This window comes from Amblyomma americanum, chromosome 2 (assembly GCF_052857255.1).
Source record: "Amblyomma americanum isolate KBUSLIRL-KWMA chromosome 2, ASM5285725v1, whole genome shotgun sequence".
Lineage (NCBI taxonomy): Eukaryota > Metazoa > Arthropoda > Arachnida > Ixodida > Ixodidae > Amblyomma > Amblyomma americanum.
Window position 1 is genome coordinate 21,560,448 of NC_135498.1, and position 72,089 is coordinate 21,632,536.

The 72,089-nt window shown below is 46.1% G+C and overlaps 2 protein-coding genes across 3 annotated transcripts; both read right to left on the minus strand.

Annotated features, from left to right (window-relative positions):
- Positions 1 to 38,584: 38,584 nt before the first annotated feature.
- Positions 38,585 to 47,592, minus strand: LOC144120752 (Parkinson disease protein 7 homolog). The gene is made up of 5 exons (XM_077653417.1): positions 47,402 to 47,592; positions 47,141 to 47,302; positions 39,685 to 39,754; positions 38,965 to 39,048; positions 38,585 to 38,878 (listed from the first exon to the last, which is right to left on the minus strand). Exons 1-5 carry the CDS (start codon positions 47,546 to 47,548, stop codon positions 38,718 to 38,720), a joined length of 624 nt encoding a protein of 207 aa, XP_077509543.1. The 5' UTR covers positions 47,549 to 47,592; the 3' UTR covers positions 38,585 to 38,717.
- Positions 47,593 to 61,808: 14,216 nt separating this feature from the next.
- On the minus strand, positions 61,809 to 65,827 carry LOC144120753 (uncharacterized). Of its 2 annotated transcripts, XM_077653418.1 has the most exons (5): positions 65,736 to 65,827; positions 65,176 to 65,252; positions 63,730 to 64,560; positions 63,484 to 63,628; positions 61,809 to 63,416 (listed from the first exon to the last, which is right to left on the minus strand). In XM_077653418.1, exons 3-5 carry the CDS (start codon positions 64,534 to 64,536, stop codon positions 62,953 to 62,955), a joined length of 1,416 nt encoding a protein of 471 aa, XP_077509544.1. In that variant the 5' UTR covers positions 64,537 to 64,560; positions 65,176 to 65,252; positions 65,736 to 65,827; the 3' UTR covers positions 61,809 to 62,952. The 2 variants fall into 2 exon arrangements, with proteins under 2 accessions (XP_077509544.1, XP_077509545.1); XM_077653419.1 differs by lacking the exon at positions 65,176 to 65,252 and having other exon boundaries at positions 65,736 to 65,817.
- Between the last annotated feature and the right edge of the window lie 6,262 nt (positions 65,828 to 72,089).

A 72,089-nucleotide genomic window follows, 5' to 3' on the forward strand; every position in this document is an offset into this window, starting at 1 on the left:
GTGTAAATATTTGTTGCAATAAATAGTACATGAATGGGTATAATAGATGTTTATATAGAGTGTAAGGATGTCAATCAAGAGTGGCATATATCCAAGACTGGATAAATAAGACACCGTACTCACGCTCAGTTTTGTTGACACTTCTGAATGCTGCGCGAATTTAGGTTGTATACTTCGCTGACGTCTTTGCTGCCACGGTCAGCCTGTTGCAACCATAATTTTGCAGGAACAGATCGGGGATATGTACAGCTGTAGTAAAGTGGGAACTGCTGCAAGATTGGCATGCTTACAAGTGCAGTAACTTAAAAAAAAAAACAACTGCACTGCGGCCACTATCGCATGTGCAGTAGCTTTCGATTTTTTTGCCCAACTTTTGATCGCACGATTTAAAGAAGAGTTTTGAAGGCGATTAAAGCCAGTTAAGGATCTTACTGGTGTTTACGGAGCTGGGCTGTAAGAAAAATCATTGGTAAGATGGCATTTCGCAGTCCCGGTCGTTGTTACGTGCAAGCTGTTTAACTAAGAGGATTTTCAGTATCTTTACATATTGAGGTATTTGCAGATGAGTTCTAATAATGTTGGCCGATATTATTGAGAAAACGTTTTGCATAAACTGCCGCAGCGAGCAACCATGGTTTCCGACATGAAACATATATCAGGTGCCAACGAGCTGTTTAGTTTCGGTATCGAGAAAGAAGAGATACGTGACAGTTTTTTTTTTCAGCTCTTTGTAAGAAACTGGTGAGACGTTTGCGGCGTTAGGCTCGAAATTACTCTACAATCACTCATAGCGGTGGCATTGGGACACCTGGCCAAACAGTTTTCCTCCATCTTAGACCTCGATGGAGTGCCATTTTACGCACTTCGCTCAAGTACGTCAGCAGCCATCAAATTACTTCAAGTTCACACCTATTAATTTCAACGATGTCTTCACACGAAAGATGCACGCTTGCGATGTAATCGGCTCCCAGGATGTCTGATCAAACTTAGTTCCGCGTAACGGAGTGAGTGAAGACAAAAAAGAGCGCATATATAAGCGGAGTCGTGCTCGTTTCCTTAGTGAAAAAGTTAGGAAAGACGATTTTGCTTCGTTCCCGAACTAATCAGGTTTCGGCCATCGTAGAAAAAAACAGCAAAATTCGGAACGCGCACACCAAAATTTGATAAGTTGAGTCGGCTGCCACAGTTCGTAAACCGCATCGACACATATCACTTCATGAGATGTGCAAGTTGCTTTCATACTAGCTGCGTCAGGAATTTGCTTTTTCTATGATGGCGTTGTGCTGTGTTTTTCTTCTGGCATACCAGTCGCGAAACGTTGCGGCATGCAGCTGGGCTGACTGAAGGAAGCTTTCGTTCTTTCGCCAACACTAGCATGTGGTGGTAGCGCTGTGTGCTGTGCTCCAGTGGAATACTTTTCAGCTCTATGCTGTTCACAGCACAGAAAAAGGCGGCGTGAAAATAAGAAAAGAGGCAGATATTAGATGCTACGTCATTATTTTGTCGCACAGCTATGCAGGAAATCACGCTTAACTGTCTGTAAATTGTTAGTAAAAATTGTGGAGTGTGACGCGTGTGGCGTGACGCGTCATGACATGTGGCGTGACGTGCGTGGTGTTGTCAACTTCAAGACGTTTTGTCCGGCTAGTTGGTTCGGAAGCATCATGAAGCGTACAGCGCGGCACGACACACACACTGAAGGATGAAGAATATGTGACGACACAGCGTTGTGTATGCTATCATGTTTTTTTTTTTTTTGTTAAATCAGGAAAACTTCGTCATTGTGGCAGGAGTGATACCAAGACCGTGTGTTCGTAATGGCGTGTAAGCGTAGCGACCATGCTGCAAATGAAGACAGCTGTATGCATCGCAGCAGCAAGGATACTACCACGGAACTCCACAATGCACCGCCACCGCTGCCCGCATCCACGAACAAGCTTGCGCCCGTCGCGTGTTCTTTTCAGGGGCGCTCTTCCGGCGAGCAGGGGGTTCATCGCACGGCAGAGAGCCGTGAAATATGGCGGCGCGCGCGCCAGAGGTGGCAGCCCAAACCGCGTGCACCGCAGCTGCTGCAAGACCGCGTGCGCTCGCCAGGAGCTCCTCGCGGCTGAAGGGGTCAACCGGGCTTCGTCGATTCTCGCGGCAGCCAGACCCTGTCGGCGGGCTGCTCTCTCCCTCCGCCTCACACACACACAGGCAGCTCTCGAGATCGCGCACAATGAACCTCCCGCGCACTCGCGTCGCAGCCTGCTTCTTCGAGACAGGACTCGGCAGCAGCGCCATACCGCGGCATCCATTCTTTTCTCCGGGACCCCCTGAGGTGGCGATGCGGAGGCGATGGCTGTTTCTCTTTTCGCTGGGACTACGCCGGTGGCTCTCTGCATCCTCCTTCCGACGTTGTACACACTGTTTCAGCTGAAGTTGGACTAGAGGCGACGCGGTGCAAAACCGCATCGGGTGCTTTGCATGTGGGCCGGCTCTTTTCTGGCTCTTCGAGTGTCCTTTTGTGGTGACATTGTCAGTCTTCCACAAAAGAAACAAGGACGGGACGGTACAAATGGCCGTGTGAAAAAAAAAAGAGATTAACGGTGTAGTTAGTTTTCGGCTTGGAAGAGCGCGACGGTCACTACCCGCTGTCACTGAATGCCCGAACGTCTCCCACTTGTCCTTCATTCTCTAGGATATTTCCCTCTTGCAACGATACATGTAAAAAGCAAGCTTCTTCGGAGAAAGCTGCGCCGTCACTGCCGTCGTAGTTCCACGTAAATGAAAACTCCCGCGCTCACATGCTGGCCACTGCAGAGTTCTTGAGGGTGGTGGTGGTGGTTGCTATGAAGGGCGGGGGGGGGGGGGGGGGGGGGGTATACTGGCCCCGACGTATGTTGGTCCTTAGGGCATCACTTTTGGGGATCTTGAGGATGCTGCCGCGGGCTAGTTGGTGCAGCATGAGAGAAAGGGGAACAGTGCAAACACAGGACGAGGTAAAGACGAACGACACAGCACAACGCACCACAACAACGTCCTCTCCTAAACCCATGCATGTGAGCCACGCGACCAAACGGGGCGCATTTTTGATGGAAACTATATCAGTACCTTCATGATAGGCAAAAAGGGGAACAGCGCGAACACAGGACGAGGTAAAGACGAACGACACAGCGCCTGTATCGTTCTTGTGACGCCAAACGACGGCAAGTCTTTTAATCAGTGCACTGCCGATATAAGAATAGACATTTGGGCGCTTTGGACTTGCATTGTGAAGCAAGCAGCGCAAGGAGCAAACTAAAAAACAATATAAACAGAGTGCAGAACTTATAACAATAATAATTGGTTTTTTTTTGGGGGGGGGGAAGAAATGGCGCAGTATCTGTCTCATATATCGTTGGACACCTGAACCGCGCCGTAAGGGAAGGGATGAAGGAAGGAGTGAAAGAAGAAAGAGAGAAATAGGTGCCGTAGTGGAGGGCTCCGGCATAATTTCGACCACCTGGGGATCGTTAACGTGCACTGCAGAACTTCCAAAAGCCACACTGCGTGCCCGACGTTTAGCGGTGTGTATGTCTACATAGTCCGGGCTTTTTTTTTTCCCCCGTTAGCTGGTATTATTGGACTGCTCGTTTCGTGATGCATGCTCTGTAGAAATGGGTGCGGCTTCCATCCGGAAACGAGCTTAACCAGAACATGCGCCGTTGCAGCCATGACCTCTGGTGCACTTTATGCGAAGCACAGCTGAAGGCTTCATTCGGGGAATAGTTTCCCTTGCTCGAGCGGAGAGCTGCGCATACGAACGAGGGAGGGAGAGGAACAGTAGCCGGATAGAGCTCGAAAAAATGAGGCCCATGCCCTTTTCCGGCTTTGGGGCGGAGGCCAGCGGTTGTCAATTTGTTGGGCGCCGTTGGGAACGAAAGGAAGTGAGGTCCCCAGTCGTGGGGAGCGGCGCCGTCTCGCAACAAGTGCGCCAAGCCCGGCAGCTGTCAGCACTTAGACGCTGAAATTGCGGTTTCCGCGGTTTCTCGATTCGCGCATCCTCTTCCCACACTCGCTTAGCCCTTTCGCCACGGCGGTAAAGGACCCAGGAAGCCTCTGCTGCATATGCAGCAGTGCTCGAGTATTGCTCTTTTGTCAAGTGCACTGCTCACTAAAGTTTTCGAGCACGAATTCAATTCTTTCTACAAAAGAAAAGAATTATAATTACTTATCGTATAGCTTTCGTGGAAACTGTGCAGCTTTCCTTTGTGGCCGTATGGCTTCGTTCGGGTGGATCGCAATGAGGAATTCGTCCCTAAATGAAATCTACTCCACCTTGGGAGTTTCCCTTGAATACATTGGATCAACACCGTTCCCGATTCGAACTGTTCAATTCAGCCTCGCCCTACCGTTCCGGTTAGTGTAGTCAGTAGAGCGACTGACCTTGATAGGTCTGGTCCCGTATTGTCCCCGGACAACGACGAATTTTTGCTCGTCTGAGAAGCTTCTGAGGAGTCTGTTCAGGTTTCCTTTGTAATCGTATGGCTATGTTCGGGTGGAATCTAATAAGCAGTTAGCCCCTAATTGAAATCTACTCCACCTTGGGAGTTTTCCCTAAACACACAGAAAAAAAATATAGATATTTCTCGTCGTCGAGAGCAGATGCAAGCACGAAACGGATTGCAGGAAAGGCGGAACGCATTCTGACGCCCCATTGATAATAGCCGCGCTGTCCGGCATTTATTTCCTGGGCTTTTTGGCCGCATCTGCTCAACGAACACGACATCGCACATGCCCTCCGCGTGGTTACTTTTTAGGCTTAGCTTTGCCGCCGCCGGCCGTTTCTCTGAACGGCGCGCCGCTGGTGTTCGCATTTCGAAGCTCAAAACTAACAGATCAAAGATGACGACAACGACGACGTAAAGCAGTATAGTAGCGCGAGAGAAAACTAGTAGAGCACGAGAGGCGCTGCTCTAATGGTCGAAAGATCCAAGACGTTGGGAAACGAAGCTGCTCTCTGTGAGCCTACGGTGACAGGAAACCGCTTATTTGGGCTGAAGTTTTTTTTTTTTTTTTGCATGGATATCATTCGGACGGAAAAGCTCGGAAGTTCTCAGGTAAGTTCGGCTTCATCATGTTCGACCTGCAGATTCGGCTTTATTTTCGGCCTCAGGTTTCGCCGCAGATCCTGGACGATGTTCGCCTGGATTTGGCTAAAATGAGAGATGTCGCGCTTATTTAATATTCCCAAATATTCCTTTCGTTGCCGTTAAAACTCAGTGATGAAAACTAAACTGATCACGACTTTTGGAGGGAGTTGCTATAGCTACACGTGTGCACAACTAAAATGCTGATATTGTGACATGCATTATGCCACACTGGTATCATACTGGCATCAATACTTGTATCGTACGCCAAAGCCGTAGTTTTGCCGAATGTTACCACTATTGCTCCGTACGTTCGACGGAGTGATACATTTTGTGCGATGTTTTCGCACAAAATAAATTCTCTCATGACGTCGTTACCTGTCGATGAACTCATACTTGACAACTCATTTTTCCTATTCACATTTCGGCTGCTCGTTATATCAGCGCAAGTATGCATCGCCGCTTGCAAAATCATGATCGCGACGTGAGGACAATTGGAGCCTGACGGACCAGATTTCTCAGCTAATTTTCTGCACTGATTACAAAAACCATGCAACACTTCTCCCTGCCCTTTTTCATGAAATGTAATTATCTTTACGTCATCTGGAACCAATAGAAATAAGAATATACTAGCCTCAATGCGTTTAACTGAGCTTTGAGCTTCTTTGTCGTCGATGTCAGCACATCGACGGCCCACGTGCGTGTTGTGTTGCGGGCGACAGGACGAATTCGATGCTCGTCTTTGTAATGACGTGCAGTAAACAAATTGTCCGTGCACTAGCTTGCTGGAAAAGTGCACTGTTCAATTATTGCTTTGTTATCGCCTGAAATGACGCGTGCTGTCCGAAATTCTTCCCACTCCCATGCCTTCAGGGCACTTCTAGAAATTCGTGCGTACCAAATTCTAAACTTTATGCAAGTCCGAGACCGAAGCCACACGTTTGAAACATTTTTGTGATTCTTTTTGAGGAGACTGCAGCAGTTCACACAATAGGACATATTGAAATGGTCAACGTATTTACATAAGACGTATATGCACTGCGCTCTTTTAACGGCTTGCATTTAAGGCCATATTTTTTTCATTGGGATGGACGCGGGCACGACATCACTACGCCCGACAGTGTCGGTGGTATGTCACGCCTTGCCTCACACCGCCCTGTCCAGCTCGAAGCCTGAAGAGCAGCTCAAGCTGATCGACAGGGCTCGCAAGACTGCAAAGGCCGCTGGGGCCCTGGACTGAGGGCTCCACCTACGCTGCGAGAAATAACCCTTATACAATAAAGTTTTTCATTCATTCATTCACAACCGCCGCCCGCACACCTGGCACAAACGCTCGACCGCGTGGCCTGCAGCGACGTTAGAACCTCTGAGTGCTCGCCGTTGAGTCCGAGACCACGCCGCACGGTGTGTTTGCGACTGCTGGTGATAGCGGATCCCCTGCTGTCACCCTAGCGTGGTCTGAGACCCAGTGGCTGAAGCCCAGTGTCAATAACGTCATTGGTAAGCCACACGCTCGAGCGTTCGTGTTAAGTGTGCGGGCCACAGCACAGGCAAGCAACCCTTATCCGCAAAACGTGCTCGTCGTGACGGTCTGATTGTGCTTCTGACCCGTGTGTTGCTCTTGCAAATGACAGCGCACATGTCCTTATTGGTCTAGTACTTTCGCGTGGCTGACACTGAGCAGAATCCCTATACACACTTCCAGCAGGGCGTATGCAGTAACGATGACAATCTAGCACTGCAATCTACTAGCAATCATTTCAGTGCGCAGGGCCGTTACCCTCTCGGCACAAGGCATACTTGGCACACTGCGCCTGTGTCTGATACTTGATCTTTTACAAGTTCTGGGGTGACACTAAGAAAAATCGTGAGCCCCCCATCCTTTCCAGCAGAGTCGTTATGCATCAAGAAAAATACATGAGGTGACATTAGATCGACACTTCACTGACCTAAAGATGACCGCGCTGTTATCAATTCACGTAAGGCCTTGATCTACAAAGTACAGTGCTATATATATATATATATATATATATATATATATATATATATATATATATATATATATATATATATATATATATATATATATATATATATATATATATATATATATAGTTCAGCAGAACGTGAGCAAGTTGACGGGCATTGTGCACAGGCTAGACGACTCGGAATATGGAGCTCGAGCGGTAAAGTGTGCTTTACAGCGCTGAAGTTTTTAATGGCGATGTATAGGAGTACACACTGCGAAAGGCCACCAGCGCGCCATAAGAGATTATCGCCTTCTGCTCCGACCTGTATTGCTAAGCTACGCGATGGGCTACAATATGGCGCTCGTGACGTCACGTGAATAGCCTCTTTAATCACTTGACCTTCCTGTTCACATTTCTCCAGCAGTAGTTTATATCGGATGCTGTACCGACTAAGTGCAACGTGGTAAAATGCACTCCAGTTCCAAAAACCAAGCGCATTCATGTTCTCATCATAATTGTTGACCAATTTCAGTAAACCTTCGGAATGAATTAACATGCGAAATCTTCTCACAATCTGTTAACTTCTTCAAGCCAAGTCAACGTGGTCGTCTTGAAGGTTTCTTGCGATACTTAGTCAGTTAGCCCTATTTAATAACGACCCAAACAGCAGCAATGATAGTGACAATCAAATTCGTTTCTTTGTTTGTAGCCTTCAAGAAAGCGCCTTTGACAAAGTTTCTTACCAGGAGATTTTCTTGAAATTTTCACGCCTAAATCTCAATTGTTCTGCCTTTTATTGGACTTGAAAACTTTTTGTCTAAGCATTAACTATCTCTTCTAGCGAACAAATGTTCATCTTTCCGGGCCCATGTTATGTTCAAAGTGTGCCTCAGTTTACCGTTCTGGGTCCCCTCCGCTTGAGCCTTGACTCAACTAACACAAGACCTAACATTAGCTTGCAAGGAGACTGCGTTATTTATCACACTCTATTGTTAATAGGAAGCTCCTCTAGTCTGGCATCCAGCGTGTATCAAGCTGGTGCAATAAATGGTTGATGTCCTGAAACCTTAAGAAAACATCTAGAAACATCTTCACTCATTCCATCGGCGTCGTTCACAAGAATCATCAAAGTATGCTTGGAAATATCTTCTGTAGTAACACACAAACATCTGTCGGATACAACTCAAGAACGCTATACCTTGTGTTTGGCGCATGGCAGCCTTACATGTTTATGCGCCACTAAACCCAACACAAGACAAGACAACTCAAGAATGAAGGAAGCACTCCAGCCAATGGCGTCGACTGACTGTCATGACGTCGTGTTTAATCCCCTTGCGTATGACATCCTCCTGCGATGTCACGCTAGAGAAGCGAAGGCATTAACCACGATGTCACGACAATCGGTCAACGCCATTGGCTGGAGTGCCTCCTTTGAGGAGGATGCCGCTCAGTTCTTAAGTAGTATCTGATTGTAGGCATTCACATAAGCCGTGATCTAATCAGGTCTTTTCACATAATACAGGTTGCTAACGAAACACAGCCGCATTCTCAACTATTTATTTCCTGTCACGGGTTCGACTAACGACTTAATTGCGGCTTCGCGTTGTTTGTTTGCAAATGTTTGTAAGCGGTTCACTGTAGGTTTGCGAGATAAGCCGTATATAAGACTGGTGCCTTAGATACCGAGGACAACTCCACTCAATTTTCGGTAGTAAAAATCGATTAATTTGAACTTCGTTATAACGAAGTTGAAGGCCCTAAGATTACTTCGTTATAGCCGTAGCTTCGTTATAGCGCGTGCTAATCGAGCTTCCAAGGGGAATCGTCATTCCTTCGTTATATCCATTATTTCGTTATAAATCGTTTCGTTATAACGAGGTTTTACTCTGTCTCTTAGTGGCTATGTTGATGCTTGTTTAGCAACATAATTGAAGACGCATTTACTGCCCAGGAAATTTGGTTTAAAAATTGAACTTTTTTTCCCACGTCACTCGATTCGAACTTGTGACGTCAATGTCGAAAAGGACTCAGTGGTCCAGAAGAGTAGTAATTTCGGCTCGTTGACAGGTCATGTTGAGGATGTAGGAGCGCAAATGCACAAGGACGACAGCAGAGAAGAGGACAAGACGGGCGCCAGCTTTCAACAAACGATTAGTGAAGAACACGAAAATTCTAACGGGAGCACCGCTGAGCCTCTTCATTCATAATCACGCTAAACTTAAAACTTAATGGAGATAGTGATGGAAGGGGTTAAGATAAAGTACAAATGAAGGTCTTTGCTGTCATTTTTGTGCCTTTGCACTTTCACATCCCCATCATGACCCAGTGATCACCGTTCGGAAGTGAATGGCGATTTAGCCTAGCCTCGGAGCTCCACGTAAAGCTGCACTGCAGGCAGCATCCGCCTCGTATGCGCCGCGAGAGGTGCGAGGTTCGATTCCCAGTGGTGTGAGGTATCCAACGGTTTTCAGTGCAGTACAGGCTTTCCTATGGGCCGGTGCTGAATTAATCAGGTGAAATGCTTCGTCAATGGGTCCTTGACCCAACCGCACTTTTTGTGGACAAAAACAACCTCTGTCATGATGCTCTTTGGTCAAAACTCACCTTACGCTACTAAAATTTCTCATCATCCGCATTAAATTGGTAGTGACGTCATTACAGATTACTTAGGAAAGCGGCCGGTGCTGGCAATACCTGTACGTTTTTGTTCTTTTCTCGTTTTTAAAAGCTAAATTTTCAATAAAAGTAGTTTCTTAATCAATTGAACGCGGCAATCTATCGAAACTGGCCAATTTGAAATTTGCCCTCAGTGTATACCTTCGTCATACCGCCAGGTCCATACAGTACCCGGCTGCCCCAGTGCCTAGCTGCAGGCACGTATGCCTTCAGTCGTAATAAGTCATGGACTGACGTCTCCCAAAACGTGAGTGTTCTGAATTTCTTGTCAATCTAACTGAGACCGCCGTGGCCGCGATTCGATTCTACATCCCTGGTCAACGCAGCTGGGGGACAAAACCACTGAGCCGCCACAGCGGGTACCCTAGAAACGTTCTAATTTTCAGCGCTCACGCAGTAATGCAGCCGATAACGACAAACCACTAGCATTCGAATTTGAAACTTGAAACTGACGGGTACTTGCTTGGCTGCGCGGTGAGCAGATTTGCAACCTTCGGATGTACACAGCTACCCAGAATAAATTGGCTGGCCTTGCTCCCATTCCGCAGTCTCATAATAAAAATGCACGCGTATCCGAAGTATTTATCTGATACGAGTAATACAAGTTTATAGGTGTCAGTAGTACAGTAAGGTGCATGTGCTATATTTTAAAAATTATTTATTCCTTTGTTTATGGGGATGAAAGAAGAGCTTGGTGGTCCCGCGCGGGACGGTGGTGGATTCTAATCCCAGCAAACATCGAAACCCGCCGTTTTTCAAATAGGAACAAGCGTCTCCCAGCCGCATTGCCAGCTACTTGGGAGAGGCGACGTTTGACCCCTGACGAATATTATGTACGTATCTTCGGTACCAGTGATGTGCGCGCTAGGAATTTATAATCGCTCCTCGTTACGGGGCAGAAAAGGGAAAGCGAGCTCACCTTGGAAAGGGTAACCGGTGAAGAGCGGCCTCATATTTAACGTCCCGGCCATCGCCGTGTTCATGGCCCCTCCGTGAGAGGAATGTGTCCCGTACAAAGCGCGGTCCTCGGCGTCCTCCCACGCAGATCCACGTCTCGCTCGGAGTCCTCGCCTCGAGTGACCGCCGACCACCACGCGGAAGCAGCCACGCACGCACGCACACACAAACACCTCCTCCGGTCGCTTCGAGGGCAGGCAAAGAGCGCACGACCGTACTACGCTCTGGGCTTCATTCAATGAACCGCGTGCTTCTCTAAAACGGTTGCCAGGATGGGGGGCTGAAAAACCGACGGGCCCCCCAACTACCCCCTTTCTCCCCCGCCGTTGTGGGGACGGGGCGAAGGACCCGTTTCCGTGTGGGGGGTGCAGCCGGTTTCCCCTCTCTGGCAGCTCGGTCGCGATTCGTCCCGGGACCGGCAACGGGACGTCCCGGACCGGACCCGTGGGAGGAGCTTCCACACATGGCCTATAATGTGGAACCCCCCCTCCATCGGCCGACGCTGCAGCTCTCAGTTCCTCGCCCGAAGCGTGCGTGCATACGCAATCGCCACGGGCAACGGTCCTTCTTACCGAGGCAAATGAACGGCCCTTGCCGGGGCTCCTGGAATCTACGTTTCGCTGTAGGGCGGCACAGTCTCGCCGCATTAGGTGTCGGAGAGAAGAGAAGAGGAAGTATGTGATCAAAGGCAGCCTGGGTGCTCCGGCTAAGCAGTGAGACAGATGCATCTCGCACGGCTTCGCGATGCTTGCACTGCACGCTCGTCAACGGAACTCGTTGAGAAAACAACTGGGCTGTGCGCGGCTCGCGTTGCAGTCTCTTGCCTGATACGCTCACGTGCAAGCGTGGCCCGCGAACTTAGTGTTATAACGACGTTTATCAGTGCGAAAGCATTACTTCGCGATGTCTAACCGGCTCATCGAGTTTGTGTGAAGCTTGACATTGAGGGAGACTTTGGTGGAACCATAAATAAATAAATAAAATATTTCCGCGACTGGGATTCGAACCCGCTGTGCCGTGAACAGATCATCTTCCCTGGCCAGTGCAAGAGAGCACAATGCTTTCGCCGCAGACGAATACGCCTCGTGTTAAGCTGCAACACACTCTTACGCTAAGCATTGCACACTGTCGTCTTCATCAACCAATACAACTTCGAACTATAATATCGTCGCCAGACGTTGCCGACAACCCAGCAAAGCAAAACAGCTCTTTTTTTTCTATGCATATAGTTTTGTAGTTTTGCAACATTGAGACGGGCTGACATTTCATCACCGGTAAAACAGCACCTAAACAGGAAGGAAGGAAGTAGCAAAGCGCTTGAATTCTGAACTCGCTATCCCTCGGTTAGTTGCTCAGCTCGCAGAAATAGAAAGTTTGAAATGAGCAAAGTTCCGCAATGATGGATACCTTTCTCTCCTAAGAACGCACTAGGGCATTCGAAGCACGTTGCACGGACGTTTCACGCCCGCCACTGTGGATTGGGTGCCGCTGACGAACACCCTTCTGCATTAATAATGACGCAACTAATTTCTCACGCTAATCAACACTGCCCCTGTGACAAAAAAAAAATACATTCCCCTAAATTTCTTGTGGTTTCATTGACTGTTGGCTTATTTCGTACATATCTCCAAACGAAACCCTCATTTCTTTGTCTTTTTCCACTAACGTGCTGCGAACAAGCACGTAGCCTCCTCAACCGCCATTTTCGCTCGGTGAATTCCCTAGAGCAGCGATACCGCGTTCGCTATACCCGCACTAGTCTGCCTCACGAGAGAAGACACGATCTTGCTATACATAGTCCTGGAAGCTCGAAGAGTATCATGTGTAGCACTGACATTGTACTGTGCAGGAGGTGTGTACTGTGCAGACGGCGATGTGCATGCACATCTGCTAGAGCAAGACTTCTTCAACACCGCTCCGAGATTTTTCTCTACATCAGGGCCACTCCGTGCATTGGCACAGGAATCTTCGAACGTGAATGGCATGAGTCCATGCGAAATTACTTTGCCAAACTCAATTCGAGGCCAGTGCATTCTGCAGCGACTGCCACTAATGTTCATTGCGTCACTGGGAATTACAGGACAGACTTGAGACTCTCGGAGAGGATGTTTCGGGGGAGTAGGGCAGACTCATTTGTAGAATACATTTATTGGACATTATTCGCCGAAAAGAATTGGTTTTTTGTGGCCTTCCCACAAAAGCTCTTTCGATGGAGGTGGCAGCCCCCCCCCCCCCCCCTCCTTAATACTTTTACATCCGCTCTTGAATGACACTAAAAGCGAATGTCACTCGTTCATCATCACCACCACCACCACCACCAGCCTGACTACACCCACTGCAGGGCAAAGGCCTCTCCCATGTCTCCCCAATTAACCCTGGCCAGCTGCGACCACCCTATGCCTGCAAACTTCCTAATCTCATCCGCCCACCTAACCTTCTGCCACCCCCTGCTTGCCTTCTCTTGGAATCCACTCCGTAACCCTGAAGTCACACAAATCTGCCCGTCTAAAAGCCTGACACGGAATTTCCTGCGTTTCACAGAAAACAACCTGATTAATAACCTGCCTTTGATATTCGTCACTTAGCACAGAGCAACGTAGAACTACCGTAGGAAACCAGGGATTTCTTGTCGGAAATAAATTACTGAACGCTTCCGAGACTCACAATTAAAGATGGGCTCCCGAAGAATTAGGCATGCAGGGGCCAACGATAAGCGGCACTAGATGGCGGTACTGAGCAGACGTCCATAACTCAACAATGAAGCGTCAAATACGCCTCAAAGGAGTCTCTCCAGCCAGTTAATGGCGTTGCCCGACTCTCATGACGTCGTGGTTAATCATCTTGTACCTGATAACGTGACATTGCTGGGGGGTTTGAAGATTCAAGAGGATTAAACACGGCTTAACCGGATTGGCCATAAAGGCATGATACTCGGTCGATGCCATTAGCTGGACGGCGTGCCTTTGAGGGACATCTGTCACCTCATTCTTGACACATGCCTGTCCGTGATGACCAGATAGAATGAGAAGAAAAAAAACAGCACAAAAATTTGTTCGGTGAACGGCAAGGATTATCTGGTACTCTTATAGGGAAGTTGACGCATGTTTCTGGCGGTGCTGGTTAGGCTCACACTCTTCAACGTGCATCTGTGCACTACTGTCGCCATCGTGAGGGCTTAATCAGTGCACTCAATCCTGCACCTACGCAACAGCTCCGCAGACGTCCCCACCCACAAGCTGTTTCTACCCTCGCAAAAATTTCTTTAGACAGTCTACAGACTGTCTGTAGACGTTTGTCTATAAAGTATAAAGACTGGCTGTAGACAAATCCTAGAGAATAGTCTATAGACAATACAAATCCTATATATATAATCTATAGACTATCTATAGATTTATGGTCATACACTTTTACTAGACTTGTGTCTATAGCCCTTGAATAGACAAAAGGAAATATCTACAGAATGGCTATATAGTCTATAAAAAGTCTATAGACTCTCTATAGACCACTTTTATAGGAGTAGCGACCGGAAGTATGCTGCTCTCGCAATCTTCGGTCCGTATAAGTATGCGACAACTGCGCGAACAACTCGCGTATGTACGGTGTCGGGGGAAGAACGGCCAGAGCCCTCCGTCCACTCCCGCGCCGTTTGCGTGTTCCTGCTGCGGCGGCCATACGCACCCGGTTATATACCCTCTGTGGCAGCCAGGAAGAGACCACACACCGGCGGGGTCAAACATTCCGCGGGATACCGCAGCCAGTCGGGTATACTGGCAAGAGCTGTGCGTGCGTACGTCGGTTCGTACGCACGCACGCACGTAACACACAAGCGCATGCAGACGCACGCACACACACACACACACACACACACACACACACACACACACACGCCAAGCGCGTCATTTTTCAGCAGCGCCGCGGCAGAAGCGATCGCGGACCGGCGGCAAAAAGATGCGCCGCAAGCTTTCTCCGTTCCTTTCTGGCGCGCGAAGAACTGGTGGTGTGGTGTCTGGCTGTCGTTATTAATGGTTCTCCCACGACGCCATCGCCACGGCCGCTGCGCCCCGTGCGGGGCATGGATGTTCTCTTGAGAGCGGGTGTGTGTGTGCTCCCCCCCCCCCCCCTCCCCCGGAACAAGAGCGCGAAAGGCGTAAAGACAGTGCATGCAAACCGGATAAGCCGCGGTCGGATTAAAGCGCGTGGCTTTGACTCTGCATCAGCTCCTGGTCGCCGTCGGAGTATATCAAGAGTTATCGAAAAAAGTGCCGCTTTAATCGAGGGCCGTTTCGAATGTCCGTAGAGCTAAGGGCGATATTGCGTAGAAAAGCTATGGTGTCCTTCCTTGCAATTTGCGTAATACATTTCTGTATTTGTAGTGAGCGCGAAAACCAAACGGCAACTTCGGAGTCGAATTAGATTTGGTTAAATAGCTGAGACTTCTTTATTGCTATTAAAATGGCTTTAAAGGAAGGCCGCTAAATTACTGCCCACAAGTACACACAAGGTCTATTCCAGCAGTATTTACGAATGAAGGAAGGGGCAGAGCTATAAGTAGAAAATATGGCTTTGCATTTTAGCTTTGCCTAGTACAAAGCAGTTGGGTTTCCAGCCAAAGCGTACCATTGCCAAAAAAAAAATAGTTACACTTCTTCACATCCGTTTCCACCTCAAGAAACTGGACGCGGAGATTCGCCATTATTTCCGACGAGGTGACTGACGAGCATGTCATGTAACAAAGCTCATGTTTCCGGCCACAAGGCATAGCAAAAGTGCTTGCAACGGCGACACTGGTTAACAAACACACCTTGATCTCGACTGACAAATAAAGGCTTAGAAAGAGCCACTTGCTTCGCAATCTGTTGAAAGCTAAATGATATTAGCATTCAGGACCTTCAGCCTACTGACGTTTAGGACAGGATGGAAGAGAGCTGAGAAAGTTTACGATAACCACATGTATCGAATGTAAATGGTTTATGGGGGTTTAACGTCCCAAAGCGACTCGGGCTATGAGGGACGCCGTAGTGAAGGGCTCCGGAAATTTCGACCACCTGGGATTCTTTAACGTGCACTGATATCGCACAGTACACGGGTCTCTAGATGTTGAATCAATTTATGTAATGCTTATGTAGCCTGCACCACTGTTTCGGAGTGGAGTCAGTTCTGTACTAATTTATCGACTTGTGGGGATAGCGACAGGAACGGTTCCCCCTTTTCAGCATAGTATTTATTACCAGTGTTAGCGGACACTAGAAAACCGGTGAATCATTTTAAGTAGTAAGCTGATTAACCATTCTTTAATAATTAACTTTTTAATTATTAGAGTTCGGCGCCTAGTTGCAATTATAGATTTGTAGTCGGTCGTTAGTAATAGCCATATCGATTTTTATAATTTTGAAAACGTGATTACCCTAAGCGCTGTGGCTCGACAAATTTTGGCTTTTTTGTCTACTTACTTGCTCTGGAAAGGTTGCTTTGATTCCATGGTTTTCGAAAGCGCGTGTATTTTGGCACGATGTAGCCATATTTTGTCGAACCACAGCGCCGAGTAGATTTCGAAATTCTAGAAACTTATATTGCTATTACTAACGACCGGCTACAAATCTCTAATTGCAACTAGGCGCTAACTCTAATAGTTAAACGTTAAAGGTGCACTGAAGAGGATTCTGAGCTGGTTTTTTTTTTTTTTTCTTTTACCGCGGGAACTCGATCTACGCGCTCCGAGCATTCTTAGATACTTTAAGTTATTGTCTTCTGAGACCGATTTTCTTCTTAAATCGAATTAAACGTCCCGGCTTCCGCCTTTTTATCATATCTCGCCTATGAAAGTAGGATGAGCCAGTCAACGCGAGGAGTGCCTCTCAGCCAGTCGCGTGGCGGCTTGCCGCTCTGCCATCGGCGGAGCGATACATAAAGAGTCTACGCGTTTTTTTATTTGCATGGACCTAATTTGCGGGTATGTTGTCTGCGACTGAAACTATATTTATTCGCAAAAACCTAATACAAAATAAAAGCGAAATCGACTGGCTGAAAGGCACTTCATGCGTTGGCTGACTCCTCCTATGAGTTCAGAAAAAAAAAAAAAAAGGCGGGAGCCGGTACGTTTAATTCGATTTAATAAGAAAATCGGTCGCAGAGAACAACATATTCCCAATTTTCTGAGAATGCTCGGAGCGTGCAGATTGAGTTCCCGCGGTAAAAGGCGAGCTCAGATACTCTTCAGTGCACCTTTAAATATTAAAAATTAGTTAACCAGCTATAGACTTAAAACCATTGACTTGTTTGCTGGTGTCCGCCAACACTGGTAATGCTATGCTGAAAAGGCCATATTTTTGCCTCAAAAACTCGCATCTTAGTGACATGCATCTTATTTACATCCTTAATGTTGATTCCTCGATCATTTATCTAAGATGTCAGTCAAGCAGTAATGGGAACGCCCAAAACACACTGATATTTTCATAAAGGCCGCCTCTCGTTTCGTATTATTTCAATCAATGCTGTGCCGCAAGAGCTATATGCAACAGAACCTTACCGCCATAAGTGTATCAAAATTACCGTCCCGTTACCATGCATGTAGCATAGTACTGAAATCTTCATTTCAGTGATATACGTATTGCTGCGTTTTAAATATATACATGCCAATCACTTTTTGCTGCACCGTTCCAGGAATGTCGGGGTCTGTCCTCAAAGTCGACTGCTTACGGCGTCCATTTTCGCGTAGCGCCCTTACTTTAGACAGTCTATAGACTGTCCACAGACTTTTGTCTGCAAAGTCTATAGACTGGCTATAGACAAATCCTAGAGAATAGTCTTAAGAAAATACAAATCTTATAGACGGTCTATTGAAAATCTATAGAATTATGCCCATAAACGTTTGCTAGACTTCTGTCTATAGACAGTCTATAGACTGTGAATAGACAAAAGGAAATATCTATAGGAAGGCAATAGTCTATAAGAAGTCTATAGGCTGTCTATAGACCACATTTATATGGGCGGCGAAAAACAAGCAAAGGCAATCAGTCAGTCTGGAGAGCGGCGATTTGACGAATGATGTTTGCCTATCCCCCGTACTGCGCCCTCCCACATGTAAGACGTCTGTGTGCATGCATCCGCCGCACAGGCGCGCGCCGTATGCCTCAGGTCCTGTTGCACGCCGCAGGCACGCAGTCTGGCCGGCGCGGAAACGGGCAACAACCATTTACACCTGATGTGACGCGGTTTCTTCGGGGCTCACGCCCCACCACGCCCACCCACATGCGCGAGCGCTTCGCTTTGAAGACGCCCACGGCGCCTCGTAATGGTATAAAAGCGCTCTCTCGCGCGCACGCGTGCTTGCTTGCTTGCTTGTTGCACACTGTGCGCGAGTGTGGCCGCGTTTTGTACATACGTGTGCCACGATCATTTTTCAATCACGTCTCGACTGCGTTTACTCTGCGGTGGCACACTGGATTCTTTGCCCGTCTAGGCGGGCGGAAATAAAGAAAACGTGAAAGAGAAGAGCAGGAATTTTCTTTCTTTTTTTCGTCGCTCTATATGGCCTTTAAGCGCGCCGCCAATAACGGGTCACAGCGGGAATTCCCATCTCGAAAGTGCCGAAATGAGTGATGACCGAGGCCCCTGATGAAGGGTACGAGGGTGTTGCTGTACAGCATTTGTTGGGAACATTTCTGTTGGCTATGTGGAGCACGAACCTAAAGACAGCTATAGCACAGGAATGGGGAAGTCACATAAGCCTGCCCAGAAACGCTGGCATTAACGCCCCCACTTCGTAGATGCATATATACACCACTAAATCCAGAGGTGGACAAAAATTCGTATTTCGGTAGGGCAAGACCCTTTGTACTGCTTATTAAGCATAAATGTTCTCTACAAATGTGTCATGTTCACTCGGTTCAGAGAAATATTCCCTGAGCGACAACGAGGTCAAATTTATAAGCAATGGCTACTCGCCTGTGCTCCAGCGCACTAACACCATTCGCAGTTATGGTTTCACATTGAAGTTTTGTAGCTACATTGGCCACGAACTCGCAGTTTCGCCCTGCTCGCATTCCCACCGTGGTCGCACCGCACCACGTGACCAACCGCGTGACGAACCACGTGACAACAACTAGCCAGACAACCAGACTAACCTGGACTTGCAATCAAGATTAACCAAGGCTAACCAAGCTATGCCTTAGCTTTCGGAATACGTATATCCTGGCATAGCCGAGCTAAGCCACTGCCATTTTTTTTTCTTTTTCACGGTGCCGCGCTTAAAAAATAAAAGCAGCTCTTGGTCATCATCATCATCATCATCATTCTACCTAGAGATTGTACTGAGGGCCAAAGATCTATCCTGTTTTTCGCAAATGCGCGCTTTCCCTGAACAAGAAGCGTACAGCGTATCAAGCAAAATTCCAAATCTCAACTGCTCACCTTTCCGCTGCTATTCACTGCATGTTTATGAGTTTGGTTAGAATTAAAACAGACGATGCTAAGAGTCAATGGAAAACTTTTATATACCTACGATGCACGCCATCTGTGCGCAGCTGCGCTACAGTGTAGAACACTGCAGCTGCGCCAACGAGTGCCCCAGCGTGAGAGGCTGTAAGTTTAACGCGCGGGTAGCAAGGCTGCTTGTCATGTTTTCCAATTTCTTGAAATTATTCAGGATATTGTCAAATTTGGTGAAAAGAGATCTCAATTTGGATCAAGCGTTTCATCAAGTGCATGCCACCGCACATGCGTTCCAACTCAGGATAGCAGGTGGAAGTAGCCGCGTGCAGTTGCGTTGGGCTGTATCGCACACGGATGAAGATGGTGAAGACGAGGGCATCCGACCCACGGTGTGAGGTTGGATGAGGAGTGGTCTAAAGCAGTGGAAAGCGAAGTTTATCTCTTCGCATCGCCGGGGGTCCTAATCCGGCTCGAGGCCATAAGTATAATGTTATCCGCTCCACGCTCTGTTCTAATGCTAACGCATTAAAAGGAACGTTTCTGCAAGTCAACTGGTAGATTGCTATATGCGACTCGCGGAGGTCGTGTGTTTGGCTTCCTGCAACTTATTGCTTCCATACGTAACCCATTAATATTCAAAAACGAATGCATTGCCGCAATTCGTTTACTGTTTTTTTTTTCTGTGCCAATACAATACGTTTTTATTTCATGTACGTTTTAATAATTGTTTGCAGTCCAATGTGTTTAATATTGTTTACTTTTGTACTTTTACACTTTGTAGCATCTTTTGTCTGCAAAATATTGTAACCCCTCCCCACACACAATGTTCCATGTGTGGAACCTGTGAGGTATCTGTATAAATAAAAAATAAATAAATAGTTACTTAGTTGGACACGTTCTGAAAGATAGAACATTTACAACCCGGCCATCACTATCACCATCAGCTCACTTATTGCATCTACTGCAGGACAAAAGCCTCTCTCACTGACCCCAAATGACCCCTTTCCAGCGCCAGCTGCGACCCCCGTATATGCCTGCAAACTGTCCAATCACATCTACGCATAATTTCTGCCGTTCTTGATACGTTTATCTCCATCTGGAAATCCACTTCATTACCCTAAGAGACGATCAGTAATAGTCGAGCCCACTTATAACGACCCTGACTGTTGCGAGTATGGCGTTCGTTGTATCCGAAGTTTGCACTAAGTGGACTTCTTATATTTTTTTGCCAGAGCAACGAAGACCAACGAACTTCTGCTTAATTCTTGTAAAATTTCGTTATGCGCGTCGGCATCTCCCAAGGAGACCATACCCTGGCGCTTTCAAAGCCTTCAAGATGGGTAATTACCTCACCGAGGCCATAAGTGCTAACAATAAGCTGCTTTAAGAACAGGATATAGCTAACCGCGGTTAAAGCGTTCACGGCAGCTGGCAGCAAATAGCCCCCCCCCCCCTCCGGTCATCATTACCAGATTCTCGGCGGTCGGGCAGCGCTCGTACTTCGGGTACAACGGCTTCGTCAGTGTAACACTTCGTAATGTTCGCGTCATGATCCACTTCAACGAAGTCATCTCAGGCCAAAGCATGTCCACTCATTTGTGCATCAATAACGCGTTGCTATAAATCCACATGCGTCTAATCACGCGGATGTCCAACAGTGTTCTCAGGGGGTATTCAAAATTCCGCAATTGCGCTTTCCCTCATTACTATGTTGTCAAAGACAAGATGGCCAACTTCTCTATATAAAAAAAAAACTATGAGGGATACAGGAGAGGCGCCAAGGGTGCGGATAGAATGTAAGAAACGTATTTTGGAAGAATAAAAAAAAACGAGTGCTTCTTGCTTTGTTTCAGCTGCAACCGCACGGTCAGACCTCGTCTCGGCGAACATTATTATGAGTGAAACCGCACTTGAGGAATTTTGAATATCTCCTATTACGGAGGCAATTCCTGATGCACCACTTCCCATCCGCCTGTCTGCTGAATAGTTTATCGGTGGCTTCGGATCTGGCAGTCTTGATGCCACAGGTATAGCATATAAGGGGGTTCTCGCACAGCTTTCTCCCTCATCGTTTGACCACGTTCCTACGTGGCACTCGCGGTAATACAGGACGTACTACGTCCGCCGCTATGGACGAGGGTGGCGCTGGTGAACGCCCTCAAGGTTCGGTTACACTGCACATAAATACCCACGAAATCAGAAGATTTCCTTTCTCCAGCACACACACACACACACACACACACACACACACACACACACACACACACACACACACACACACACACACACACACACACACACACACATATATATATATATATATATATATATATATATATATATATATATATATATATATATATATATATATATATATATATATATATATATATATATATATATATATATATATATATATATATATATATATATATATATATATATATATATATATATATATTCGGAAGCGTCATCCTCTCGGTATCCTCGTAGGACCCGAGGTACTGGAAGAACGCGGAGAGCCAGATTACTCAGCATTGCGAAACAGCTGGCGCAGTCACTTCTATACACATATAGCGCAGAGAGCGAAAAACCTCGAGAGTCCACTGGAGCTGTGGGTACAGTATAACGATGGAAGTGCAATTAACACGCCTCTAGATTATTCGCAAGTATTAAATTTGAGAATGCGGTATGCCATATATGTCTTCTAGGTGGCTGCAATTAATAATACTAGTCTAAAATGCCCCAAACGGGATAAACTTACCTTCCCAGTGGAAGCCGAACTCGCTTCTTTGTTGTTGTAGCTGTTGTCCTCCGTTGAAATGGCACGTAACCATGCAAGACGGCGGAGTGACCAGGCTTGGGTGTTGAGTTTCAAAAACACGGAGAGAGAGGACTTTAATAAAATATATATTTTGCTTACGAGGGTGTTCCTCTTAATTGAGAAGTACAGCGCTGGGTGCGCTCTTTCGCGCTCGGCGTGTGAACAGAAGCTAGTGTTCCCATGAGGCTGTTCTGGGGTTGCGGGTGTACGGTTGTGGGAATACGGAATATATACTGACAGATTTATGAATTCATAATGCGAGAATTAGTAAGAAAGTATTCGGGAACCTTTATGGGCATTTTTGAAAGAAGGTGAAAATTATCTTGAATAATTTTTGAAGGAAAGACGGCTGAATTTTGAAATAAATTTGAACGAAGCAATTCTCTGGTGGTAGTGATACAGCTCAGGATACGCTCGCACACTATGGCTTGAGAATTTTACCCTAATTACGATGACATCCGGAAGGCAGAAAAACCAGGACAGGAAATAGTAAGCCCTAACCGCGTGAGACGGATTTCCAGATAAGCCCCCTCCGAAGAGTATACGTATTGGTGATTTCCACGACCCATAGATGGGGCGCCTCAGTTGTTCCAACATGGCGGCGTTACACGGAGGACTGCTTTTGGGTCAGCCTAGATAGAATCGCGCTGCTTTAAAATTTCACGATTAACTCGCGCTTGTTCGTAAGTTGCGGCAGCCTCGCCCGAGCCAAACAGTCTAATTTCCCAACTCTGTAAAGTAATAAGCCAAGAAATAATAAAGAGGCCGTTGTCTAGCATTTATCCGGTGTGAAAGCGGAGCGCTGGACAGACCACGTGCTTTGGACGTATAGAATTTGAAATCTCAAACCAGCGATGAAGACTCTTGTAAAGCCTAACGCGATTTGATGGTTATCACTTTAGGCTTATCACAACCTGATGGTTATCACAAGTCTAACTCGAACTTAACTGCTCTAACAAGGTACATTTCCCCGAGAGGGCTGAAATACACGAGCTTAGCTAGCTGGAGGATTCGACCGTTATACTGCAGGAAAGATGTATTGTTTCGTTTTAGCCGAAACGAACGTGATAACTTTCAAATCGCGCTATAGATTGTACAACAGGGCAAGTGAAAAAAGTACAAGCGCAGTTTTTCGTATTAAGCATTGCAGGAAAGAAAGACTCAGCGAGTGCTATATGCTGCTTACACAGAAAACAAGCTAGAAAAGTTTGCCAGTCACTGATCGCCTGAGTTTTAACTTATAAGGCCGCACCCTTCGCCCCCCCCCCTTTTTTGCTCATCAATTTAATTATCATGTGCTACTCTAAATATGATCATAAATTTCTACTCGTGGGTACAATTAATTGGAAAGCGAGACCAGTGAGGGAGGTCGCCGTTTTCCGGCTCGTTCTTCCCAGCGAGCAATTAACCGCGCCTTGTATAAAATTTGTTTGTTGGTAATCAGTGGATGGGAGTCACGTAATGAATCTAATGTCGCTTTAATACAACTTGTTTTATTTGATTTCTACCGTCCATGCGTGTTACCGACTGATTCTAGTGGCAGGATGAAATGGAATCGGAATGGAATCTTTATATCACACCCCGCTCCCCATGGATAGCGAAGAGCCATATCACCACACACGCATGCCGTAATAAAAACTGCCGTACAAGACACTTTAGCACGCCGTGCACCGTGGTACCGTTACCGGAGTACCGGGAGCCCGCCCACCACCGTTGAGCACGCGCTGATTGGTCCCGATGCTGCAAGCGCGCGCAGCTGCCGGGTACCTGGCGCTGTCGAGGCGATTTGCGCATGCGCATTGGATGCGCGCGGGCTCCCGGTACTCCGGTACCGACAACACGGTACACGGTATGCTAAAGGTGTCTACGGAGTCCAGACACAGTCAAGCACAAATCTGTTCGCGCTTGAAATGTGCCTTTTGGTCACGCGTTCTCGGCGATGTTGACAAACAGCGCCTCGTGTTTACAATTATATATATATATATATATATATATATATATATATATATATATATATATATATATATATATATATATATATATATATATATATATATATATATATATATATATATATATATATATATATATACTTGTAGTGCCGAGTAAATTTTGTTTATTAAACTCGGTGTTTGATGTCAACTGCGCTGTCATCGTCCTGCATGAGTTGCACTAAAGTTGCTATCCGCATTCTCGCTGTGTATTCCTCGCACCAGAAGACTCAGCGGCCCTTCCAGCTCTTTAGAGTGGAAGACGTCCCTCTTAAAATATGTTTTTAGATCAATTCGCGGTGCCGCCGCTGCATAGCGTCATTTTGTGAAAATTGCCACAAAGACGCTAAAGAAAAGCGTTGCTGCATTACAAGTCTTCCTTACTACTATTCCTTTTATGTCATTGCTGTTCCAAAGTGAATTCAGTGTGTCTTTGCCTGTTTCATGCTAGACAAAACGGCGTAGACACCGCAAAAGCCGCAGCAATAACAATAAAATTATGACATGGTGTGAATTAAGCTCACCAAATTTAATGCTTCCCTTTAGGAATATGTTTTCATCTTTTGCGCTCTTACCTCACTGATGAAAAACAGGCTGTCTTCTGCGATGGACACGGATCCAGTCTTTAGGCCGTAAATTGTGGTGTTCCCCAGGGTAGCCTCCTGGGTCAGTTTCTCTTTAACGTATACATAAACGACCTCTTAAACATCTCTAATCACGTGAAATACATTTTGTATGCAGATTACACTAGTATTTTTTCTTACGGGCTCTTGAGCAAGAGCCACACTTCTTTTCTAGTAAATCAAGTTTATTCCACCTCCACAGACGATTTACTAAATAGTGGCAAATTTGCATGTATGATCATCTGCTGATGGGTTGTCAATACCAGTAAATCAAAACCAGTTTTTTTTCACTCTCAAGCATTCTTTTTATCATTCTCGAGGCATTTTCGAGCTGTTATTCTTGGCCTTTACCTGTGCCTATTGTGAACATGTATGTATCAGAATAAAGCTTCACATCTCATTAGATTACACTACAATGTTCGGCTTCTGGGAACGCTGTGCTTCCGCGACAGGTTATGACTTCGCCGCACGAACGTCTGTCCCGCCTTTCCTCCAATTTTGTGCGATAGTGCCGACCTCCTTCGCGATTGCTGACGTGTTGCCGTTCTGTCTCCCCATTATCCATGCTCATCTAACGTGTTGGGCCTAGATAGCCTCGGACCAGCTGGTGTTCGTGGAATTTCTCAGGACATCCTCCTGCGTCAGAACAAAGTTTCCCCATCTATTTGTCCTGTATTGAGCAGCATTAGATCTTTGCAGGTTTAGTTAACTGTATCACACACACACACACACACACACACACACACACACACACACACACACACACACACACACACACACACACACACACACACACACACACACACACACACACACACACACACACACACACACACACACACACACACACACACACACACACACACACACACACACACACACACTTTCTGGCCGGTATGTCGCCTCGTGTTATCAATCAAAGCTCACAAAAACAAAACGCTTATGTGACGGTCTCGTCATCGTACATATATGCCTGCTTCGAAATGAGCCAACAATTCCTCACGTGCACTCAGCCTCTCGGACCACTCAGGCTCGCCTCGGTCGAGCACTTCGCACTTCATCCATCACACGCCGCATGGCGCGGTGCATGACTTCTGCCCGCGGCGCCCTCACGCGGTGGTGGTCGCACATACCGGAGCGTTCGCGTCGAGCCCAGCGGACAGACAGAAGCTAAGCCAGGTCGAGCCGACAGCAATTGCACTCGGGTCGACCACACCTGGGCATAAGCGTAGCCCACCTCGGGTGGGCCCCTGTCCACCGTCGCCGCTCGGCTGTCTTCGTGCACAAGGCACGGAACAGCGGCCATTAATCATGCGCTTAACACCTATCGGGACGTGCGCCTCGCGGCTGTAGTTTTATGCAGCGCGACGGAAGTCCGCCTGGACTGAATGAGGAGTTGGAAACTATGCACTGGTACGCTGTACGTGGTATGCTGCACGTGGGCTATGAGAGACGCCGTAGTGGAGGCTCCAGATTAATTTGGAACAGCTGGGGTTCTTTAACCTGCGCTGACATCGCATTGTACGGGGGGGGGGGGGGGTTCATACCCTCCCAATCTAAATGTGGTCGCCGTGACCTGTATTCCATCCCGTGACCTTATGAACAGAAGCCGAAAAGAAACGCCGTGATAGAGATAAAGGATAAGGCCAGACGCCAACAATAAAGCGAAAGAAAGAGCGAAGCAGGTGCAATATTTTAATCTCGATTATATAGTCGTTGATATCTATAATGCACGGTATAGTTAAACACAAAAATAGCGCGTCGCTAATGGGGTACTCCCGCATGCCACACGATGGGACCTTTTCCTAGGTATCCACCTGTGGCGAGTCGCCTTGCTACGTGGCTTATTTTATTAATCTGCATAATGTAGACCTATTCATCAAAAATCATTTCTCCACAACAATCGCAACATTGCAGTTCTCGTTGCCTTCTAAGTCATTTGGAACTGGTCTTATGTATCCTCTTATTATACGTCATCTGAAAGAGAAAGCATCTGAAAGTGAAGATAATTTGTTGGGACAAATACAGTGGGGTGTATTTAATTCAAACCCGCTTAATTCGAACTACCGCTTTATTCGAACCGTCGCTAAAGTGCCATCAAAAATCGTCTGTATTAAGGGGTTAATTCGGACTCAGCATATGCTAAAACACACTTTCCATACCCTTCAAATTCTAATCGCCAGAAGTCAGCGGTAATTCTCTCCATGGCGTTGCGACGCGCGGAACAGCTCGCTGCTGCAGCCGCGACCACACTGATGCACGCAACTACACATGGGACTGACCCTGAAAGGAAGCGATTCTCTGCTTGCCTCTTCCGAACCCTAAGTCAGCTCAGGCGGCGGTTGCAGTTTCCCGGCGAGCGCAAACAGTGTGCGAGAGAGGAAACGCGGTTCAGGAATCGCCGTGCGATGCGCCCGACGCGTGTTTCCGAACGGCTTCCGAAACAGGGGCGGGGTCCACGGACTCGCGTAGTGCGCCTGTCAAGCCACGCTGTTTGCAGTACGTGATGATGGGCCGTAAAATTGGCTTTGGACTTGCCCGCGGGCTTTCGCGTCGGCCGTTCGCTCCGTTGCGGGAAGTATTCGCTACAGCGTCTGGATATGCGCGCCCAACCGCCGACGTCACTGCTCTATAGTGCACACGGGTGAAGCTGTTAATATACCCGTTTATCCGTCGTTTCCCCTGGAAGACAATACTCAACACTGTCCTGTGAACGCGCTTTCGGGGACAAAAGTCTCCGGAACGTATGCCCGGAAACCAAAGCATATAGCATATATTTTATTAGGCGCTTGATCCGAGCCAAACTTGTGGAAGTGATAGTAGGACTCACGCAACATTTAAAAATTACTTCTACCTTTTTGGATAAAACGATGTGTAAAACAGGCTGCCAGCCGCTTTCTCTCTCACCCTCTTTGTTACTTCTCCCTCTGCGGTCCCCTTAGATGGAGCCAGACATTATGCACTGCAGACGGATAACACTTGCCCTAATCGTGTAGCGGCCGCCGATATGGAAGCTGAACCCTTTGTGCCCTCTGCAAATCACTGAACAGCGACATTCACTCCCCCACTTGTCCGATAAAGAAGCGAGCAAAGACACTTAACAGGCCCTCTTCAAACGTAGATATCTCCATCATTAACAGCTTTGCTGCCCAAGCATGCGATGGCGATGACTTGCTTGGGCTTTCTTCAAATGAACTCTCGGCTCATCGTACGGCCTCTCCACGACAAAGTTCTGACGCCCAGTGGCCCAAAGCCAAAACAGCACGTGCACACGACGTCCATCGCTGGCAGACGCCACAACTGAATACACTGCTCTAGAAAATGTCATCGCAGAGGCACGCCGCCACCTGTAAGAGTTAAACGTAGCGAACGGCGTCTCCCTCGCGCTCTTGCAAAACAATTGCAGCACAGCAACTATCTTCAGGTGAATCGCCTGCAGCGACCACATGTCACTGTTAACCCACCGGTAAAAGTGAACACACCGACCGTGGAGATATTTTTGCACATGGAGCAGGTGGCCACCTTCATCTTTGAAGTTCTTCGTCCTCACAATGGTTAACTCGCCATATGTTGTTGTGCAGTGCAAGTGCCGAGGCTTCACTAATAAGGCCTCCAAAACAACACCCGCTTACGCGACGTGAAACTGAAGGCATGGGCTCAGGTGCTTCAGTATCGATGGCAGATGCCGGGGCTAGCAAAAATCTTTTCCTTCCTTTTTACTATTATTTTTAATAAAACCACTACCACCACCACCACCATTCCTATTGCGAGGACATAATTATGTTCCCCTTATCTCTGGTTCCTGTACATACCATTCTCCTCCAGTCCCCAGTGCATTTCTATGACACATACTGACACAGCAGGCGATCCACCACATTCTCCACTACCCCCTAGACCCGTTCCTGTCCCATGTATCCGAACCGCCGCGGTGGCTCAGTGGTTAGGGCGCTCGGCTACTGATCCGGAGTTCCCGGGTTCGAACCCGACCGCGGCGGCTGCACTTTTATGGAGGCAAAACGCTAAGGCGCCCATGTGCTGTGCGATGTCAGTGCACGCTAAGGTCCCCAGGTGGTCGAAATTATTCCGGAGCATTCCACTACGGCACCTCTTTCTTCTCTTAAGCTCCTTCATCCCTTCCCTCACGGCGCGGTTCAGGTGTCCGCCGAAATGTGAGACAGATGCTGGGCCATTTCCTTTCCCCAAAAACCAATTTTCATTTTTTTTTACTCCGGATGAGTTTATCCGCGCGCCGTACTCTGGTAGCTGTGGACTAACCCCATCAATCCGTCATTCGTGGCATGGTGTGCCCCTACTGTGGCGCCTCACTAGGCGCGCGTGATGTGCGCAAGCACTTCCTCGGGGTAGCAGGTCTGCGGTGTAACCGCGAATACTACTAGAAGTGGACATTAGGCAATCGCTACACATACAACCTATGGGGATTCCTCGAAGAAAATTCGCCTGGATTCCTTCTCCTACACCCTCATCCCCATTTCTAAAGCTATGCCTTGAGGCACACCTGTCGAATAAAAAATTAGCTGCGGTTCAACTACTGCTAAACCTGGTTAGATAGCGAAAGATGTGGTGTATCGGGCAACTATAGACGCGGCTTGGTGTGCGTTCCGGACACTGGATTGGCAGCGCGCCCTATTGCTACAGTGCCGCGCGTTTGCCCCAACGCCGTAAGCGCTAATGCATGCAGTCCACATCTCTCTCTCCCCACCGCCACGAACCTCAAATCGCGATTGAGGCGTCCACTGCCCCAGGGAGATAGTTACGCGCCTTCCTTTCCATAAAATCATCGGAGTCTAGAACGCTGTCAACGCCAACGGCAGTGAACACAATGGACTCGAACGGTATATAGCTTCAGTGCCGCGTTTCTCCGACAACGTTGTGAATGCGTAGGTTAAGGCGCGACTGAGGTGTCCACTGTCCCAGGGCGCCAGTTATACACCTTTCCTTTGCTTTCGAAGAAAAAATTAATAAATAATTGGTTTTTTGGGGAAAGGAAATGGCGCAGTATCTCTCTCATATATCTTTGGACACCTCAACCGCGCCGTAAGGGAAGGGATAAAGGAGGGAGTGAAAGAAGAAAGGAAGAATAGGTGCCGTAGTGGAGGGCTCCGGAATAATTTCGACCACCTGGGGATCTTTAACGTGCACTGACATCGCACAGCACACGGGCGCCTTAGCGTTTTTCCTCCATAAAAACGCAGCCGCCGCGGTCGGGTTCGAACCCGGGAACTCCGGATCAGTAGTCGAGCGCCCTAACCACTGAGCCACCGCGGCGGGTCTCGAAGAAAATTGAAGATTGATTTTTAAAATTGGTTTTTAGGAAAGGAAATGTCGCAGTAACTCTCTCATATATCGGTGGACACCCGAACTGCGCCGTAAGAAAGGGATAAACGTGCTTGGGCTGAAGGTCGTTCAAGGTCACTCTCTGGCCTACCAAACGACTGCTTTACCTAGCGCAGTGAAGCTTTTCGCTTCAAACAGCGGCGAAAGGTCAGGCGACGGAGTCGGCGGTAGCCACCTGCGCCATGCGTGACGTCACTCGTGCTCCGACATACGCCGGCTCGCGCGTAGTGAAGCTTTTCGCTTAAAAAAAATGGTAGTACACCTTGGCAGAGTGGTCACTGCAGACCTGGATACCCGATGCTGTGAATCAGTGTCTACAGCATTCTGTCGCTGAAGCGAAGGTCGCGCGTTTTGATTCCCGGCCCGCGTTTTAACGGGCCGGGATGAAAATGCAATAAACGTTTGTGTACTGAGGTTTCGCGGTAAAGAATCTAAGATGGTCCCGAAATTAATCGAAGGCCTTTCACATGCCTCAAAGATCGACACCCCCTTGCTTTGGCATTTAAAATACATTATATCATTATTCGACTCGGCTAAGGCATGAGAAAGATTAGCAGCACAGTATAAGCTTTGGGGTGCACAAGTTTGGCAGTTCGTGCACTCTGAAATTTTACAGCAGCTCACAAATCTCTTTCAGAAAAAATTGCTGTATCGTACTAGAACTTCAGCTATGTGGCGGGTGTTGAAGCTTAACAAAATATAAAGGCTCAAAATGAGCTTGAATTCGAGTACCGCTAGAGTAAGTGCGCGTGGGAGGAGCTCCACTTCGACGTAGGTGAACAGCGAAAACGCACGTGTATAGTCATTTCGGTGTACGGTGTAGCCCGTTGGATTGCAAAACATTTATTTCGTCAGAAGGCAAAATGCAGGTGATCAGTGCTAGATGGCTATATGTCCAAGGCTGACATTGACCTGAGTGGCCCATTCAATGGCCCGGGTTTGAACGCCTGGGTCTGAGCTGACCAAACACCGCCTCCCATTGCTCGAGATTAGGAAATTGCATTATAGATTCCGGTGGCGGCTCCTCTTTACAGTTCCACAATATGTGATCGTGACTATTTCGCCACATTATTAACCGCTATATTGCCATTTGAAATTGCCGCCAAAAAGCCTAGCACCCTTGTAAAACACGTTGTTGGGCTAGTTGGTGCATTGCATTAAGGAAAATCACACAACAGTCTCCAAAGTTTCCTGCGTGCGTCTTCTTTTGGGTCGTGGTATTTTCCTTAAAGCCTTTCACGCCAACGGGACGGTGGCGCCCTCTTTGAGAACTGGGTTCAAGCTTGTGAGGGTTCCACGGCTGTTACCATAGCAACGAGATGGCGCAAATCTCAAAGTTGTGAATTGCTGTATCGGGGGGGGGGGGGGGGGGGTGGGGGGGGTGGCCCGGGCCAAATTTTTGGAAATGAAGCGAGTCAAATTTGGACGTCGCCATCGTGTTGGGCATGGTCAGTTATGGTTGGACACCTATTTTGGTCCAAATTAGCCAAGGTCGAATTTCGGCCCGGGCCGAATCCTTCCCGCTTGGCGACACAGTTGCTATGGCAACGAGCAATGCACAAGCAAGATGCAAGACGCACAAGCAAAATATCGGTTTGACGACCGTACGAGTGCTTTGGCACTGAAAGCAACGTCGATGTGCAGCAGACGTCAAGGCAGAACGTCGTAAGCGTCAAGCCGCGAATGAAGAGAAAATTAGTTTTTTGAGGAAACGAAATGGCGCAGTATCTGTCACACATCACGGTGGACACCTGAACCGCGCCGTAGAGGAAGGAAGGTGGGAGTGAAAGAAGAGAGAAAAAAGTGCCGTAGTGGAGGGATCCGGAATAATTTCCACCATCTGGGCATCTTTAACGTGTACTGACACCGCAAAGCACACGGGCGCAAAGAAACGTTTAGCATACTGTGTTACGTGTTACTATAACCGGAGTGCCGGGAGCCCGCGCACCGTCACTGCGCACGCGCAGATCACCTTGAGGGCGCCAAATGGCGACAGGTAACCGGCAGCTGCTCTGAGAGAACCAGTGTAGACAAGGAAGAACCTAGGCCAAAGAAACGATTGAATTATAGGAGAAGAAATAGGTGGCAGGAATAGGCTGAAATGGGAGGAAATAGAACAGTTAACGCAGGAGGAATTAATGGTGTATTGTTTAGTGGAAACACATCTTAGACAAATGGAGCAACCACCCTGCAGCCCAGACTACGCATGTGCAAATTGCAATAGAACAAAGGGTGGCAGAAAGGGGGTGGAATTGGGGCATTCATTCATAAAAGTATGATTTTTCAAAGGGCTAAGCTGGGATGCAGGAACATTTATGGCTAAAAGGTACAGTGGTAGGCAAGCAAACACTCCTTGGCTTTGTATACCTGTGGACAGGAGCTAATGCCAAAGAGGAAAACCGGAAAATGGTAGATTGTATTGCAAGCGACATTGATGAGCTAGGAGGACAGGGCGAGATAATTATATTAGGCGACATGAATGCACACATGGAAGACCTGGATGGGTATGCAACAGCACCGAGAAGTGTGAAGGGCTCATAACATGGGAGGCGGGGAGTCTGCACTCGACGATAGATTATGCACTAATGTCACTGGGGATGTATAAAAGATTAGGGGTAATGAGCATAGATGAACATGGTTCTAGAAGTCTAGGTAGTGACCACAAGCGTATCAAGTTGAGCTTCAGAAGAAAAAGCAATGTAGGACTGAAGCGAGATGAACAATCAGAGGGGAATTTTTACTCAGAAAAGCAATTGGAAGCAGCAGCCAAACAAATTGAGAAAGTAACTTTTGAGGATAATGGAACAGAATGGACTTATACCAAATTAACTCGATTACTGGAGCTAGAGCTAGCTAAGGTACGAGTAAAGCTAAAAGGGAAAAGATGCAAACCCAAGAGTTGGTGGGATGAGGAGGTCAAGAGGGTAATAGAGAAGCACCAGGAAGCGTCCAGGGAACACAGATATTCCAAGAAGAGGGGGGAACCAAAATCCAAAGTAAACAGAAAATGGGATACCTTCATAAAGTGTAGAAGGGAAGCATCCTATTTCATTAATGAGAATTAGAAGAAAGGGTGCCCAATGGATGACAAAAGTAAATAAAAAGGATAGAAAAGCAGCTCAGGAATTCTGGAAACATCTAAATGCAATGAGTAATAAGACTAGGCTAGAGCAAAGGTTTATTGTTTCAGATCAGGGTTTTCGACTGGAAGGGGATGGAGCAATGAACCACATAGGAACAAGGATGACAGAAACATTTCAGGAAAGAAACGTTGCACATAATTTATCGAAGGAGGATAGACCGGTTACTGCAATTGCTTCACTTGTGCAAAGAGAGTGGGAAAGAGCAGAGAAGAAAGTTTCTAGTGGCAGGTCGACAGGACCAGATGGTATTCCGATTATGTTAATAAAGGAGCCAGGAACAAAATCCGAGCAAACCTTAATAGAGAGAGTGAACAAAATGATAGTGGATGGTAAAGCCACCGATGAATGGCAATTAAGTAGAATGAACATGATATATAAGGGAAAGGGGGACAAAGCTGAATAAGCAACTACCCTCCCATAACAGTGACCTCAGTGGTTTACAGGGTGGTGATGCAGATTATAAAGGACAGACTTCAGGCTTGGGTGGAGAACGAGGGGGTGCTAGGGGAGCTACAAAATGGGATCCAGAAACAAAGGAGGTTGAAGGACAATCTGTTTTCATTGACGCAGTGTATATAGATTGCTGAAAAGGAACACAGGCCCGCCGCCGCGGTGGCCGAGTGGTTATGGCGCTCGGCTGCTGGCCCGAAAGACGCGGTTTCGATCCCGGCCGCGGCGGTCGAATTTCGATGGAGGCGAAATTCTAGAGGCCCGTGCACTGTGCGATGTCAGTGCACGTTAAAGAACCCCAGGTGGTCGAAATTCCCGGAGCCATTCACTGTCTCTCATAGCCTGAGTCACTTTGGGACGTTAAACCCCCATAAACCATAAACCATAATCTGGAACACAGGCCCCTTTGGCTAGCTTTTCTGGATATTAGGGTAGCCTACGACAACGTTATTCAAGAGGATTTGTGGGACATACTGGATATATTGGAAGTGGAAGATGGAGTAATTATTCTTTTAATATATATATATATATATATATATATATATATATATATATATATATATATATATATATAAGGTAACAGAGTGCTTATAAAATGGGAAAAAAAATGTATCAGGGCCTATAGATATACAGCGGGGGCTTAGGCAAGGATGTCCACTCTCTCCTTTGTTATTCATGTTGTACCTGCAAGGGTTGGAGGCCAAGCTAGAGAGGAGCGGACTAGGCTTCAGCCTTTATTTTTTCAAGCAAGGGGAATGGATTAAACAGTCATTACAGGGACTAATATACACGGACGATGTAGTGATAATGGCTGACAACAAGGAAGACTTGCAGAAGTTGTTAGACATATGCAGTACAGAGGGAGATAGATTAGGCTTCAAACATAGTAAGGAAAAATCTGCAGTCATGATATTTAATGAAGAGGGCGGCAAGCATAGAATACAGGAGTTCATGCTAGAAGTAGTGGATGAGTACAAGTATCTTGGGGTGTGGATAAATAACAGCTGTGCTGAGTATCTGACAGAGCATGAAAAATATGTAATGAATAAAGCTAGTAGGAATGCAGCTGTCATGAAAAATAGGGCACTGTGGAATTACAATAGGTATGAAGTGGTAAGAGGAATCTGGAAAAGAGTGATGGTCCCTAGCCTGACTTTCGGTAATGCGGTCCTGTGCATGAGACCAGATATTCAAGCAAGGTTCGAGGTTGAACAACGGGGAGTAGGGAGGTTAGCTTTGGGAGCACATGGCAATACACTAAATCAGGGGGTACAGGGTGATATGGGATGGGCGTCTTTCGAGAGCAGAGAGGCTAGCAGTAAGATAGCATTTGAGGAACGATTGAGAAAGATGGAGGAAAAGCAGTGGGCTAGGAAAGTTTTCAGATACCTATATATAAGGAATGTTGACACGAAATGGAGAAAGCGAACTAGAAAATTGACAAGCAAATATCTGGACAGCAGTAGGGGACAAATCAGCAATTATCGGTTAAGAAAAAGGTTAAAGAAACAGAGAGAGCTCTGTGGAAAACAGGGATGCTGACGAAATCGGCACTGGGAACATACCGGACCTTTAAACAGGAAATTGCCAAAGAAAATATCTATGATAATTGTATGGGAAGCTCTTTGTTGTTTGAGGCCAGGACTGGAGCTTTGCGGACTAAGACATATAGAGTCAGGTACCACAAGATAGACACGTTGTTCGTTGCATGCAGAAAGGAGGAGGAAACGTCTGTACACTTGATACTTTTCTGTAAAGGGCTTCACTCTACAGTGGAAAGCAGCGGGGCTTATTTATCCTAAGCGTTGGGGTTTAAGGACGGTGAAAGAAAAGTAGATTTTAAGCGGGTAGAAGTAACCAAGCGAAGGTTATCTGATTGGTGGCTAAAATCAAGACAACAGTAAAATTTCACAACTCATGGCTAGGTGGCTTGAACCACCGCCCGATTTAAAGAGTTCAGCCTTATCCATCCATCCATGCGCGGATGCCTGCTGCGTCCATGCCAATCAGCGCGTGCGCATTCGTGGTGGGCAGGCTCCTGGCTTTCTGGCAACAGTAACACGGTCTAATATCAGCGAACAGCAGAGGCTGATGCAAAACGACGACTTTACCGTCAGGAGATTGATGCTCTACGCCTCCTGCAGGAGCTCCATGACAGGTTGAAAACAAAACTCGGCAAGAGACTGCAAGAGGCGGAACAGCAAGGACATGTGAGCGCTACTAAGATTTTCCGACATGACTCTCGAGAATACGTTCGGATTTGTGTGTGAAATACTCTAGTGGTGGGGTATTTTGAAAATAGGGATGCTCTGCTCAAGTGTCATAGCCGCAGGCACATAAAAGTGTCAGCAAGATCAAGAAGAATCCAACAACGATAGTGAGAACGGTCCCCATATCCGTACGCTGGTGCAGGAAAATGACAACACAGACCCCAAAGGCAAAGTTTCATGTCCGAGATGTTTGCAAGAAAATGCGGATGACAAACGATGGTCAATGTGAAATCATTTGCGAGGTCATCCATCGCTCTCTACACCGGATTAAAATCCTTTGCAGATCTTGATGGCTGCTGCAGGCTGTGGAAAGACATTTCTGCTGTGTCTGATAATGAAGGTCTATAGTCACTACCACAACCCTTGTGACATCTGGTTAACCTCCCTGCGTTTCCTTTTCATTCTCTCTCTCTCTTGTGGCACGGATCGCTGCGTCAAATCAAATATCTCTTGTGACACAGCCGGAAAAGCTGCAGTAGCACAGAGTGGTGTTACCGTTCACACAGACTTCAAACAGCGGAACCGGGGTCTTGGCAAAGGTGATCTGTGCGTGCTCCGCTCTGCATTTAAAGCATTCGCTCTGTCATAATTGACAAAGTGAGCATGATGTCATCAGACATGCTCTGCATGATGGACAAATGCCTGTGCACCATCTCCACGAATGCTCAAAGCACGCTTTGTGACACGTTTAGAGGTTGCAGTGAAATCACCGAGTGGCTCGAGACTCTACTCAATCAAGACACTGATGGCTACAATCTCCCAACAGCACATGCAAACAGTGAGAAGACGCCAATTGTCAGTTACCATTCAGACCAAGAATTCGACAGCACAAAGGAAAAGATTGCAAGCATGCCAAAAGTGGGGACTGCGAATCTTCTCCAGAACATTCTACTCTGCATCTCCAAACCATACATGGTCATCCGAAACACAGATGCGGCTGATGGCTTGGTCACTGGCACTGTAGACATCCTGAAGTACTATTACGCGGATCCCAGTCGGACTTCACACCATGTCATGCCAATTGAAAAACCAAGGCACTTAAACTATATCCATCGGGCAGAAACAATTTCCTGTGGTCCAGGTCAGTGCCATAATAATGCATGCCTCAAAGTGTTACATATGATGAGGTCATTGTCAACCACACCAAAACTCACACACAAGCTTGTGTACGCTGCTTTGAGTACGGTCACCAGTATCAACGGTTTTACCTCACCAACAAAGAAGGAGACAAGTTCCACCTCTGTAAGGACAACACCGACACAGTTTCAGCCAATGAATTCAAAAGTTTACCAAACCATCACCTGGAAACAAAAACTACGGAGTGCATTACTGCAATGATTAAAGCATCCGTCATTGCGGCAGCTCTAAATGTACGCTAAGACCACATTCTAGAGACCCTTGCCTGAGACAAGCTTCCATTCTGTGCCTGTCCGAAATTTGGATGGACCCAGCAGAACTACTTGAAATTCGAGGCTTTGAGTTCTGCCGCAAAATGAAATGCCAAGACAACAAAGCCACTGGTTTAGCCATATACCTCTGCCAAAGCATTATAGCAACACCAGGTGAATTAATGAAGGAAGTTGATGACCTTGGGGGAGTGTGCGCCATTCAATTGCCTTCTGCAGTCGCAGCATGTATTTTTCTGGAGGTGACAGAAGATCAAGCAGCTGGAATCATCTTGTGGGAACTACCATTCCGCATCCAGAGCAACCCGTAGTACTTGTAGGTGACTTCAGCCAAGACCTCAAGAAAGAATGTAAATTTGTGGAATTGCTCAACAAGAGGGTGGCCCTCTACTTGACAACCCACAGTGGATGTGTGTCCACAGACCGCAACACATGCATTGATCTGGCCTTCCACAACCAATCAGCAACTAAGAACGTCAAGTACGTAAGCTGTCACTTTAGTCATCACAAAGCAATGGTGGTCACATTGAGCAGCGAAACACAATCACAGCTAGAAGTGACAGCTACTATACCCCAGACAACTTTCTGTGATTAAAGGGAAAGAGAGGCGCCTTTGTCCACATGCCTTGGGCTGCAGGGTTTGCTTTGTTCGGGCTAGGGGTGCAACGGGGTGAAGGGGGACATAGTTGCTAGGCCAGATATACCACTCCCTATGGCACTGGGACAAAGTCCAGCCTCATTTCCTTTTCTGCCTAGCTTGTGCTGCATAGCTACAGAAAGCTGTCTGCGAGTATAGTGTTTGGCCAAGGTTCCAATGGTTTATATGAATGACACAGAATGCTTCTGAATCAACCTTTAACAAGAGAACCCATAGGCACATATAATAGAACGCAAAAAGAATACGCCTAATGCTGATGAATTTCAGCTGCATCAGTTACATTTATCGTCCTCCCCTTTTAATTTTTGATAAATGGAAAGGTTCAGTAGTGTCGCCAGGGTGGCCACCTGAACCTCCCTTGAGGGAAGTAAAAGATGGACTTGCAGTCTCTATAGTCAACAGCCCTGGATTTGGGTTCATTGAATAAATGTTTTTCTCTCTCTCTCTCCTTAGTCATGGAGTCCAACAATATCATCCACTCCAAGCTCTTGACCTCTCATTGAAATCTCTGTGCACAGGAGTACTGCATTTCACCTCCATTGAAATGCAGCCCTGCCAATGTCCATTTCGTTGCTGTGCTTGCATGTGCAAATGGTGTTGTTCGAATTTGATTCTTTTTTAACCGCTATCTGGCTCTAACTTAAATGTTTATGACTGACCCCAACTTTTTCGATCAATGTATGCAAATGCTTTCCCTTATTAATTTCAGCACACAATAACTTACACAACAGAGTGTATTTATTTGGACAAAACTATAGAACTGAACTATCCGAAACCAACAGTTACAGTGGTAACAAAATTAGAAGGCATAAGAGATAAGCATTCGTCAGTTGACTTGTAGCAACTATAAAAGTCACACTTTAACCAGCATGGGCGGAACCAGCTTGTCTGCAGCCGCTTTGTTCTCCAGCTTTTCCACAATAGCCAAGGCAAACTCAAAAGTTGTGCCAGGGCCCCGGCTTGTAATCAAGTGGCCGTCAACCACAACCCTATCTTCACTGTACTTGTAGCCACCTGTAACATGAAAAAGCGGAAATATTTCCAGTAGGTGCCTGGCAGACAAAAGGAGATAATGTGCATGCATGTTCTCTAATACCCACCACTTGAAATTTCATCTTTCTTGCTTGGGTGTGACGTGACATGCTTTCCTTGTCCAATGCCATGGCTCTTCAGAGCAATAGGTGCTGCACAAAAATGCAAGCAAAGAAAATAATTCTAATCTCGTGCAAATGAAAAAAGTTTGTTTGATCTGCAGTCCAGTACAGAATGGCAATTAAGAGTGGATCCCAAGGAAAGGACAGCACAGCTGGGAGCTACAAATGTCGGGTGCAAAAATGAGATAAGGAATTTCGTCAGGATAAGACTGCTGCAGCTGGCATGGGGCAGGGATAACTGGAGAGTATAAGGAGAGACCTTTGTCCTGCAGTGGAAGTGATTCAGCTGCTGACAACATTGCCAACTGAGAAAGGTTTGCTAACTTTTCCTGCACTGATGTGGTACTCTTCTAAGTTCATTTTCAATGTGGCACTCCTTTAAACTTTTTCTAACGCTGACACACTAAGGAACTAAGGAGAGAAAATTCTGCTAGCACTATGGGATATTAAGCCGTAGCAGGTCATGAATCATGCTCCTTTCCATTAATACGTTGCCTCTACCAACACATGCAACAACTTTTGAGTACAATAAAAGCTTTGCCACAAGTTTCAGACATGGTGCATGGTGACTACGACACACAAGGTGACCAGCCCACTACTCGACAGCTTCTTCAAACAAGAACCTGCAAAACAGATTTACTCAGGTGGATGCGCAATGCTTATTACCTGCACAGATTGCAGCAACCAGCCGTCCACTCTGCTCCTGCTCCTTCAGTAGCTTCCCAACTGCTGGACTCTGTAAAAGAAAGAGTTGAAAATAATGCTTGCACCTCTGCTGTAAGGAAAGAAGGAATTTACTGTGCTGTGCAATAGTCACCACAATAACTGCCTTCTAACTCACTTTCCTAGAAAACTAGCATATAGCCTCAAATAACCTACTGGGTTCCAAAGCCCTCAGGTTGACGCCCACAGGAAGCAGGGCCATTAGAAAGCCATCAAAATGTCGGCCCACGGTTTTTTAATAGTTCTTAAGAGCTACGCTTGATCCTGACCTGACTGCAGGTTGGATGCTGGATATTTTTCCAACAGATGGCAGCAGTGGTTACAGTTTCTCGGAAGTAAAGTATTTTACAGCAGCAGCTGTTAAGCGCATGTTCCTGGGTTTTACGTCTTATTAATAGTAGTATGCTATAACTAGTCGGCGTAACTAGTGGTGCACTGCTGCAATGGGAACCACTTGGAGGGTGGTTACTGTGGAAGGAGGAGGATATGACATGAGCGGAGGAATCCACAACCACTGGGTGGTTACCACCAGAACCGTCAGGAGGGTGATTACCGTGGGAGGAGAGTGTGGAGAGAGTGGACGAATATCTAACCAGCGGATGATTACCGTGAAGGAGGAAGGTATGGTAAGAGCATAGGGCACAAGTGGAGGGTAATTACCATGATGACCACTCTGAGGGTAGTTGTCCTGGAAGGAGGAGGATTGATGGTTACCGTAACAGGAGGACGGTGTGGCGAGAACACAGAAATATGTAACTGGGGTGGTTACGACGGTAACCCTCCAGAGGGTGGTTACCGTGGAAAGAGGAGGGACAGCATGGTGGGAATGGAAGAATGTAATATTGTCCATCTACGGCAGCTGCTACAAAATGCGCTGCCCAAGGAGAAGGTCACTGGTGGCGGCGCCCAAAGTAGTAGACTTGAGAGTATGTGCGGAAAGCTAATAAGAGTACTCTAGAACTATTCCGATATTAAGTCGCTTTCTTCACCTCTACCTCAACATAGCGCAAAATATGAGTACCTTAACTGCTGTCACCGAATCTCAAGTTATGCAGTGGTAACAGTACTGTCAATTTTTTGTTGTCATTTGCTGATATTTTAGCTGGCTGTTCCTGGCGCACAAGCGTATAGCAAACATGGTTCTTCTAATCAGTGAGCAATGGATGTCCGCTTTAAAAGTGATGATGACAATGATAAGAACAGTAACGAGTGTCAGACAGACTCAATTACTACATGGTTATCCCTTGCATTCACTGGCAAATTTGACTTTAAACATGTCTACTGTTGTAACAGAAGTAAAGTTGAGAATGACCAATTTGTGTGTGTGTGTGTGTGTGTGTGTGTGTGTGTGTGTGTGTGTGTGTGTGTGTGTGTGTGTGTGTGTGTGTGTGTGTGTGTGTGTGTGTGTGTGTGTGTGTGTGTGTGTGTGTGTGTGTGTGTGTGTGTGTGTGTGTGTGTGTGTGTGTGTGTGTGTGTGTGTGTGTGTGTGTGTGTGTGTGTGTGTGTGTGTGTGTGTGTGTGTGTGTGTGTGTGTGTGTGTGTGTGTGTGTGTGTGTGTGTGTGTGTGTGTGTGTGTGTGTGTGTGTGTGTGTGTGTGTGTGTGTGTGTGTGTGTGTGTGTGTGTGTGTGTGTGTGTGTGTGTGTGTGTGTGTGTGTGTGTGTGTGTGTGTGTGTGTGTGTGTGTGTGTGTGTGTGTGTGTGTGTGTGTGTGTGTGTGTGTGTGTGTGTGTGTGTGTGTGTGTGTGTGTGTGTGTGTGTGTGTGTGTGTGTGTGTGTGTGTGTGTGTGTGTGTGTGTGTGTGTGTGTGTGTGTGTGTGTGTGTGTGTGTGTGTGTGTGTGTGTGTGTGTGTGTGTGTGTGTGTGTGTGTGTGTGTGTGTGTGTGTGTGTGTGTGTGTGTGTGTGTGTGTGTGTGTGTGTGTGTGTGTGTGTGTGTGTGTGTGTGTGTGTGTGTGTGTGTGTGTGTGTGTGTGTGTGTGTGTGTGTGTGTGTGTGTGTGTGTGTGTGTGTGTGTGTGTGTGTGTGTGTGTGTGTGTGTGTGTGTGTGTGTGTGTGTGTGTGTGTGTGTGTGTGTGTGTGTGTGTGTGTGTGTGTGTGTGTGTGTGTGTGTGTGTGTGTGTGTGTGTGTGTGTGTGTGTGTGTGTGTGTGTGTGTGTGTGTGTGTGTGTGTGTGTGTGTGTGTGTGTGTGTGTGTGTGTGTGTGTGTGTGTGTGTGTGTGTGTGTGTGTGTGTGCGTGCGCGCGTGCGCGTGCGTGCATGGCTTACACATACCCCTATACACCTTGGTTTCGGTGACTGTTGGCTCCCTTCATAAGTTTGTCAAAACGAGCCTCTCATTTCCTTTACCTTGTCTGCTAATATATATATATGAGCATTAACTTGTTAATGCTATTGCATCATAAACCTAAGGTGAAACTCCAATTTTTGTGTGTGAACTACTTGGTGCACTTTTTGGTATGTGCTGTTCGGACACCGACTCCATGCATAAACTAGTGTCCATGAGTGCTTCGTCTGTTAGCGTGCCCAATGACATAAAAACGGGCCAAATGGACACGGGTTTCAGTCCACTTCTCGAAGAGAAAGCTGCCACTGCGTACTCCCGGGAACCTGAGCCAATGCACCGCATCCCCGAAACCACAAGCTACTCAGGAAGAGCTACTGCTTTCGGGGGCAACCCTGCCTGCATCTTTGTGAATGGACTGCCGCCACGCTCCCCAGTCAACTGTATGTTTGCTCCCCTCCTGAACTTTTTTTTCGTTTGTCGCTACTTTAGACTCTCACTTTCGACTTGATCTTTGCGGACTAGTGCTGATACCAATGTACAGCTTAATTCAGTGTATTTAATGCAATGTGCTTTTAGCTCTCAGTGTTAGTTACCTTGCAGAATGTCCATTCCACTCCTGCAAAAGCTTTCATATTCTTCATTTTGAATCTATAAATATTGTTTTGTTGTTGCCAGTTAACAAGCCTCAGTCTAATTCACTATGTTTGCTTACCAGCTACTCAGAACATTGAATGGCCATCCCCCTAATGTCATGACTCGGTGTTGACTTCGCGTGATCACCGAAGGCGTGACAACTGTGCCAAGGCAACTAGTTCTACTGTAACTTCACTCGAAAATAATGATGTCCTCAACCCAAACAAAAGTAGGTTCAGGAAAGGCCTATTACCACCAGCCCAATTAATAGAAACAATACATGACCAAGCCCCCACAACTGATAAACTTGGACAGCTTAAATTAATATTTCCAGACTAATCAAAAGCTTTTGACCACGTGTCCCACACCAAGCCGCTTTACAAAATTTACACCTATCTTGGCAAATGCAATGAAACTAAATGATTGAGTGCGTATCTTTTACACAGTCTTCAATTTGTTGCCCAAGAAAACACTCTTCAAACATAGTCGACATATAATCCAGGGTACCCCAAGGCATAGTCCTCGCCCCAATCTTTTTTCTCTTGTATGTCAGTGACATAGCACACAGACTTGACACAATTGTTCAAATGTTTGCAGATGATTGTAATGTATAAAAAGAAGTCATTAACCATTAAGATCAATACTGCAGAATGCCCTCGGATTGATAACTGGTGTCAGACCTGCAACATGTCAATTAACTGTGAAAGATATCTTCATGACAACAGCTAGAAAGCAATACCAAACTTATATTTCCTTGCAGAATATAGCACATAAGAGTTAAAGCAAGTGAGCGATTACAAGCACCTAGGAATAATAATTTCATCAAACCTGAAATGGTATAAACGTGTATATTTTGTTACAGGCAAAGTTCTTTCTGCGCTTCATTTGCTAGAGCAACCAATCAGATCCGCATCATCACATACAAAGTGACTAGCATATACTTCACTAATGTGACGACCTCAACCTAACTAAGGTAGGAGAAGCTATGAAGAAGACCAATGCTCTAAGCCTGAAAGCCTTCTTTAAAGTCACGACACACAAAGAAGACTGGCCTTTCAGAACAATTGTGTCGGAGCGAGGCAGTTGGCAGTACGTGTTAGGGCGATTTATACAAGACACCCTTTCCTTGCTAGCAGTGGACGACCCTTTCTTGATAAAGAAACCTGAGCAAGTTTCAAGGTACCTCGAAGGGCAGTGCCCGCAAGGGGCAAACATTTTCTCGGTCGACTAGAAAGACCTCTACTACTCTTTTTCGCACGAGTTGCTGTTCGAGGTGGTAAAGGAAAGCATCGAAACTATGAGAACCGTTAGGTTTCAAAATGCCTGTGGCATTAGGTGTGCGAGCTTCCTTGAACTCCTGGGGTTTTATCTGCGCTCATCCTTCATAACCTTTAAAGATGGACTTTACATCCAGAAAAAAGGAGTATGTATAGAATCAAGCATGGCGCCGCTTCTCAGCGATCTGCTACTTGGCGCTGTGACAGAAAACTGAAAAAAGCCCTAGAAAACAGCAGCTCGCTCAATGTGTTCCGCTGTGTAGACGATTTTTGATCATCTACAAGGCCTCTGCCTTGGGACCGCAGAGTGATGTAGGGGAACATTTCAAGATATTCGACGAGACTCTTAAAGATTTCACTCTGATGAAGGAATTACCGCAAGACAACCAACTCCAGTACTTGGACTTGCGCCTGTTCGTACCCCCAGAGCACATCTGTTGATGCTACTCCCCGCGCTGAAAGAAAGGTCTCATGCCTTACAGTTTGGCTCACTCGAAACTAGTAAAAAGAGCAGTAGTAACAAGCGCCTTGAAAAGCACCCTTAATAGATCATGTCTGCATCGTAGCAACGAAAGGTTTAAGAACCAACTACAAAGGTTGAGCATCGCCGGATTCCCGTACGCTGTTCTTTGTAGTGTTGGCTACAAAATTTTGCAAGATTTCCGCCGGGCAGCCACGACGACACAGGAACAAGAGAAACGTAAAAAAACAGTTGTGATCCCGTATGTGCACGGCGTGAGTCATCCTTTGAAGAAAGCTTTGGGGCGGTCCAACGTAAGGGTGGTTTTTACTGCACCTAACAAACTGGAAAAACTTTGCAAAATGGTCAATCGAGAAGAGAAGCTGCCAAAACAGTGCGAAAAGAAACACAAGAGGCCTTTCATCGAATGTAAAAAAGAAGTGGTTTACGATGTGCCTTTGTCCTGTGGATCATCCTACATAGGACAGACTAAACAATGTTTAAATGATAGGCTCCGAGAACATAGCAGACATATCAAAGACAGCACGAGGAAGAATCTGCCTGAACACGTGGCCACCAGCAAGTGCACTCCAAATCTTGACAAATGCAAAGTTCTCAGGAGATATGAGGAACAGCTTGTGCACGAATTATTCGAAGCGCATGCCATTCATGAAAGAGGAGTGAAGTGCGTGAGCACACCTTCTATCATTTTGAAAAGAAAAGAGATTAGTTTCCTTGATTGCTTAAAATGCGGAGAATCTTGCTGTTTTTTTTTTTAAGTTTTGATGTTTTTATGCTGTGGGCGCGACCCTGGAGTATAAAAAGCGTCAGTGCAGTAAAATTTTCTTTCAGTTGATAGTCAGCGCTCGTGTTTGTGTCTCTTCCTTATTGCCGCGTCTGTTACACTGTTATTCTTATTTTTGTGTGTGTGATTTATTTGTTTGTTAATTGCTTCTGCAACAGTTTTCAAGTTTTTATCCATTTTCATTTCTTCATCTCGTTCAATTACTGCTTTTAACTGGTGTTCAATATTTCAATTCCTTTTCCGTTTTCCCTTTTATGAGCTTATCCCTTCTGTACGACATTATGTCCAAAACTGAGGCTGAATTATGCTGCAGATAAATAACTAAAAAGTAATAATAAGCACTAGTTTTGCAATACCCGCTGTCTGCAGGTCTAAACAATGCTTGTGCACCCTTTGTGTCAGGTTATTAAGAAAATACGAATTCACCACGCCAGAACTAAGCAACGCTTGTGCCCCTTTGTACCATCCCAGAGGAAAAAGCAATTAGGTTTCCAACTGGTTCCAAATGGCACACAACTGGTTGCAATTGGAATTGTGATTACCATTGCTTAGACCAATTGGACTTTCTATACAACAAATGGTTTTCCAAGGGGGGTCCAAAGGGACTCAAATGGGATACAGGTAGTTACAATAGGAAATGTGGCTGCAAATTAATAATAATTGGCTCCAATTACGTTTTTCAACAGTTTCATTTGGACCTTTCTGACTGAGCAGTGCTGCACATGCAACACATCTGCATATTGTTGTTTTTGTAAAAAATGACGCCAGCAGCTTGACCTGTTAAACCTTATTCTTCACTTGCACCATCCACTGTAGTCGAGATAAATAGGTGTGGTCAATGGCCAAATGCAAATGGCTCAAGCATTAGAGTCCCATAACTGCAGTATATAAATCTGAGAGTATATCCTGTGCATGTAGTGAGTATGCTGGTGCTGTGTGACTATACAGAGTTTCTATATATATGTGAAGGAACCCGACAGTCACCAAAAAATAAGCAGCAAGAGGAAATGTTTATTTTTCTTTTATGTATATTTGTGGGGTTAATCAATGGGATATAAATAGCATAATTATTTTACTGCTGAAAGATAACTGATTAGTAAGCAGAAGAAAAAACAACTACATGTTACCAGTGGGGTCCAAACCCTTGACTTCAAATGTCTCGTCTAATGCTCTACGAACTGAGCTACAGTGGCGGATGTACAATCTTCTGCTTTCGTGGGTATTTATGTTGTGTGTAACCTAACCTTGAGAGTAACCTGTGGTTTGTGTGCCATGTAAAATGGTTTGTTAGACTTAATTTCCATGAGAGTTTGAATTTCTGCGATTTCACTTCACCTCACTTGTAAAATGAAAGCAACTTCCTGCACACTTCTCCAGTCCCAACATCATTTCCTTCTGCCTTATGTGTATGTATTTACAAAAGATTTAATGTTGCACAAATATTTTCCATAATGTATTTTGCTAAACACGAGCGATACATTTTATAATGTCTCCTGGATTCAGTATAGTTGCCTGAGACCATTAGGTCCTATTGGTTCAATTGGGGCAAAAGCACAGTTTGGAAATTCAAATGGTAACGAATAGAAATTTTCCAACTAAGAATACATTTTTTTTTTCGACTGGCTGCTATTCAGAAACAAGCCAATTTTCTACGGCAGCACTGCAACACCACCTCTAAGAGCAAAGTTCCCTAGAAAAGTGAGAATGCTGCCGCGAAAGCCAGTCCTCTTGTGCTGTTGAGATGTTTTTTTCATATCTCAGAGCACACTTCGCGTAGAAGCGAACATGGCATTGCAACTATAATTGTCTCTTCAAGTGCAGTAAACAACAGGCAATTCTCAAACCACTCGTGTTCGCAGAACAGGCGATAAAAGTCGGCGCAGCGATAACATACGAAGGCCGATCGAGAGCAGTTAACGTCCGCTAGAGGAGGCACGCTTACCGCCGCCAGGCTTTCAGCACCTTTGAGCCCACCGGGCAAAACGATCACATCGTAAGGTGCTTGCGACGCAGCCTCTTCCAAGCTCTTGTCAGGCATAACGACGACGTTTCTGCTACATTTCACTGGACTGGCGCCACCAAGGCCAGCGATGGTTACGTCAACCTAAACGAAATACGACACCACGGTCAAGCGAACGAAAGAAAACAAAGGCGCAAATCGGCTCGTCGGCAGCAAGTTTGAGGCAAAAACAACTGCACTCACGCCAGCTCTTCGCAACACGTCTGCAGATATTACTGCTTCCATCTCCTCCGCGCCTTCGGCGAGGATCAGGAGAGCTTTCTTGACCATATTTAAGCTTGAAGAACAACGATGTCGTCGACCAAACGCGCACGCCAAACGTGCGTTCATGCACCTTGCTTTACTCCGTTGCTTTCGTTTTAGAACGATGATGATGAGATCACGACAATAACGGCCACTGCTCCCTTGGCCAAGCCGGGCCAAGCTACTGTAGTCAAGCCAAAGACCTCTTGATCAAGCGAAGCAAGCCAAGCCAGGCCCTGTTTTATGGGCGATCCTATGGAGATTCGTATGTAATAAATAAATGATAATAAAGGGAAGCAAACAAAGTTTTACAGGCGTCTTGCGCGGCATCTGAACATGCACCAATGCCATGCGCATTGGGTGCAATGCAATCCGTATCAGGTGCGAGTTTGAACCACTGTGGTTTGTGCACGCCAGAATGCCTGGCGTACAGCCTTCTCGCCCACGTTTTTTTTTTTTCGGCTCTACCGCTATAGTGTACTAGTACAGAATACTATCGTTTCGTTCGTCGCGCGATGGGTGAATACTCATTAGCACACACGTCTACACACCGACGTTCACATGCTGGGCGCGCAGAGCCAAAGTCAAAATATTCTTTATTGTGCAAGTCATTACATAAAAATATTTGGACTGATAGCCGTGCGGCTAGTGAAACGGGCCAGTACAAAAATAAAATAAATACACCAGACAAATTAAAAAAATAAACACACAGTAATAATGAATGGATTGGAACAAAATGTGCACTTGAAGTAACACTTTAAAAGCGCACACACAGAGCGATACGGAACAGGAAAGAACAGTTCATAAAGGTGAACTAACCATTAAAAAAAAAAGTGGAGGTCGGGGCCATTCCTGGTTGTTAACAAAGGAAAACTTGCAGCATACCTTAAAGTTATTTGCAAGCTTCACATTAATAGGCACTGTATTCCAGGCTTCCGCGCCGGAAAATTGAGCTAAGCGTTCCCCGTATACATTGCGACAAGCAGGCAAATTGAAATTTCTATTTAAGGCATGTCTTGTGTTACGGTACGGTAATAAGAAAAAAACTTAATTAGTGGCAGAGGAGTATTACTATTAATTAATAATATTATTTACCAATACACATAATTTGTAATTAAGCATGGATTCAAATGATAATATGCGATGCTCCTTGTACAGACAACTGCAGCTATTGTTTTAAAACGCATGGACAATTACCTGCAATGCCCTCTTCTGTAGTCTATGTACGGGAACTATATAGGTTTTGTATGTTTGGCCCCACATTCGCAGCAGTAGCTCATGTGACAGCGAAACAGCAAAAAGTACAAGGAACGGAGTACATTGTACACAGTACATTGTACAATAGACTCGTTTACCCAGCACCAGGAAAAGTCCTCACAAATCCCCAGCAAGTTGCACGGCTACAACTCCAAACTGACACTTTCCGATGCCCCTAGAACTATTCCCTGGTCTACCAGAGAGAGTTAATTTGGGAAAACCTGCCCTAGCACACACATTGCATGCATGTCTAAACGACGGACTTATATCCTGAGGTCTTGCTACTGTCGAATAGTACTAAACCGCATTGCTCAGCTCCATCTTGGATGGGCCAACTCTGGGCGGTAACAAGAGTCACCAAGCGCTCAAGGCCACCTGACGCGGCTAGCCCCCCACCGAAGTCCAACCATGCCTTTTGGTCGACGAAATAAAAATTTTCATCTCTCTCTCTCTGTCAAACAGAGCTCACAAAAAAAAGCGGGTGCACAGATTTCATGCTACTCAAGGAAGCTCTTTACATCTTACAAATCCTTTGTAAAATTTGTTGTATACATCAGAATTGAAAGTGACTATTATGCAAGGCCAACACAATTTGTAACATTGTCCCAACAAACTTATGGTGTGAGAATGAACATCCATTCGATCATCAGTCAATTCTCAGTTACTAGTGCAGTTAACAACATAAAGCCTGCCATAAAACCCCTTTTTTGGTTTGGAAAAGTACTAGACAGGAACTTAATTAGTGGAAGAGGAGTATTAGTATTAATTAATAATATTATTTATCAATGCACATAATTTGTAATTAAGCATGGATTCGATAATATGCGATGCTCCTTGTACAGACGACTGCAGCTGTTGTTTGAAGACGCATGGACAATTACCTGCAATGCTCTCTTCTGTAGTCTCTGTATGGGAACTAAATAGCTTTTGTATGTTTGGCCCCACGATTCCCAGCAGTAGCTGATGTGACAGTGAAACAGCGAAAAGTACAAGGAACGGAGTACATTGTACGGAAAATACTGCTTTGCCTAGCTGAATAACTGTGTAGCAGCTGAAAGCTATCTTTTTGCACACCTTTTTGATGTGTTCTTGCCAATGCAGGAGTTGGTCATAGATGACACCGAGGTATTTGTAAGAAGACACCTGCTGAATCCTACGGTTGTTTAATGGTATGTGAATCATACCATCTTTAATGATTCTTCTTCTATAGAGTGGAATACTACATATTTAGTCTTATCTACATTTATTGTTAATTTATTTGCAGAAAACCATGAGTAAATATTAGGCAGTTCAGATGTTATCCTGCTTTGCAGGACAGACAGGGATTCAGCTGAGAACAAAAGAGCAGTGTCATCCGCCTACATCACAACCTGTGAAAATCAAACGGCTTGCGGGAGGTCATTCACGAAAATAGAAAACAAAACAAGACCCAATACAGACTCTTGTGGAACCCCGCAAGTGGTGGGTAGGAATGCGGAATGTGTGTTCTTCACAACTACAATGCAGCAGTGCCTGCTGCATGAAGATGGTAAACATGGCACATATAGTAAATATTCAACGCCAACGACGCAGGCAACTTTGATCGACACGAGTGCGTGAGATAATTAGCGTGAGCGACACCGAAGCAAAATTTTATTTTCTTTTCAGGTTACACATAAAAAGTGTGCAGACACGCACAAACTCAATTGAAAACAATAAAACTGACTGCCCTTCGTACTCGTCATATCCTGGAAACGAGGCAACTGACGATTTCAGCCGAAGATTTATCAACCGGGCTGTGATCTCCCCTCACCTGCACCCGGCTAGGGAGTGTGTGGTTTCTTGCCATGACATTACTGTGCACTGTCGTAACAACATACTCGTTTAGCCAGCACCAGGAGAAGTCCTCACAAATCACCAGCAAGTCGCACGGCGACAACTCCAAACTGACACTTTCCGATGCCCCTACATCTGTTTCCTAGTCTACCAGAAAGAGTTTGGGAAAAGCTCCCTAGCACACATTTTGCATGCATGTCTAAACGACGAACTTATATCCTGAGGTCTTGCTACTGTTGAATAGTGAACAGTTGGAAACCGCATTGCTCAGCTCCATCTTGGAGGGCCAACTCTGGGCAGTAACAGGAGTCACCAAGCGCTCAAGGCCACCTGACGCGGCTAGCCCCCCACCGAAGTCCAACCATGCCTTTTGGTCGACGAAATAAAAATTTTCATCTCTCTCTCTCCGTCAGAGCTCACAAAAAAGGCGGGTGTGCAGATTTCATACTACTCAAGGAAGCTCTTTACATCTTACAAATCCTTTGTAAAATTTATTGTATATATCAGAGTTGAAAGCAACTATTATGCAAGGCCAACAAAATTTGTAACATTGTGTCAACAAACACATGGTGTGAGTTGAACATCCATTCGATCATCACTAAATTCTCAGTTACTAGTGCAGTTAACAACATACAGTCTGCCATAAAACACCTTCCTTGGTTTGGAAAAGTACTAGACAGGAACACTTCTTTTAGTCAAAAATACTTTATGCCTAATTTTTGCAACTTGTTCACATGTGCTACAACCAAGGCATACATGTCCTTCAAGGGCACAATGAATACTAAATTCAGTGTACTATCTCAAGAAGAGAATATGAAAAACTGGGGTAGTCTGTCAAAGATCATTCTCAATTCTGTGTTGCAAACACGAGTTCTAGGACGAGTCGCTGAAATTCAGAAATAAGGAGTGTCATCTTGAAATTCATATGCGCACTTTAAAAGCAGTTATGGCTGCAGTTGTGAATGTGTGATTAATAAACTGTCTATTTGTACAATTTGGCAATCTTTGTACCACTGAACTGCAAAGTGATACCTCGAGAACTGATGCTTGGGTGAGTTGGTATTCCATTTCGAAAAGGAACAGCGCATATTTTTAAAAATGACAAAAAGAAAGACACACGAGGACAGGCACTGAGCGCCTGTCCTCATGTGTCTCTCTTTTCGTCCCTGTCAAAAGTATGCACTGTTCTTTTATGAAATGGGATACCTCGAGGCCATGTCTTTGGGCACAGAATATTATTTTTGTTGTCTAACAGGCACCTCAATCCATATCTTCAGCAATGAATTGGCAAAAAGAAACAGCACCAAGCCTTGCTGAAAATGTTTAAGACTTCAGCCTATCAACCTAAGTCTATATATGGGCCCGTCTCAAGAAAGCCAGTCTGTTGCTCATTTCTGAAATAAGAAAGGCACCAGCTGCATATATATACCAGCTCTTCCCAAGAATCTTACACAGCATGTAGGAGAGCAAAATAAAGTGCATCAGTACATCTCAGCATGCTTCCTTTACAAGCATGCTTTACAGCATGCTAAGCATAATGTGAGCAGATAGGCTCTATGCAATAGCCACATGCGCCAGCTTACAAAGTGCCACATAACTCAGCAAGCATAAAAACACAGATAAACTGCTTGCACAAGTGCGAAATGACTTTTCAGAAGAAACGATTCTGCATATCCTGGGAACAAAAAGAATTAACATACTACTCAATAAAAATCGAACCAAATAATGTAACTATTTAAGTCAGTTCAGTGCATTTATATGCTTTAAACAATACGAGTTTGAAACATCGCTTGTCAATTTTTATTCATATATTTGTTTCAGAAATCCTTAAAGGCCATCAAGCTACACTACACACGCATGCAATCATACTTAGCTAATCTCACCCTGCAAAATCTGTCCTTCATTGTCCGAGAAGTTTGCGTATACTGCACGATCCAATTAAAATTACGTACTCCTTAGCCCTGCTAGGCTATACCTATACAAACCCACACAGCAGCCCATCTGCCCGTCCCCCTATGCCGACGTAGAACACTGCATCTTCTCTTGCCCTGTTGCTCTCGCCGCACCCCACTAGCTGAACTCCTTTCCCATTACTTCGGTCACCTCGTTGACAGACCCCAATGAGAACCCACAGCTTGCCATCGGCAATCTTAGATATCTAGATTAAGACTGCCAGTAAAAGTGCTTTCTTCTATCCACAATACCCAGATATCCATAGCTTGGCCGAGGAAGTCACACTGCGCCTTTTGTTTTCCTCTTGACCCCTTCTCACTTTCATAAAGTACAGCAGTTTTATTCCACATGCAACTGTGATACATATAGTACTAATGAGAACGGTTGGTATCAGCTAGAAGAGGCCATTACACATTGCGCAATATGGAAACGTTGAAAGAAATATTCAGAAGGCAAGGCTCCATCAGTTCGCTCATACAATGAAAAAGGATGCCAAATACTCTGGAAAGACTATAAAGCTGGAAGACAATGGGATGAGACCCAGGAGACCACTGTAGAGAGCTTGGAGAGACCACGTAACAGGGAAAATAAAAATTGCAAATGTAGAAAAAAATGAAAAAACTCGGACAAAGGTGAAGAAGCTCAAGAAATAATAGGTCATTGAAGTGGAGAGGGCTCATACTAACAGTGACCGTGTATAAAAACTGACAAAATTGTAAAAGACACGGCAAAAAGAGCACATGGCTTCTTCTGCATCGCTAACAGGGTCGCCATGGTTACAAGTAGTGTTTCCAGCAATTCCAACCACCGCACATGCACAACGCAGCCTAGATGCTCTGTCCCAGTGCGAGCTGCTCATGTTCTACATATCTCAATCAAAAAAGAGCGGATGCAACTTGTAAAAATGCATTTAGAACCAACTGAAAACCAACTGCAAGTTTTTACTAGTCCAAACTGGTCATTTTTCTGCATATTGCACTCTTTCAGACAGCGAACTCGGTTGAAAAGAATGAAGCCAGTATGCAGGTTCTTGGATATTTGAGGCTATTATTCTGGTTATGCTTGGCTGAGGCATAAACAAGCACTACTGATGCAAATCTATAAATAACTGGAGCAACAAAATGTGCCCTAATTAAATCGTATTTACGTGCCATCATGCAAATATGGGAATGTGCAGGCATTATGTTGACAGCAATTTAAATGCATGAGCAAAAGGGAGAGGGCAGGCATTGCAATCTTTTAAGAAGACCATTGCGGCTCTTTGCTGCATAAAGTGGTCAACCGTACATGTATTCAGCTGATCATCGTGGCAATGATAAAATCATTGCTTAGCTTTGCTGACAACTTCCCTCCCGTCTGCTTTGCTGCTACTGCTGCACACGCTACTCCAACCATGGCCGTAATAAAAACAGACACAACTGACTCTTTCGCTACAGCAGAAAAATGGACTATTTGGAGTGCACTGAAAGAAGTTTTTTTCACTAGAAGCATAATCCCAGCACATAGTGCATGCAGTGCATGAAATTGTAGCTTATTAGTTACACTGCTCAATGAAACAAACAGCAGAGTCATGAGTGCAAAATTACTTTAATATTTATTTGTCAAATATGCCAAAATCATGAAAAAAATAGAAAAAAAACAACAAAAATTACCAACTGCACTAAGCCAGAACTTAATTAGAGGAAAACTGGAATATACAAACTGTTGCACGTGTTTATAGCTGTCATTCTTCTCAGTTTCATCTCTGAGGAAAAATTATTGCACTTTCCATGGCCGGTCAAGTCAGGGGTCATGACTGTGGTTCCACTGTGAAAAGCAATCACATGAAGGTGTGAAGCAGAGGTAGACTTGACAGGTGCTGCACATAATGTTTAATTTGTGGTCTTGTTTTGTTGTCTGATAGCAGAGCTTAGAGATCCTTTTTTTTCCATTTTTTTTGTTTGGTGATGAATGGATTCTATGGGAGGATTGGGGTGTGGACTTCTTTTATCTCATAATACTCGAAGATTTGTTGAATGAGTGGCTCCCTGAAAGCGCCTGATCAAATTTGGAATTTTGGGCAAGCTCTGGAACATCAGGATTTTCTCTTCGGCTTGCTTGGTAGAGGATAAAACTGTTTACGCAAGCGATGTGAACACGGCGGAAAAAGAGCGCTTTCCTCCAATGCATGCATTTTCTCAAAATGAGAACTCAAACCTTTCAAAAACAGGAGGTGGATGTGAGAACTTATTAGATATTCTTGATTTGGCCTAGCATGTTTGGGTTATGCAAATATAGTCCAAATTGTTCAGAAAACAAGCTATACTATTTGACTTGATGATAACAGAGTTCCGCCTGTGTCATGCCTCATTGTTACCATGCAGTGTTCTTAACTCACCGCTTTCTCTACTTGTACCCTTATGCAGGTTCAAAGTCTATATTTGAACAATTAAGCAACCATGCAGACCATTAGACTGCAAATCCCGCATACACACTGCACATAGCAATGCTTACATCATCCTGCTGCAGTAGCGAGCCTACCCTACAAATATTCGCAATGCCGACGGAAGCCATGCAAACAATAACTAGTCGTCACAGCATTGCAACATTCGTTTTACATTTGGTGATATAGGCAGTAGAGCACTGCATGGGCTCATGCCGGCCTACAAGCACCCGTGGCACAGAAAATTGCTCGGTAAGTTGCAGGGTCCACTGGCTTGGGCCCGCAAATAAACAGCTTGTGTCTAGGTCTTGATTCAATATTGCAGAAAAAAGTACAATTGGGGCATCCTAGCAGCTATATGGATGAAACAGGGGTGCGGTGTGGGTTGAGAAAAGAGGTTACTCGAAACTTATTTACTATTTTTGGTGTCTGCGATTGCATTTTCCGCAAGCGAGAGAAATTACAAACAATTGACTGTTCATTTTTGGTCTGCTGCCCGGAACGCTTATGAAATGAAAGAATCCTGGCGCTAAAATTTTTTCAGGGAGTTATTTTTTGTTGACACAAAATGAGAGAAAGCTTTAAGTCCAAGTCATTTGCTGGCAGAGCGCCACTTGCAGTACAGTATGTTCAGGTAACTTCGCAGCCCTGCATCATGCATCTCGTGGCACTCCTAAAAAAGGGGTACACTTTTCAGTACCTCTCTCGTTGGTTTGGACAAATTCTTGTTACTTAGTGTTGAAACCTTCCCTTACGCAGATGACATTTGTATGTGGTGCTCCGGGAGCATTAGGCGTTTTGTGTAAGCACACCTACAGAGAGGCTGTATTGAATTATTTTTAAGCAAGTGGGGTCTTGTCATGTCCCCGGAGAAGTGTACCTTCAAGGCACAATCATTTGTGGTGTGCTGCAAGTTGCTGGCACACCAGTACCATATGTCACATACCAGAAATTTGTAGGTGTGACCTTTGACAAGATCCTCTTGTGTTCACATGTCCAACTGCTAAAGATCAAACTCAGCTCATATGCCTCTATCATTTGTGGTTTATGGGGTTCAACATCTTAAAGCGACTCGGGCTATGAGGGATGCCTCCATCTTATGTATGCTCTCAACTATCAGAAGAGGCTGCTCTACAAATTCATTACTACAGCTGTATAAAGTGCTCTGTGAAGGCCTTCTGCACTATATATTCTCCCAGCACTTCATGGTATCTTGCAAACATCTAACTACTAAAAGCCATGCCATCTAAAGGCTTGAGAGCGTGCCTCGGCCTTCCCAAAATACCTTCACAGTGGTTCTCGAGCAGAGAGCAGACGTCTCTATCAGTGCTGCTAATACGGGAGCTGCTTCGTGTCCAGGTGCAGTTTGCGGTGCATGAACCTAGCCATCCACTTACAGCGTACTGCATAACCGAAGTTTCAGACCTTCTTCCATCGCAGTACCAGCGCACTGTCCGTCATTCTCACCACCCTGGAAGTTTCCTGCATGGCAGGTCAGGACAACTATGCCAGGCATAAATAGCAAATCCAACAAACCCAGGCCAGCACTTAAATACTTTGCCCATGTGCATATTACTGGATGCTGCAATGCGCACTGACACAAATACACAGATAACTCTGTCACGTCCGACTCATCAGCAGTCGGCGTTGGGTTAGTCAGTGCTCACCACACTCTCGGCGACACTCGGTCACCGTACTTGGACTACAGCTGCCGGTATTGCTGGCCGCTTTGCAAGCAGCTCTCGCTTATATTCTGCAACAACCCCTTAAATCATGGGCTACCTTCACCGAATGTCATGCTGCACTATAATCGTTAAACTCATCACATATTCAGGTGGGGCTCGTTCTCGACTTAATAGGCTACATGCCGAGGCTTGCTAGTTACGTTACCGTGTAGAGCTGCAGTGGTTACCCGCTCACTGAGGCCTCGCGGGCAATGACGCTCACTAAAGTTTTTTATTCCTGCATGGGTGAAAGAGGTGTGCTTCGTTTGGATACCAGGCCACTGCGGTATTTTACAAATGAAGCAGCAGACTTTTTGGCAAAATCAGTTCAATATTCACCAGTTGCCTGTAGCGTCCCTACTTCTTCTTTTCAGTATGACTCAATTTCTCGATTTCAGCGTTTTTAGTTTATAACCGCTGCATGCAACGATCCCTTACTCTCTACTGTTGACTACCAACATCTCATGTACCCATGGAAGACTCGTGCGTGTAAAACCCGGCAGTGTGAGGTAGCGATGACACTCATGCGGTGCAGCATTCCCCGTTTAAATCTTTATGTAGATGTGGATTCAGTCCCACAAACCTTTGTGCGGCTTGTGATGGAGTAGAGACATTGGAGCATTTCTTACTTTCTTGCCGGAGGTTTGCACATCAGAGGAAGAGGAGAGCACACCTAGAAATTCCCATTACGAAGTTGGGTCTCACTTTGTCGATTCGCCTCCTCCTCTCTTTCGGCACGACCGCCAGAGGTTTTGCATTGTATCCAATCTGCGAATACCTCCACAATTATATAACAGCTACCAGCAGATTCCCTTGCTAATTGTTTCTAAAATTTCCGCATCCAAAAGAGCGTCTGGGTATTTTCATATTTTAATTATTTAGTTCTCAGATATTCTCTCCCGATATTTTGTTTCTTTCTTTTCTTTTAAGTTACTCTGAAATTTCACCCAAGGCACAATCATCAGCTTGACGCCAGTTTACCCTATTCTATGGGGTCTCCCCACTGAACCCTGGCCAATCCCTCATCGTGGGTATTTGCCATGTGACCAAGGCAACAACAACAACAATAAGGATCACTAATGCAACTATCTGATTCGAAGCGGATGTGAAAAGCCTCAAATATCTCACATGTTAGGCTGTCACTATGTCTACCTAAGATGATGGTGTTAGAAAACAGAGGGGTGCATGCACCTTCTCTCCAGTGACGGGCAAGGTTACAAGATGACCCATTAACTAGGGAACTCTCGTGCTCACTTAGACAAGCGTTAATGCAACGTTCAGTCTGGCCAATATAAGTCACCCCGCAAAAGCACGGTATACTGTAGACAACACCGACATTACAGGGCACAAAAGGGCTCTTATGGTTTGTCTGACAGCCTCCACTCTTTTTCTTCGTGGTTGTTGCTATTGCCTTCACTTCCACCTGCCTGCACACACCTCTAAATTTCCTTGGCGCTGAAAAAACCACATCAACATCGTATCTCGCCGCCACTCTTTAAACCATGCCCTGCACCATGTCTGTAAGGCACCACCACAAACTTTTTTTTTCTTGTTTTGGTTTATCCCCTCTCTTGATCCATCTTAGAAGCTTATCGCATTCCCTGGAAATCACATGAGGTGTAACCGCTAGATTTTTAATCGGCCAACTTCACACAAAATGCTTTCGCTGATTCTTTCAAGACATGACTTGTTCATGGCAGATTTCAGGCTAGAAAAAACAATGCCGTTTTTTACCAATTTTGTATGGCCTGATTGGTAATTTAGGAAAGACTTGGTAGAGCGAGGGGAGTATTCCCAACACACATGACGCGCTTCCAAGAACAGCCTTAAATCCCGAAATTAAAGTACCTCTTCTTTAGGAAGTTCAGTCGTGAAAGTTAGGCCCAGAGCGCATTCTTTGAAAACCTATAGTACATCTACCACCCTACGCGTAATGTTCCCCTTCTGAACAAAAACAATATAATCATCAACATTCCGAAAGATTTTCAGAACTAACCCGTCACATCTATCTATGGATCTGTCTAACCTGGCACGTAACATATTGGCTAATACAGGAGCTACTTTAGATCCTATGCAAACTCCATCATTCTGCACAAATGATTTCCCTTTCCATTCAATGACAGCTGAACAGAGGTAAAAAGATAGCAACTCTAAGAAGCTCTCAAGGGACACACCACACCTAGCAATGAATTCCGTTTCATTGTTGTGATCATGCTGCAGCGATGCATATTTTAACTTTTCAAGAGTTCACCATGCAGTAGAGAATAATAAAGGTCTTGCACATCACTACTGAAAGCATCACACCTTCCCAGGTTATTGGACTTCAGAAAGTCAGCTATAGCTTCGGAATTGTGAAGAAGTGAAAATGATCCTCAATTATCAGACACGACAAATGCTCTTGAAGATAGCTGGACACAAAGAACTGCCAAGTGCCGTACTCAGACACAATAGATCTAAAGGAAACATTGTCCTTACGAGTCTTCGCAGAAAAGAAAACCTGAAGGTGCAATCCTTTTGCACCCCTAACAAAAGCCGCAAGGGGTTGCAAGTTGTTTTCCTCCAAAAGACAAAGGGCACTTGCCTTGACTTTGTTCTCTTTGAAAGTCACAGACTTGAATTTCTTCAAGGCTTGATGCGCTTTTTCTTCAAAGGTGCCAGCAGGGAGAACGACGAAGCACCCTTCCTTGTCGGCGACCATTATTCTGAGGGCACTAGATGCTGCAAAGTCAACGAGCTTCCTCATGCAGCAGTAACTCCCAGGTTTCTCCTTTGTTCTTTCGAAAACAACACATTCCGAGATGCATTGAAACTGGCTTTCTTTGCCTGCCAACCGGGATATTTTCTTTGACAAGGCAAGTTTCATACCTTTCAGCCGTGGCTCATATGCAAACTTTGGTCCCAACCCGAGAGTTCCTAGGTGTTTTTCTGGCATGTTTTTTGTTTTCCTTCTGGTTTGTGTTTGCTGTTCTTAGTATTCAGGATACCTCTGACATGAATAAAAATCTAGTTGAGAGTCGGCGCTTGTGGTGTCCATTCTTTGTTGTGTTCCGTTTTATTGCGCTGTTCAAATATGAATCGGGGCCAACTCGCCCAGTTCGCAGCCTTAATGGACTTACGGCTATTGCATCCTTGAGGGCAGAACGCTCTCTGTGGAGTGATCCTGAGTGTCAATACAAACCGCTACATTTAACTGATCCCACTTGTAACTTTCGCATGCCACACAAAACAGATAGGCGCGACTGTAGCCGTCTGCACCAAATTTGTTTGGAATCATCCAAGAGGGTCGCCAAGCCTGTTCCATCATTGCTAGATGTTATGGCCATGCAGGTTTTTTGATGATACTGGCGGCCGAGGAGCCGTTATGTTGCATTCCAAGAACTGTACTTGCCGGGTCACTGAGGCAATCTTCGCAGGTTCTTTTTTCACGTATTGTATATTTTCTGCACTTCAGAGGATAGAAATTCCTTCGAAAGTGCGTTACATTAGGTCCCTTTAATTTAGCTGCACTTTCTGGACCAGTTCAAGAAGTGCAGCATGCGCCCGCCACACTTCAGTCTGCAGAAGTACTGGCCTAGTTAGTGCAGCACGAGTTCATGGCTGGCTTGCACTCTCAAATGGAAGTGCAGCTGTAGTGCAGCAATGTGGCAGTGCCAATGTATAGGTCAGAGGAGCGAAGAAGATGTGACAGCAGTCCCTAAATTAAACGAGAACAGTTCTCGATTGGAGGAGCTGAAGGACCGTTCACGGCATCCTAACTGTAAACCTAAGCGGTCAAGTTATCACATAGGTAGCTTTTAAGCCCATATTTGTAAATCAAGGTGTGCACACATGCAAGATGCTTGATAGTTATTGCAATGTGCTGCCTGAAAATTTTTCATGTCTTGAGATCTTGGTGCTCATTGATGATGGTGACATGCACCTTGCCGAACTTGCAGAACTAGTGCAGCGTGTGCAGCCATATCAGTAACTCAGCGGCACAGGGACTGCCTTCCTCTACCGATGTTAAAATGTGGAAATAAAAACAGCTGCACAGTAACATTTTGCTTATTTTCCAATTTCATTACATGGAAATACATTCTATAAGCATTCACCTTTGCACTGCATTTTGATTGTTGGAGATGGGAGAGCTGTGGGGTGGGGGCTGCAGTTAAACATTGGCTAAACCTACCTAGAAACCCTCTGAAAATCCCGATTGCAAGTGTTCTGTTATACTGTAGAAGTACCCAAAGCTGCACGCATTTTCCCAAACCGCTCGCGTCTCTATACTGTCCAAACACAATCACATGGTTTAAAAGCATCCCTAAATAGCAAAGAAGCAAAGTCATTTGCAATGTTTAGCGCCATTGCAGACAGTAAATTCGTATGCCTACTGGTCTGGTGCTCTGTGGAATTTTTGTCCCAGGGCACGTGTTCCCGGATCAGCAATATCAATGACAGGCAATTTCTTCACAATGCCAACTGTTGAAACGGTTGCAATTTGTGGAGTCTTCAAAGGGTTCAGCAGCCACAAACAGAGCCTAACTAGCTCTAAACACTAGTTTTCCCGCTGGCTTGGTGGTACCGAAAGGACACATCTAACGTCGATAACAGCTCGAAAAGGAAGCTTCACGCATTGTCGGACAGGCACCTGCCTAATCCACTGAAACGGCTAAACAAACAAACTTAAATGCTAGGGCTGCAGGAACACTGCACTACCAAAAGGTAACCACAAGTTCATTAACCGTGCATACCCTCCCATAAGTTATGCCCGGGCACTTTGGTGGCAGAGTGCTACTTGCATGGAGCCTCATGGTTTAAGGTGTTCAGGTTTCTTAGTGCAGTCAGTTCCGCAACATACGAGACTAGTCTGACCACCCGGTCTCAGCACCGGGCTATGCTGTGGCCATGAAAGCTCGAGATCACTCGCAGATCTGCAGCCCGTCGACCAGCCTTACTAAACCTAACTAGCAATTTCCACTAATGAAGAAAAAATTTTTGAGTACAAAAACGTCGAGGCAGAGTATACAAGTCGCAGCTTTCCTTCTCAAAAGCTGCTGTTTGGCTGAAAAAGGGACTGGAGTCAACTCGTCTTATGTAAACTCCGTAGCTCCTGCAATGTGCGACAGTCCTCGCACAGCAGCAAACCCGAAAGGGCTCGCGCAAGTGCCAGGGAGGAGTACACAGAACGCCAAGAAATAACTCAAGCAAGTTTTATTTTGAACATGACGCTTTGCAGCTTGCTCTTGGAATCCAAGGTCCGCCTGCACCGGCCACAGCACCTGCACACACACCACCCCCAACAAGGGGCACCCACCCATCCCACGCTGCTGCTACTTGTGTAGTGGGTTTACGTGCAATGTGTTTTACGGCCAAATCCACCAGTCATTGACACCAAGCGCAAGCCTGGCCATCGAACCGAACTAATGACTAGTGAAGCTGGCCGCTTGAGTGGCGCTAGACTAACAACCGCTATTCCCCATGTAGTGAAGTGTATCGAGGCGAGCAATCAAATTATTCGTGTTGGGAATCTCGCAGCCATGCGCTCGCTCTCTCTCACACACACACAAAGCACACGCGCACACAAGCATCCATTCACATTCACTCGCCCCGTGTCAAATTCGTGTAAAAACACCAGAAACCCCACCAATTCCCCATTTATTTCACGTTGTACAGGGCAAGTACAGAGCAATACAAGCACAACTAGTACACACAACCGGTTACGACTATAAAACCCCAAAGCCATAGCATTTAACCGACACAAACTTGAAAAAAAGCTTGGAACTTCAAAGGACACTGAGCGAATTTTACTATCGAAGAGATGAGTCTTCACTGATGCTTGAACCAATCGCACGATGTAAAAATTGCGCACGACGCGAAAACCGAAACCGAGTGAGGACCGCAGTGTCCTCGACGTAGCCAGGCACCCTCAGAAAACCAGGACGCGAATGTAGCTTCTTCAGGGCCACTCCAGGATCCAGAAAACCGAAAGCGCATCGCCATTAAGCGCCGATGATTGAACGACACATGACACCCGACAAATGACTGGACGTCTTCTGGGAAGTCTCCGTGGCGGAAGCAGCAGGCGAAAACTTTACTGCTGTCTAATGTGTACAGAGTATGGCGATACAGAAAAATGCAGATAATACGTCTAACAGGTCCCTAGTAGAGTTGCAAAATAAACGGCGGTCTCGAACAAAACGTCTCAGGGTGAAATTACAGCCCAAAGAAAGGGCAGCGTAACCAGAGACCAGCATTCAGTGGGGCCCGATGCAATCGTAGCAGCCGTACTGCGCCCGGCGTTGCAGCCAAAGCTGAACCCGAAAGCACCACGGAGGCTAGGATCACCGTGGGGCAAATGTGAAGCAGAAAAAAAAAAAGGTGGAGGCGGGTTTGGGGAATAGGTGGTCAGGAACGAGATACGTACCATCAGACGGCGTCGACTGCTGGTAACCAGACGGGCCAGCGATAGCAGGAACGCCAGACTTATCCACGAACGCCATGGCAGTGGACGCACCGTCCCCGGAGAATGGCGTCGATGACTGGTAACCGGACGGGCCGGCGACAGCAGGAACGGCAGACGCATCCATGACCGCCATGGCGGTGGGCGCACCGTCCCCGGAGAACGGCGTCGACTGCTGGTAACCGGACGGGCCGGCGATGGCAGGAACGCCAGACGCGTCCATGACAGCCATGGTGGTCGACGCACCGTCCCCGGAGAACGCGGCGGCAGGAGAGGCGGTGACCACAGGTGATAACGTCTGGTCACCGTATGGTATTAAACTAGACGGCGACGGCTTGATGTCTACTGCAAATGACAAGTTACGAGGCGGTGTCAGCAACAGGTCCGAGAGACTTGAGCAAAACTGTTTTACCTTGACTCGCGATAGAGATGTCTGAAGGCAATAAAGGATGAACAGGAACGAGTGCACGGTTGTCGGATGTGGACCTTGTGTGACGAGACTGCTGTGAGTCGTCCCCTGGTGCTTGTGACGAGGAGACGTCCAGGAAAACTGGAACCTGAGAAGAAAAAAAAAGGCGCATCGCAAGAACTAAGAACACGTTTGGCATTCGTTACGAGCAGACTTAAATGGGGAGCACAGCAGCAAAAGGCCACCTACGTCCTCGGTCGTCATAGACTCTTCCATAACGTTCAAAGGCTCTACATCAAAGTCCGCATCGTCGCACTCCCCAATGTCGTCACCAATCGAGTCCCGAGTATGCTGAGAGATGCTGGCCTGAACACTTGAACCATGATGAGCGCCTGAAGGCACAGCAGGAGACGACGACGCCGCCACATCGGAAGTCCGACTCGAAGACGGGGCAGGAAGGCCAGTCACGCGATCACTTGACATACCACCGTCAATAATTTCGGGACTATCGGGCGCCTTGATACGCGCTGCCGGCGGAGCGTCTTCAGAGTCGCTTTTGTTGGAGTCGCTAGGTGAGCGCCGCCGAGGCCGGCCTCTTTTCCGTTTTCTGAGCGGCGGAGACTCGGCACGCGGCGTACCCACGGGTTTAACGTCCACAGCACCATCCACGCTGGTTACGAGCTCACTATCCTTGTTCTCGTTGGTGACCCCCGCGAGACCAATGACCTTCAGAGACTCCGCAGTCTTGAGGAGCGCCGTGAAATTGTCCTGCGACACGTTCACCTCACCGCGGTACATGAACTCGACTATCGCCTTCAAGTCCATGTAGCGCATGTCCTTCAGTATCACAATAGGGTGCTTGCATGGATTCTCGACAAAAAGCGCTTGAAAAAAGGGGCTGCAGGCGGACAGGACCACCTTGTGCGCCTTCAGCGATAGACCTTCGCACGCCAGCGTAACGTCGACCAGCGCTTCGTTAGACAGCAGTTGCTCGAAGACGGCCAGCATGTTCGACTGGTGGTTCTTCCATTTCAGGCACAACTGCTGCGATCCCATCTTGGCCCGAAGTGCTTGCCGCGGCTGCAAAAAAAAAAAAATTGCTACACGCACCCGCAGAAAAGCCATACTGCACTCAAATTTGCGAAGCAGATGAGCAAGCTGTAAAACTGGCTGAAAATGCAAAAACCCAAAATTCACGTCAAAATTGCAAAGGAAGCCGACCCAGAACGCCGGTGACGGCGTCAAAAATTATAAACCCAACCGTTAAAAAAAGTGAGCCTAATATTTTCGTCGCAAATCCGTGCCGCCTGGAGTCAATTCAAAATGAACGCCAGGTTGACAAGACGCCACGCCTGCCTTACGACTAAGCTGGCCTCCCTCCTGCAAATCTGCACTCGAACGGCCGTACTGGCTTCCGCAGCAGATATTTCCACCCGGCAAGTTAACGTACAGAATTTTACATAGCCGCAAACAACGCGCCCAAAAAGCTGGAACAATGAACCCCACCACTCCGGATATTGCCAAAAATCTTGCGACCGGCCTATGCAACGCGAGCTCCGCAAGCCAGACGCGGCGAAGGGCACGGAACTGATTATAAAGATGAAATGTTGCAAATTAACGAGTCGAACGCGACTAGACCAACTTTCTTAATATTCCAAAACGGCCGCTCAGGAACGCTCTAAACTCGCCACTTACCCCACGGACCAGTTGCGGCAAGGATCGTCAGTCAATTGACAGTCGGCACGAACGCAGTTGCCGGGAGTGTCGTAGAACTAAAAAAAAAAAAAAACCTCACTGATACGAGAACGATATTCCACTACGCGAAATTTGCTGAAAATACTTCGGAACGACAGTCTAGCTTTAAAAAACCAAGGCGTATAACTATCAACGGTCTTCCCGAGGAACAAACGCCCGACTGAAAAAATCCCGCAAAAATGCCACAAAAGCCCATCTAAAATGGAAAAATGGTTTACTAAAGCAGGAATGATAATTGTACTACGGCAAAATTCGTTAAAATTAGATATGAACGCGTCCCACGAGGAAGCGAACAATTAAGCCTAAGAGCTATACAACGGCGTTGCCGAGGAACAGAGCGCTCGACTGAAAAAAAAATCCCCCCAAAAATTCCACAAAAACCCATCTAAAATGGACAAATAGTTGACGAAAGCAAGAATAGTAATTGTACAAAGGCATAATTCGTTAAAATTAGCTATGAACGCGTCCCAAGAGGAATCGAAAATTTAAGCCTAACATACCTACTATACAAGGTAGGCGTTCGCGTTGCAGCGGCTCACCACAGTTGCGGCCTCACAGCACGGCGTCTTCGGGTCTACTGACGAGGCACTGGCAGCACTGGCTGCCGCCGACGGGAAGCAAACGCCAGTAAAGCGCCTCGGCCAATCAGCGTCCTCGACGTGCTGCCCTCTAATGGCGGGGACCTCAATCAACACTAATGGCGATTTCCAAAGTTCGTGCTAGAGCAGCTTTTCTTGCTCCGCGACGACGAATTCGATTTCCACTGGTCGACCTGGACCGACCGCGCGAATTCCGCTGGTCGATTGGAGCAACTCCGTTCCATACGGAGCGCACTAGGTTGATCCGCCGCTGGTCGGCGGATCTCATCGGAACTGTAGTCGGCGATGTCGTCACTTCCGAAACACACTTGTGATTTTTGGTTATTTTTAGCGTGTGCAAGAATGTCAGCGGGGAACACTGAGCGCTGTTTCGCGCGCGCGCGTTTTGCGCGCATATGTCGTCTTCGTCACCCGCATCGTAGCGGTTCCAACTCTCAATTATGGCATATCGTATGGAACAGCAATAGCATTCGCGTTGTCTGACGAGATCTCGTCGGAATCTGGGTCCGCGCACTCGGACAGCAGCAGCGACAACGAAAAGTACCTCTTCGAAGCATTTTTCGAGGAACATTTCGCAGAAGCCCCTGCGAAGGGTAATTTCCTCGTTGGAAATTGCCCCGTAAGCACTCTGCAGACTTGCCATATATATTCATTTATGAACTTACCTAGAGCATAACTGTGCTCCTCAATGCCTACGAGGTTCACCAAAATGCGGTGCACCTCAGGCGTAGCATGAACAAAGCGACTGGTAGGTTCCATCGCGATAGAAGTGCCTGCCTCTCGACGTCTGCTTACGCGTATTTTGGCGCCAGAATGGGCAGGCCTCAACTTTCCGGAACCAGTACTTCCGCTGCGAGCTCTACATATGTTCCGCTGGTCGACAACGGTCGCTGTGCTCCGAGGCGATTTGGGACGCTCTTTTGTAGGGTGCCTCGATGTGCGCGCGCTCCCCGCGCGCGTCGAGGCACCCTACTCTTTTGCGATTGGAGCGCCTTGCTTCGGATCCACCGGTGGAATTCGCCATAAAAAAAGGCGGCCAAACACGACGTCAGCGAACAATCTTGACGGTGATACTTTGTGTAGTTATTACGGTGAATTTATAGATCAATAAAAAGAGTAATTATAGCTGCAAAACTCGCGCCTTAAAAGGTGAAACAATGAACCCCACCACTCCAGATATTGCCGAAAATATTGCAACTGGCCTATCAAAAACGCCAACTCCGCAAGCCAGACGCGGCGAAGGGCACAGAACTGATTAAAAAGATGGAAGATTGCAAGTTAACGAGTCGAACGCGACTAGACCAATTTTCTTTGAATATTCCAAAGCGGTCGCTCGAGCCTCAAAAAAAAAAAAACTAATATCAGTAAGCAGAATTTTTGAACTGTCAGAAGAGCGCTGACAAAAATTAAGCTTCATATTTAAGAGTGAGACGCGACAGAGTGTCGCAGCGTTGCCGAGGAGTACACGGAACGCCATCGCCCGTTCGGCGCGACGCGTGGCCCATTGGACAATTTAAGGAAAGGACGACTGTCTCACATATCTCGGCGGACACCCGAACCGGGCCGTAAGGAAAGGAAAATAAACAATTGATTTTAAGGAAATGACATTTGTCTCAAATTTCTCGCTGGACACCCGGATCGCGCCGTAAGTGAATAAAAAAATCGATCGATCAATCAATGAATCCATCAATTCATTAATCCTTAACGCTGTCACGTTAAAATCCCTTCCCTTAGGGCGCGGTTCAGGTGTACACAGAGATAATAATTGTTTTTTTTTTGGGGGGGGGGGGGGAATGGCTCAGTATCTGTCTCATATTCCATTCGACACCTGAACCGCGCGCCGTAAGTTAAGGAATGAAGGAGGGAGGAATGAATGTTGTCCATACAGTGCTGTAGTAGACTTAGGGCTCCGGAATCCCACCGATATGCACCATTTCTCGCTCACGGCCTAAGACGCCGACAACACCGGCTTTTCTGCGGCACGAACTCCTTAACGCTGTCGCGTTAATATGCGCAGAAAACGCGCATACATGCTATTAACGGCAGAAAGCTGAATTTTACTAGCCTGCCACCCCGTAAAACGGAACCGCAAAGCTCCCGCTCGCGCAACTACGATCGAATATGGCGGACGCTTCTCCCCCGAACTACCCGAACAAAGGCTCTACAGCGAGGCCTAGCTATGGGCGAGGAACGGCGTCTCGCTGCCATCAGGTAGGGCCTCACCAAATACACCTCAACGATCTTAGAACGGCCCTCAAAGTTTTCAGGAAAGCTGAAAACGCAGCATTTACAACCGAAGGCCGCCAGGAACGCGGAAAAAGTCAGCATTTACCCCATACGGTTACAGTTACGGCGAGGAGCTTCAGTCAACGGCCGGCACGAACGCAGCTAGTTGTCAGGAAAGTGTCGAAGAAGTAAAAAAAATACTTTACTTATACGAGAACGGCATTCCACTACCCGGAATTTGCTGAAAATACTTCGGAATAGCAGTCTACCTTAAAAAAAAACCAAGGCGTAAAACTATCAACGATCAACGCGAGGGACAAAGCCTCGACTGAAAAAAGAAAATCCCGCAAAAATGCCACAAAAACCCATCTAAAATGAACAAATAGTTGACTAAAGCAAGAATGATAATTATACTAAGTCAAAATTCGTTAAAATTAGCTATGGACGCATAGATCCCAGCCAACCATTAAGTTATATCCAGTGGATATTCATATAATATCCTCCACAAGATATCAGAAGGATGCTCATACGATGTTCACAAATGCTCATATTACGTCTATGTTATGTCCATACAATGTTCATTTTGATCATAGTGGACGTCCATATAATACTCATATTGTGCCCACATGTAACGATTCCTAGACATTCAGAGGATGTTAACCAGATATTCTTCACCGGGGACTTTCCCATCCACTATCATTTTATTCACTACCTGTATTAATGTTTGCTTGGATTTTGGTCCTAGCTTCTTTATTAACATAATCGGAATACCATCTGGTCCTGTTGACGTGCCACTAGGAACCTTAATTCTTCTCTGCCCCTTCCCACTCGCTTTGCTCAAGTGAAGCTATTGCAGTAACCGGTCTATCCTCCTTCGATAAGTTATGTGCAACATTTCTTTCTTTAAATTTTTCTGTCATCCTTGTTCCTGTGTTTTATCGCTTCATCCCCTTCTAGTCGAATACCCTGATCTGTAAAAATAAACCTTTGTTCTAGCCTAGTCTTATTACTCATTGCATTTAGATGTTTCCAGAATTTTTGAGCTGCTTTTCTATCCTTTTTATTTACTTTTGACATCCATTGGGCACCCTTTCTTCTAATTCTCATTAATCAAATAGGATGCTTCCCTTCTACACTTTATGAAGGTATCCCACTTTCTGTCTACTTCAACTTCTGGTTCCCCCCTCTTCATAGGCTGGTTCCCCCCTCTTCATAGGGTAGGTGGCTCGAGCCACGTCAACGTTTTTAGATCTAAAAACGTTGAGCCACATAGCCTATGAATGGATGGATGGATGGATACGGCTGAACCCTTTACATTGGGCGGTGGCTCAAGCCACCTAGCCATGTCTTGTGAAACTTTACTCCTGTCTTGCTTTTAGCCACCAATCGTATAACCTTCGCTTGGTTACTTCTACCCTCTTAAAATCTACTTTCCCTTCACTATCCCTAAACCCCAATGCCTTGGGTAATTCAGCCCCGCTGCTTTCCACTGTAGGGTGAAGCCCTTTACAGAAAAGTATCAAGTGTTCAGACGTTTCCTCCTCCTCTCCGCACGCAATGCACAAAGTGTCTATCTCCTGGTGCCTGACTCTATACGTCTTAGTCCGCAAAACTCCAGTCCTGGCCTCAAACTACAAAGAGCTTCCCCTACAATTATCATAGATATTTTCTTTGACAATTTCCTGTATAAAGGTCCGGTATGTTCCCAGTGCCGATTTCGTCAGCATCCCTGTTTTCCACAGAGCTCTCTCTGTTTCTTTAACCTTTTTCTTAACCGATAATTGCTGATTTGCACCCTTACTGCTGTCCAGATATTTGCTTGTCAATTTTCTATTTCGCTTTCTCCATTTCGTGTCAACATTCTTTATATACGGGTATCTGAAAACTTTCCTAGCCCACTGCTTTTCCTCCATCTTTCTCAATCGTTCCTCAAATGCCATCTTACTGCTAGCCTCTCTGCTCTCGAAGGACGCCCATCCCATATCACCCTGTACCCCCTGATTTGGTGTATTGCCATGTGCTCCCAAAGCTAACCTCCCTACTCCCCGTTGCTTAATTTCCAGCCTTGCTTGAACATCTGGCCTCATACACAGGACCGCATTACCGAAGGTCAGGCTAGGGACCATCACCCCTTTCCAGATCCCTCTTACCACCTCATACCTATTGTAATTCCACAGTGCCCTATTTTTCATGACAGCTGCATTCCTACTAGCTTTATTCATTACATATTTTTCATGCTCTGTCAGATACTCAGCACTGTTATTTATCCACACCCCAAGATACTTGTACTCATTCACTACTTTTAGCACGAACTCCTGTATTCTATGGATGGATGAATGGATACGGCTGAACCCTTTACATCGGGCGGTGGCTCAAGCCACCTAGCCATGTCTTGTGAAATTTTACTCCTGTCTTGCTTTTAGCCACCAATCAGATAACCTTCGCTTGGTTACTTCTAACCTCTTAAAATCCACTTTCCCTTCACTATCCCTAAACCCCAATGCCTTGGGTAAGTCAGCCCCGCTGCCTTCCACTGTAGGGTGAAGCCCTTTACAGAAAAGTATCAAGTGTTCAGACGTTTCCTCCTCCTCTCCGCACGCAATGCACAAAGTGTCTATCTCCTGGTGCCTGACTCTATACGTCTTAGTCCGCAAAACTCCAGTCCTGGCCTCAAACAGCAAAGAACTTCCCCTACAATTATCATAGATATTTTCTTTGACAATTTCCTGTTTAAAGGTCCGGTATGTTTCCAGTGCCGATTTCGTCAGCATCCCTGTTTTCCACAACGCTCTCTCTGTTCCTTTAACCTTTTTCTTAACCGATAAATGCTGATTTGCCCCCTTACTGCTGTCCAGATATTTGCTTGTCAATTTTCTAGTTCGCTTTCTCCATTTCGTGTCAACATTCTTTATATACAGGTATCTGAAAACTTTCCTAGCCCACCGCTTTTCCTCCATCCTTCTCAATCGTTCCTCAAATGCTATCTTACTGCTAGCCTCTCTGCTCTCGAAAGACGCCCATCTCATATCCCCCTGTACCCCCTGATTTGGTGTATTGCCATGTGCTCCCAAAGCTAACCTCCCTACTCCCCTTTGCCTAATTTCCAGCCTTGCTTGAACATCTGGCCTCATACACAGGACCGCATTCCCGAAGGTCAGGCTAGGGACCATCACCCCTTTCCAGATCCCTCTTACCACCTCATACCTATTGTAATTCCACAGTGCCCTATTTTTCATGACAGCTGCATTCCTACTAGCTTTATTCATTACATATTTTTCATGCTCTGTCAGATACTCAACACTGTTATTTATCCACACCCCAAGATACTTGTACTCATTCACTACATTTAGCACGAACTCCTGTATTCTATGCTCGCCGCCCTCTTCATTAAATATCATGACTGCAGATTTTTCCTTACAATACTTGAAGCCTAATCTATCTCCCTCTGTACTGCATATGTCTAACAACTTCTGCAGGTCTTCCTTGTTGTCAGCCATTATCACTATATCGTCCGCGTATATTAGTCCCGGTAATGTCTGTTTAATCAATTCCCCTTGCTTGAAAAAAGATAGGTTGAAGCCTAGTCCACTCCCCTCTAGCTTGGCTTCCAAACCTTGCAGGTACAACATGAACAACAAAGGGGACAGAGGACATCCTTGTCTAAGCCCCCGCTGTATCTCTACAGGCCCTGATACATTTTTTTCCCATTTTATGAGCACTCTGTTACCTCTATATATATCTTTTAAAAGATTAATTACTCCATTTTCCACATCCAATGTGCCCAATATGTCCCACAAATGCTCCTGAGTAACGTTGTCATAGGCTTCCCTAATATCCAGAAATGCTAGCAATAAGGGCCTATGTTCCTTTTCCGCAATTTCTATACACTGTGTCAATGAAAATAGATTGTCCTCCAACCTCCTTTGTTTCCGGAACCCATTCTGTAGTTCCCCTAACACCCCCTCGTTCTCCACCCAAGCCTGCAGTCTATCCTTTATAATTTGCATCACCACCCTGTAAACCACAGAT

Bases quoted from the DNA above. Each gene is read 5' to 3' on its own strand.
- LOC144120753 (XM_077653418.1), bottom strand. From the start codon at position 64,536: ATGGGATCGCAGCAGTTGTGCCTGAAATGGAAGAACCACCAGTCGAAC. The intron at 63,629-63,729 runs GTAGGTGGCCTT...TTTTCTTCTCAG, and splicing joins AGTCTATGACGACCGAGGAC to GTTCCAGTTTTCCTGGACGT. The intron at 63,417-63,483 runs GTAAAACAGTTT...TGTCATTTGCAG, and splicing joins CATCTCTATCGCGAGTCAAG to TAGACATCAAGCCGTCGCCG.
- LOC144120752 (XM_077653417.1), bottom strand. From the start codon at position 47,548: ATGAACGCACGTTTGGCGTGCGCGTTTGGTCGACGACATCGTTGTTCT. The intron at 39,755-47,140 runs GTAAGCGTGCCT...TTTCTTTTACAG, and splicing joins GTGCTGAAAGCCTGGCGGCG to AGTCCAGCAGTTGGGAAGCT. The intron at 38,879-38,964 runs GTGGGTATTAGA...TTCATGTTACAG, and splicing joins GAAAGATGAAATTTCAAGTG to GTGGCTACAAGTACAGTGAA.